Consider the following 72,089-nt stretch of genomic DNA (forward strand, 5'->3'; position numbering starts at 1 on the left):
TCAAAGTCCCATTTTGTTTGTATATGATTTAGACTCTTTCTGTTGGGTCGCGTTATTACTAATTTACATGATTAGATAAAAATCAAAATTTAAAATTAAATTATTTTATTTTCAGGGCATAATTTAGAATTAGGCATCCATAATTTTTAGTTAATTATTTAGAAATGTTTGTAATTTTTTTCAATATTCTTTTCTAAAAATTGTTTAAAAGTTGGATTAGGCCTTGGTGTTGCATCCTCAAAGTTCATGAACAATGTGGATCATCTTTTAATGTGCTCAAGAATATGGTGAGTTGAACAAAGCATTCCACCTACAAACAATAGTAATAATAAAATACAAACATTTCCATGATACACATGTTAACCTCAAAAACCATCCAAACACATCACAAAACATTCTTTTCTTCGACTATCCTTCCAAGAAAATGGTGAGGAAAGAGGAAAGAGGAAAAAATATTTACAAAAGTGATGTTCCGACATTTTGATATGATAAAAAAGTAAGAAAAAAAAGAAGGAAAATGTTTGGAAAAGTCTAAAGAAATGTTTTCTTTATTTCAACTTTTTAATTGATAATCAAATAAGGAAATAAATTATAATTTATTTATTTATTTTTTTCTTTAATTTCTTTTCTTTTCATTTTTTTGGCCACAAAAAATACGAGGAAAATAAAATTAAAAAATAAGGAGAATTGAGTTTTACACCCACTTGGGCATGAAAATTGGTTCAAGGTCCTCACCTCCTTTGTATTTAAGCCCAAAACCTAACAGATGAGTGAAAATTGAGTTGAAGGACATTACTTTTCAAAATTTTCTTAAATGCCCTTGGCTATCAAAAAGAAAAAGAAAACAACTAATTTCCCACTCTCTCTCATTCTCTTTTTCCGTCTCTCTCATCATCCACCTTACATTTCTCTCACATATTAATTGGTGGGACATGTAAATTAATTCCTTACTAGGGAGGTGTTACTATTTCCATCAATTATTTTTCTTTCAAAAAACCTTGCCTAATAAAATGAATATTAGCACTCAATGGTTAAAAATGATTATTACTACATTTTTAAAGTAAATCTTTTTTAAACACCTCATAATTTTTTTTTTTAAAACTTACAAAATATATAATAAATATTTTTTAAACACCTTAAAAAATATTATTATTCTTTATATATATATATATATATATATATATATATATATATATATATATATATATATATATATATATATATAAATATCTTTAAGGTTATAGACAATTATTTGAATATTTTCTCTAGACATAGATATTGTCTTAATATATTATTTTGTAACATGATCATCTTTTAACTGATAATTAATTTTTAATTGAATAATGTATTATAATTTAATAATTTGAAAAATATTCAAATGTCCTTTTAAATCTAAAATAGACGTGGACTTGACATGATTTTAAATTATTAAAGCACGATGCCATTAAGTCAAGCAAATGTATCATATTAAAAGTTGCGTATGTAATTATATCATAATTTTCTCTTTTTATTTTTTATTTTTTTTCCTCGTATAGGATATCTTTTGTATAAAGTTGAGTAGATGAAAAATAACAAAACCTTTTGTTATGTAAAGAGGTATAACAACACATTAAAATCGAAAAGAAAATATAATGGAATACAAATTAGATGAAAATCACCTTAAATAGGGATAAAATAGAAAACATGTAATGTAAGAAAAAACAAATTTAGATGAAATTTAAAATAAAAAAATTAAAAGTAATAATATAAAAATCGTAGAATCTTCAAAACTATAATTACAACAAAATTTTTTAAAAAATTAACTTGATAATTTAAATTAATGATTTTTTTTAAAATTACAAATGTTACAAAGATAATTTTTTTTATCCTTTTTAATTCTATTTAAATATGATTTTTTTAATCTCTGCTGACATTATGTTTATAAAGGTAAAATAGTAAAAATATATATTTCATTCGGTTTACTTGTAATAAACACTTTAAATGTGATTAATTTTAATTTTATTTCATATGTTTTAATTTTGGTAGGGAAGATCTAAATGACATAGTTTGGTAAAAAATATTGATAATTTTTCCTCAATAGTTATTATATGTTGTTTATATTAAGTCATTTGAAACAATGACATTAATGTTATCCATTTATATTAATTTGATTTCACAAAAAAAAATGTAATACCTAAATATTATGGTTAATTTTCCTTTATATATGATGTAAATGTAGTAAGAAAAAATATTATTAAAACTACTTAAACGAAATATGCAATTACAAATTTTGGATGATGAAATTTAAAATTTAAAATTAAAACAATTTTTAGGTGAAGGAATGTGTGGGGAAAAATGTTCAATCCTTATGTGACAAGAAAAAAAGTTTAGAATTGATTGAAATCTTGTATAAAGGGTAGCCTTGTACACCCTTGTATAATTAGTACATTTGTCTCATATAGTTAGTACATTTGCTTTGTATAGTGAGTGTGTTAGCCCAAGGGTTCTCCTAATCAGGTTTTGATGATAACAAACCATGGTTAAGTGACTAATTGTTTTAAACTGTTAAGAATCTCAGGCTTAATCTCAAAAATTCATCAAGGACCAAACGAACACGGGATCGAGATCATTTGGAAGACTTGTAATCATAGGAAATGAATGTAAGATGATAGCATGAGTGCACTTAGGATGTTCATACCTTTTCATGCATCTTAGAAAACTCGGTTTATTCTCTAAAACTTGTTTTTCTTTAAAACCCGAGTTTTATCAAATATACCTTAGGCAAATTGATTCAAAATTGGCATATTAACTCACCTAAAGACTTTGCCTAAGTATTGGAAAAGAAAGAAATAAAAAAGGATAGGTTTTCAGGGCCAAAAGGCTCAACCGGTCGAGGCTATGGCCAACCGGCTCAATCGGTTGGGGAACCGGTCGACCGGTTACCCTTGTCCGGTCGAGGTCCGGTCGAGGGAACAGAAAAACTTTCTCTCTTTCCCAGTAGCTTGAGCCTCACCCTTGTCCGGTCGATGTCCGGTCGAGGCAACGGTAACCTGCCATGCATTAATTGCACCAACGGCTAGTGATCCGGTCGACCCTTTGCTCGTCCGGTCGAGGCTACTTTTCTGCTGTTTTTGTCTCCCGAGCTTAGAAACCTATAAATTGAGAGCTCCTCTTCATTTATGACTAAGAGAACTATTGCATTCAAAGCCTACCTACCTGTTCTTGATCAAAAAGCTCTCCATTTCTTTCTAAGTGCATCAAACCATCAATTGCATATTCTTAGTGCACTCTTGCAATTCATCCTAGCCTTCTTTTGTACTTGAGCCATCCTTAAGCTAGGTTGAGAGTTTCATCCTTGTGTAAACTAAGTGTGAAAGCCTTCAAGTGGTTCAAATCTTGAAGAGATTGTGTAAGAGCCCATTGGAGCCGGAATCCAAGTGTAAGACAATTGAAAGCTTGATTGAAGCTTCAAGTTAGTGGAACCCTCACTCGGTTAGGAGGTTGAGGAGAGTGGACGTAGGCAAGGAAGGGTCGAACCACTATAAACCCGAGTTTGAATTCTCTAACTTTATCTCTTTCCTTTATTTATTTTGTGCATAGATTATTGTGTGGAAAAAGATTTTGAAAAACCCAATTCACCCCCCCTTTTGGGTATTTTCCTTAATTAATTCATAGCCTTTGTTTTAACAGAGTGTAACACCCTTGTATAATTAGTGTAACACCCTTATATAATAGTGGAAATTTCATATACAATTTGTGGGTGACAAAGAAAATAAAGTTATGATTCAAAATCGACTAAAATATTTCACAAATGATAGTCTTGTACACCCTTGTATACTTAGTATATTTCCCTTGTACAGTTAGTGTAACACCATTGTACAATGGTGCAATATATCTCTCTTAAGTTGTGTGTCCACGTAGATATATTAACCTTATTTATAATGGTTTGGCTGATAAAATGGTGGATAAATTAGGATTAAATTTTTTTTCCCAAACATTATTACTAAGGAAAGTATCGGAATTTCCATGTGGAAGTTAAATAAATTGCATAGTATGGGTATGCAATCTGTGGGTGACAAGGGAAATGAAAAAATGATTCAAAATCGATTAAAATCTTTCATAGATGGTAGCTTTGTACACTTAGTACATTTCCCTTGTACAATTAGCGTAATACGCTTGTACAATGGTGCAATATATCTCTCTTAAGTAATGTGTCCACGTAAGTATTTTAACCATATTTCTAATGGTTTAATTGAGAAAAGGGTGGATGAATTAGGGTTAATTTTTTTTCCCCAAACATCATTACTGGGAAAGTATCGAAATTTCCATGTGGGAGTTAAATAAAGTGCATGACATGAGTATGCAATTTGTAAGTGACAAGGAAAATAAAGGAGGGGTTCAAAATAAATTGAAATATTTTATAAATGGTAATCTTATACACTACTTGTACACTTAGTACATTTCCCTTGTATAGTTAGTAAATATCTTAGTACAGTGACACAAATTTCATATCCCCGTGGTGCATGTATGCCTATATGTGTATTAAACATGATTCTAGTAGTTTGATTAAAAAAATAAGGGAAAACTTAAATCCATTTTTTTTATGAACATAATACATTTTTGTGAAAAAAATATATAATCGACCAATTCCTTTATTTAATTGTGAACATATTTTATTTTAAAAATAAAAAAAGAATAATCAATAAATGAAATTTAATTCTTTTTATTATCTTCATATAAAAAAAATATAGTATTAAACAAGGTTTCAATTTTCATTTTTAAAAATAGTTTTCATTTTTTTTAATTAAATATATTTTCAAAAAGAGACAATATAAAAAATAAAAATTATTTTTAAAAATAAAAAAATAAAAACTAAAAAAATATTTTAAAACCAAACTCAAACATAATTTATATAATTTTTAACTACTTGTTTTCATTTAAAATAAGTAAATATATCATTTAACCATTTTATATGAGAAAAATTCAATTTCTACTATAGTATGTATTAATATAATCCATTTCTAAATATGAAAACATTTTAGTTGGATATTTAAAATAAAAATTCTTCATCTATCCTCTCTCTCTTTTTCTTTTTTCTTATTTCAATAAATTTTCAATTAATTCAAATCATTAAAAAAATTCCTTAGTAAACAAATTTGGAACATTCATATAACTTATTACCAAAAGCCTATGTTAAAAAAAATATTAAAATATGGAAGGAAAAAGATTAAAAAGAAAACTTTAAACTTTTTATTTTATAATAGTAAAAAAGTAACTTTAAAATACTTTTTAGTATAAAAGAAAAAAAATAGTAAATATATTTATTTTAAATACTATTTTAATCATTAAATTATTTATTTCTAAAATGTAAAAAATAATTTTTATTCATTTAAATTAATATTTTTTTGGAAAGTATTTTCCTAAATAATTTTAGAATCATTAATATAATTTTTTTATTTATAATTTAAAAATAGAAAATAATGCTGATTTTTCACTTATTTTTAAAAGAGTTTAAAAAATAATGAAAAATAAAAAAAATGATTAAATAAAGGAGAATTTTATGGAAGGGGCGTATAAAGAGTGGTGATATAAAGACAAAAATGATGGGTGTAAGTCAAAGGGGTATTTTTATCTATTCCAATCTTATATCCTTGTAATTAATATTGGGTGTTTGAAGGACCTTTTATTAATTATCAAGCCCAACTAGGTGTAAAACACAATTCTCAATATATATATATATATATAAAATTAATAAATTATTTTTACATATTTCTTCAAAGTCATTTTAATTATATTTATTATTATTATTATTTATTTTTTATATGAATCCAAACATGAAAAATCGTTTTCGTTAACGGCCTTTTTCTTTTCTTAGTACTTTTAGGAACCCATTTGAAAACCAAACATGGCCTTACTTTATATCACTATTTCCCTTTATCAATGAGAGGGGCTCTTCTCCATAAAGGAGGTTGGAAAACCTAATTTGAGATGGTTTGTGTATGTTGAGTGGGGCGAGGTAAGAAAGTGTTTTTAGGTGTGGCAAAGGTTTTCAATGCCTTGACTACACAATTCTCCACACCTTGTTTCAACTTAAAGTCATCTATATTTGGTCAATGTAATGACACCATATCTTCATTATTATTATTATTATTTATTTTTTTATTTTCAATATAATAAATTTTAATTTTAATTGTTAAATTCATAATAATTATATTTAAAAAAAAAAATCAAATCGAGTTATTTTCCAAATATCATCTTAGTTACTTCTAAAAACAATCATATTATAATATAAAGTATTCTTTCCTTTTATTATATCATCACACTAATATATCATTAATAAAATAAATGATAATTTGAAAATAGATGATTACTTCATTTTTTATAGTACAATGATCTAAAGATTTCCCCAAAGTCATTATTATCTCCTCATTTTATGGATTTGTTAATATAAACGTTATTAATGTAAAATAATTTACTTGAAATGACAAAATATTAAATATGGAGAATCAAAATAAAAAAGACTTTTCTATTTATTCATATCTATTATAATAATGTTTGATAATAGAGTTTGTTTGATCATATGATTTAAAATAGTTTTTTGTTTTTAAAAATATAAAATTATTTTTAAAATTTTGTAATATTATTTGATTATTGTTTTCTGAAAATAATTTTTAAAAATAAAGTAAAATAGAGAATAATTTTTAGAGAAATGTTTTCTTGTAACATCTTAAAAAAAGGCCCGATATTATATCAAGTTGAATCCAAACAAAAAGAGGAAATAAAAAAAAAATAATAAAATAAAAAAAAAATAAAAAAAAATAAAAAAGAGGAATAAGGGGTTGAGATAACAAAGCAATAATGTATTGTCTCTAATATGAAAAAAGGACAAAAAGAAAGTATATTCATAAGCATCATCCAACTTCTTCTATATAATAAATATTCAAAACTAGGCATTGCTACTATAAAAATAATTAATAAATATGTGCTATTATGTCTGTGTCGGGACTCTCGTGATTTTCATTAACTTTCCCAGCCACCAAACAGACAAAAAGAACTTGCTGAAGAGAGGACACCATCATCATCCATGTTTCGCCACTACACTCTATCTTTTCTTCTACGTAAAGCCTCAATCATAGCAACCTGACATCAAAGCCACTCCAATAAAAAGAAAATATTTTGATTTAATGACCGATTTGCCCCTGGGCCGCCATGGGTGAGGGGTTGAGGCAGGTGAGGGGTGAAACGGTAAATTAGGGAGAGGCACGTGACGTGGATCTTCACGCACGAGGAATACAGTGAAACGACGCCGTTACAGCGACGCTGGCGTCCTTGCAGCTCAGTGCTCTGAGGATTCCCCAAGAGCACTTGCCGGAGCTCCGTTTAACCGGAACTTTTACTGAGGCGTCCAGTGAAGGGAACAATGTCGATGGACTTCGGCGAACTTGACGGCTCTTGATGTCTCTTAGCTCCATCTCCGGTGGAAACTTCACCAGCCCAAACATCAGTAGATACCACCGAGATTTCGGCACCTTCCGGACCGAAATATCGGACCTCCCCGAGCTCTTATCGGACGAATTCCGATCCATTTCGGGGCCCGGCGAGGTCTGCGAGCTCGACGATCGGTACAGTTTGCGGTAATCCAGAGACCGGCTGTTCCTCACGAGGCGGCTCTTGGCGCTGTTACTCCGAGAAGTCTGCAACTCCGAAAGCGACTCCGATCGCCGGCGAAGAGCGCTCCCCTTCTGAACACTGCCTTGCTTATTATCCTGAAGTTCTCGAGTTTGAGCGTCTTTGAAAGGCACGAGCTTGCCGCAGAAGATGATCTCGTCGGCCGGACTCATCTCATAGCTCAAATCACTGAAGAACTCGAACAGCTCCGGTGGCTCGGACGTCGAGCGGCGGCCACATGGAGAGAAATCCTTGCCGCTGGTCTCACTGGCGGAAATCGGAAGATCGCAAAGCGATAACGCCTCCTCCGCCTCTTCTTCTGAGTTTTGAACATTGGCAACAACATCGTTTGTCTCCATTGAGTTCTGTGAAGATTTTCTAAGGAATTTGGAGTTGATTTTGGAATATATATATATATATAAAGCAGCGGAAATATCTGTGGTGTTTGAATTTATTAGGTTGTCGCTGGCTTCTAGAAGAAGACAAGAGGCCAGGCTTCTAGAAATAGAAGCACAAAGAGAATGGACGGAGGACTAGGCCAAATGGAAGATGTGAGCTCCTAAAATTTATGAATTTTACGTAGGCCCGGCTATCCTTAACGGATCAGATTAATTAGTTTATATCACGTTTATATTTAAAATTTTGCTAATTTGTCTTATTTAAAAATAACGGGCAATAACTATTTTTAAAAACCGTTCTTAAAAATAGCTTTCGAGAACAAAAACCTATTTAGAAATATGAAATGCTTTTAATATTTTTAAATATACGATAAATAAATTTTGCATATTATATTTTATTTTTAATCATTTTATATGCTTGTATAAATAAATAAAAATAATTAAAAACATCTTATTTTTTATTCTTAAAAATATAACAAAAAACAAATTATTTTAAAAATAATTGCTAAACCGACCCTATATTTTTATGTATTTCTTTAATTAAAATATAAAATTTGTATGTTAAGAAGATGATTACGAGCTTAAACATTCATCTTCACCTAGAATCTTAGGTGACATGAAAGATTTTGTATAAATAGATTTAGCATCATTTATTAATGTAGATGAATGATAAGTGTAATAATAAATGGAAAAATGTATTATCAAAATTGTAACTCAACTTTTTTTTTTTTGAGTGGGAAAATATTATTGCATTTATTACTTCTTATGACTTGTTATTTGACATAATAATGAGATATTGACATGTTATGGAATTAGTATGATTTATTGTGTTTGACTTGTGTGACTATTTGATTATTTTGTAAGTTAAAAAATGATAATGAAATGGTCCTTTTTTGTGATGATGAAAATTACCACCTAAAAAAATAAGAGAAAAAAAAAATAAAGAAAAAGAAATAAAGAAAAGTATAGACCTAGCTTTCTTTGTTTTGCAAATTTTTTATGGGCTTGGGTTGCTTTTGTGGGTTGGTGATGACTAAGAGTGGGCCATTTCCATCTCTTATCTCTTATGGCTAAAGCTACCAATAGAGACTTGACAAAATCCAATCTCACCCATCATATATTTTCTTATTTAATGGAATTTATGATGGGTAACTTTGAATTTTTCATATGAGAATCTAGAATATGTGAAATTGACTTTTTCTTGAGGGGGGGGGGTGTGGGGGGTCTCCTCAAGTCTCCATGGGAGTGGTTGGGTGTTAAAGTGTTAATTGATTCAATGACTTAATTTGACCATTTAAAGAGTCTTTACCTATCTTATCTGCAGGACTAATTTCTATTCATCTATATATTATCATTAATGCCTTATAACTTAAGATTTTTATTAGGATAATACTAAGCAAATTACAACCACTTATTTCTAAGATACATTGAGAAGACACATTCGGGTTAGAATGTATTTTTCATCCCACCTTTAGGTACATTTGACCTTTAAGCCCAACTCCAATCCAAGTGCTTCAACTAGTCAAAAGTGAACTTAATTAGAATTTAGATGTCAGAAGGAAAATGGAGAGACATGGTAGAAAAGTAAGGTAATGTTAATACATGCTAGTAATGTGAAAGGGACATGCTTCCAAAACCTTTAGAAAATTTCAATCCATCTAGAATTGGAAAATATCATATGAATTATACAATAAAAGCAATAGTTAAGTCTTGTTCGATATAATTTTTTGTTTTTGGTTTAATTCAAAGTTGAATTTATAATTTTAAAAGGGTAACACGAATATTATAAAAGTTTATTAGCCATTTACAAAAAGTGACTTTTTCTTAGCTTCTATTTTAGAAGTTCTTTTACTAAAATTCTCTTAATGGGTAGAGAGTTCTTGTTAGTTATTTTAGTACTTTTCATAATTCAAATAAAACCTAAAGATCCATTCCAAGTTAAACTCATCCATCTAGAATAAAAATGATGAATTGAGCATTGACTAAGTAATTTAACATGGCTGGTTGTATTTAATCTTAAGTATTTATTTAATCTTAAATCTGAAAAGACCTTAATTTAACTTAAGTTTATAATTTAATCTTATTAAGTGTTAAGTTATTTATTTTATTAAAGTCTCAGTGTTATTATATATTGAATAAACAATCTTATCCTTAAAAAAAAATTATTATTTCTTCTTATATTATATAATTAACATAAAATATTTAAAAATAGTAATTTAAAAAAATAATAATAATTCAATATATTTCTAGATATTTCAAATTACTAAAATTTATTATGTTACTATTTTTTATAATTAAAATAAGATATTTGAAAACTAATAATTTGAAGAAAAAAAATTGTATTTAATATATTTCCAAATTTCCCAAAATACCAACACGGATTATGCTAACAAAAAAGTTTATAAAGATAAATTATGCAATTTGTTTGGAAATTGATAATTGGGAAGTAATTAATAAAGTTTCCTTTACAATAATATGGCTTTGTTAACCTAATCCTTACCTTCAAAATAGACATTGTTGTCAAAAGTAAATTTTGAAACACTTAAGGGATTTTTTTGTAATTTCATGGAACATATAAAACACATACCATTTCCATATGTATTCGAGTCTTGTTCATTTTGATATCAACCTTTGTAGTGACATGATTTGAAGCTTCTAAATTTGGATACCAATAGTCATCACAAACAGTTTCAAGTGTTGCTAGCATTGGTGTCATGCCATGGTCCCTAGAGATTATGAATTCCAAATTTAAGATGGAGTTGGAAACGACTGGTCAAAGCTACAAAAACATCAGCATACTACTTGTTCAAACTTGCATAAAGTTGAAATTGTGGCTAGTTATTGGAGTTCTAGAAACCTCTTCCACCAAAACATAAACCATCATTTCGACTTCCACCTCAACCTCCAAAGCCAAGACCTCCTCTATTACTAGTAGGAAAGTCTTGTCCTTCACAAAAGTTGTTATTGTTATAGTAGCCTTAACTACCAAAGTTTTACCCATGGATTGGATGTTAATTATGACCACCACTATAAAGCAACAAATTTCTTTTTCCCTTGTTATGAGTTTTATCCTCAAGCAGTAGGCTAGTAGCTATGTTTTCTATACTCAATCATGATGAATTAAGACACTTGATTTTCTTCTCAACTCGAACTTCTTAGGCTAACGGGGGAGATTTAATCACATCCATTGTGTAATTATTTGTTCATGAAGTCACAAAGATGACAAATATCTTATATTTTAGTAGCAAACATTTGAGAACAATATTAATTTGATTTTTGGGAAGAAGAATACGACCAACTAGTGTGAGTAAATCGACAAGAATATTTCTAATCCTAGGCAAGTACTCATAATTGACAACAAACTTCTCTTGATGTTTTGTAATTACATTTTAAACTAAAAGATATTAGCTCAATTTTATGCTAAGAAGTAGACCTATAATGTCTTCCACATCTGCATAAGGGTCTATCAATTCACCATTCATGTAAGAACTTTTTGAACATAGAAGAGAGTAACCATGACATGAGCAATTGATTTTCTTGCTCCCAATATCTTTGGGCTCTAAGAATGAGAGCAAACCAACATTTATAAAGCTCTAAAATTTGTGGCCTCAAATTTTCATGAGAGTTTGCATTTTGCACAAAAGGAAATTGTTCCTATGAAGTTTGATTAAAAAGGAGTATTGAACGATACACCAAAAAATCTTGATGAAGATGAAGAAGCTTCAATGAAAGAAACTAAAGAATTTTTTTATAGCTAGAGCAATAGGATTTGATACCATCTTATAAAAAAACTAAAAGAAACAAATTTGATTTCTGAATGTTGATTTTTCTTACAATGAGTAATAATCCTACTCTAAGACTAATAACGCTTTAGTTACCATAAAACCTCTAAATTGTTTTTCAAAAATTTCAAAATAAGTTTTTGGCCTTATAAAATATTTCTTAAGGTCTATAAGTCACATATGGATCTTAAGATATTCTTGATGAAATTTTTATTACATAGAACCTTTATTGAGTTGCCCAGATGATGGATAGGGTGTTGGATCATTTAGGCATGTTGTTACATGGACTTTAATAAAACATACTAAAATCAAAGGCTTTTCATATGATTTGGAATTTTCTAGCACATTTTTTGGTATCCAAAATCTAATATAATATTCTAGTATAGTAATGACCAAATTGGTTTAATCAAAAGTATGCATGAATATACTTGTTTCTTTTTACTAATTTGATAGCCGTATAACATAACATAAATGTTAATAGACATTCTATTTATACCTTTAATTTATTTTATCCTTTTTTTCATACATTATTTATTAAAATTACTTTTCCTAGGTCATTCTATAGAAAATTAACATTCCCAACAGTTTCGCTGAAGTTGATAATCAATTCTTACATACTTGCAACGACAATAAATTTTTTATATCCATAAAGTATTTAACAAACTTTTAGATGGTAAGGTGTTGGATTCGTTAGACATATCATTACTCAAGTATATGTTCTCACGCTTCTAAGTGTAACATGTTCTAAACTCGAAAGTCTAACATTTATCATTTTTAGTATCAATATTAAATTATTAATCACAAGAATTGTTGGGTATACTTGTTTGCTTAAATTAATTCATCTGTGTATTTCTTGGGTAATGCGTAAGAAAGCATTAAATATAATGCTTTATTAAAGTTTCTTGCAATCAAAGGAAAAATAGAGTAAATTTTTATTTATGGAATTAACCCTATTTGAGGTATATCTTACCAAAATAAAACCAATATTTATAGTCATGGAGGACGAACCCCCTTAATCTTTCCACCTCCATTTCTATTTGTGCTATCAAAAGCATAAGGTCTTTATAAACCCAAAATCCCAATAAGTGATTGTAATACCTTATTTGGAAATTAGCCTCCTAAAGTTTAGTTTGGTGGTAGAAGTTTTAAGAGGTTTGAAATGTTGGAATAGAAATTTATTTTGTTTTAAATTTATTACAATGTTTAAACGACTTATTGGAAATGAAAATGGGAATAAAAAATTTACTCATGCAAATCAAAACTTGCTCACTTCAAGATTTGGATTCCTTTGTCTTATAAGTGTGATTCACTATTCTTATTTTTATTCTGTTTTCGATATAATAAACACACCCTGGATACATACAATTGGCTCATTGCTAAAAATTTGAATATGAAATTTTTTTTATGACACCGTAGACTAAAACTTAATAATTTAATGAGTAAGACTCGAGGTTGCAAAAAATAATTTATAAATATTTTAGACTAGCTTTTAGGAGTACTTTTTGGTAAGATACTATGAACATGTCTAGTAACTGTTTTCAAAAACAATTTTGAAAAATAGTTTTTCAAGAATAGTTTTTAAAAACTGTTATATGAATTTTGTAAAACAACAAAAGTTTATTTGAAAATTTAAAATATTTTTAACTTATTTTTAATATTTTTAAATATGCTTTAAAAATACAATCATTAGAAAACAATAGAAAACGGCTAAAAGATATTATCTGAAAACATCATATTTTTTGTTCTTAAAAATAGAAAATAGAAAATAATTTTTTATTGTCAAATATATTTTTTATGTTTTTCTGTTTTGAAGAACAAAAAACTGTTTTTAAAAATCATTCTCAAGCATATCCTATATATTGTTAAATTTTTAACTTAAAAGATCAAATTATTAGGAATTGACTAATAATGTATATCATACCAATACCTTAATTTCCTTGTAGTTGAGTTTATACCATATGTGGAGACATGAACAACAAATAACGAATCACATAACATAAATCACAAATGGGAAACCCATCAGATGAAGATATCATATTCCAAACTTCCAATTTGACCACCAAACTTAAATTATTATGTAATAAATCAAGTGTGCATTCAACTCTTTGTTTGCAAAGGAAATTACAAGATTTCTATCAAAGTTTTGTAACCCAGTTTGCTTTACCAGCCTTCTCATTGAGCTTATTCTTTTCATCTTTTCATTCCTTTTTATAATTGCATTTGAGTAGTGATCTAGTCATCATCTTCTTAATTGTAAAACAAAGAAAGCATTACTACAAAACACTCACTAATTAAATTGAATTAATACTTACGAAAAAGAAAAAAGACTTTTTAAAAGAGTTATTTGTACCAAAATTTTGATGCACTTGGAGATTAAAAACTTTGGACTTAATTAAAGGAAAGCTTGAGAATAAGAAATAGCATTCATTTCGTGTATGGTATATGTGGTCAACTTTAAACTCCTTGGCCCATTTGGTATGTACATCTCATTGTAGAGAATGTCTAGATGGATCCACATTTCTTCCCAACCATAGGTGTCTTAACTAATGAAATACCCTAATCAAACAGTTCAGATAAAAATTGAAACAATTAAGCTAACTACCTCTTGATTCTTCTATTTATGAAGCTGGCTTTTGAGATTGATATTCCAAAGAAAATTTCCCCTTGTCAAACACAGACTTGGTAAAATTAAGAGAAAATTTGAATCATCCATATAGCACAGAGAGAGAGAGAGAAGAGGAGGAGGCAGCAAGACCTTTGTTTGGTTCCTGAGAAAAGAGAATATATTCATCTTTTTCTTTTCTCTCTTCAATAACTATTATGTTCCTGAACAGAAAATTAAGGGAAAAAGAAAAGTTATTCAAGTAGCCCAAAGAAGTAAAAAAGAAATTAATACTTACACCAAACTCCAAAATGAGGTCAGACTGCAGCTTATTTCTCTATACTGTGTTACAACAAACAACAGTACTAAAACCAAACAAAAAAACCAGCAGGAACCACTCAAGTCTTCTTGTCCGCAACCCAACATCAAACTGCACCATAAGAACTCAGAGAGAGCTTGCAGAGGCTGATCACAGTATACTTTCACAGTGGGGCTCGCCTCGGTATGCCCTTTCGGGGTCGGCGCCGCCCTTTGGTCACCGGACTGGTGACAGCAGGCTCCTCAGCATATACTTCAACTCCACCGGAGGTGGACTCTTCGACTTGATCAGCCTCCTCTATTTCAGTGAGGCATCGAGTCTTCTCCTTCTTCTCTTTGTTGGGCGGCTCCTTTGTGTCCTTCCTCGGCCTTCCTCTCTTTCGGAGCTCGGATTTCACGTTGGTGCTGTCCTCCACACTGGTCACACTGTCTTCCTTTTGAGCTTCCATATCTGCAACTCAAAGCATAGAAACCAGACCCCTCTAAAGAGTTTGCTTAAATGGATGAAATATTAATGTGGTTTTAGTCTTAAAACAGAAGCTAAGCTCTAAATGAAGAGCTATTTTGGAAAGCCAAGAATGGTAAAAGTTGTCTTTTGCAGTTGGGGGAATTTATGGATGTGGCTCCAAGCTAGTGTTATGCCTATTCATTAGTATATCATTTTGGTTGGGGATGATGAAAAATATCATAATGCACTATGGTGAATTGAGGGATCAAGCAACCTTGTCCGATATTATTATCATCATCATCATCATCATCTATATATTAGGTACTAATAACTCGAGATTCATAGGATTATGAGCTCTAATACCATGTTAGTTTAGAAGGGTTCGTACCATCCGAAAACTCAAAATTATTGTCATTATTAGACTTTTGAACATTAAAATTTTAATACCATGTTATTTTAGAAATGGTCAAGGTGAACTTGAGTTGAGCCTTCATTGTTTATTCACTTCCATAAGGTCCTAATAGGGCTTGGGTTTTGTTTGAGTCTTAAGGCTAAACTCAAGCTCAAAAATTTTTAGAAGCATTCTTAAATTTAATTTAGAATTTAATAAGAAAATTTTAGTCATTCTATCATCTTATTTGGATATTGGTGGTAATTAAATAAAAGAATTATGGAATAGTAGATACATAATCCATATGCCATGTTAATGTGACTGAATTTACATCTAATTACCTTATATCTAACCTTGAATAATTCAGGTAAGGTGTAAAAATTCAATAGGGTAGTGTTTTCTTGTTTCCTTATGTTTAAGGGATGACTCTTCATTAAAGGATTTAGATATGATATAAAGTTGGAGGGATTAGATTTGCTACATCTTAAAGAGCAAAATAGAGGACAAGAGAATGTGTTTTTACCTTTTTTTCCCTTTTCTTTATTAATTAGAAAATAATAAACTATTATAGAAAACCTTATATTCTCCACCCCTATCATAAACCTAATACTCAAATTATAATAATACCGTCATAAATAATCTTTAATATTTTAAAACGTGTACACTTCTATTTTATTTGATAATTGATACAAAAATGGTTCAAAGAGAAAAGGATATTGAGAATGAGAAAGACAAGGTAAGGTAATAGTTTAGGCAAATTTGTAGGTTTTCATTAACAAGAATGAAAATCATGAGGTGGAGTGTTACGAAAAGTATTATTTTATTTCTAAAATGTAAATCCTTAATTGAAACCCTAATCTCAAAATCAAAATTGATTTACGAATTAATCGAGCTGTTATATATGCAAATTGATTAGTTATAGGGGAAGAAGTTTAATTTGATTTTGAGAAAGGAGAGAAATCAATGGAGAACTTGTCTAAGGCTTTGTGAATGCAAGAGCAAACCCCACCAAGGTTGCAACAACAACATACATCTTCTCTTCTTTCTTCTTGAAAAAGATACTCACCCCTCAGGTTCTTTCTATTTTTTTTCTATAAACCAAAGAGTGGAAAAGTGAGATCTTTCTTCACAACATTTTCTCCAAACCTACCACATCCATTTAAACCTACCCAAACAGCCCTAATAGAGAAAATAAATTCACCATTCACTAGAAAATATATTACAAGCCTTCATATATATATATATATATAGGTTTTGGTTTTGATTTTAATATGAAAGATGAATTTCAAACTCTTTTTGAAACACAAATCATAATTCCAGCAATATTCCAAGGAATGCAACTAAAATGCCCATATATCAAATCCCTAGCCGGGCTGTGAATTCTTGAGGATGGCAATGAATGACCATTAATGGAAGATGATGACAATGAGAACGAGGAGGAGCAACGAAGTGATGAATCTATGAACTCAACATCAGAGTTATACAACTCTGAGTTTTCAGCTCTTTCCAAACCCCTACCATCTCCATTATCATTCTTCTTGGATCCACCTTTAACCTTCTTACTTAGCTGATTTCTCTTGATCTTCTTCCAAAACCAAACCCTACACACCCTTGAACCAGTACTAACCTTGTGTTGGTCTATGCATGGCTTAGGCAGCCCCAAGCTCAACACCGCCGGCGGTGCCCTAATCGGCGGTGCCCTAATCGGCGGAACAACCTCCTTCCCCGGCGGATTTTTAGATTTCCCAGGCTGCATTTCCCACTTAAAAGGAACACCTTCTGCGCTTCGATAGTAAATGCGAGACGAGCAGCCCACTGATGATGACTCTCTTGAGATGATTCTGTTAAAGAAGAACTTGTCACCTTGGAGTACAGACACTGGATGTTTGGTACTGCAATCCTCGGAATCCATTAAACCTCTCGATCGATTCCACAGCTAAATTTTGATTATTTGTTTGGAGATGGACGTGGGAGTTTTGAAGCTAGACTTAGAACATATATATGGACGTGGGACTTAGAATTTTGAGGTGGTTGATGGAATCCTAGGGTGCATGATCCGGCTGATACTGATTTGTTTTTGTGATAATTTCATGTGGTAGTTTGCTGTGACTTGTTTGTTGAGTGAATTGCCTTCTTTTGTGATTGGTAAGCAAACCAAGGGGGGAAGAACAAGAAAGAAGAAAAGCTTGTAGGTATGGTATGAAGACTAAGTAAGAAGTTTTGGTTAGTGTAGGAAGGCTTTTTCCACATGATGTGCAACTTACCAAACCCTTAAGGTATGCCCAGCTTTATTTTTTTAATTCTTTCTTAATTCTATTCCCACCCTACTAGATTATTCTCTAGCACGTTGTTTGAAATTTTCCTTGGAGTTCTCTAAAGGGATTAAGGGTACAAATGTATTTCAATTCTTAAAATAAATTATTTAGAAGAGGTGATTAATTAATTGAACTTGATCAAGGGTTGAGCAACTCTGGACTACCGATTAAAAGCTCTTTCCTTTAGAGCAAGCAAATTTGTTCTATCGACCTTAGATTTTACACGAATCTTCTTCTTTATAATTCTTATTCTTTTTTACGAGATACGACAATATTTCCAATCAATTCTAATCTATTTTTATGTTCTCTTACATTGAAATTTTTTATCATTTACTTACTAAATAGAAACATCTTTTCTAGATCCAATTTTCCCCTAGTTCCTAGAAATTGAGATTTTGCTATATAAGCCTTGGCAATTTTTATGCACTAAAATTACCATAATACCCCTACTCCTTGCCAAAATGATTATTTGACTTTATGAGTTTTGTCATTTTTTGTGGGTTTACAATGGCATACTTTATCAATCCTAAACTTTTTCATGACAAAGAAATATAGTGTAAGATTGGGAGAAACCTTGGAACCAATTGACTTCACACCTACTCCACATGTCTTTACTTCATTGACTTTCTTTTTTATTTTATTTTTTTTTAGGAGTTTTCTCTTTTTTATTATATTTGCATTAGACTTTCAACAAGCAAGTAGTGACCATCATGTAATGAGAACAATGATTAAGCTAAACCAAAAGAAAAGAGAAACTTGGCCCAATCAACTCCATTTAATTTTAAATTCAAAAGCATATAGAGATTGGAAATTTCGACTAGAGGATTTAATAAAGTGATAATCACAATTCTCACCCAACGTAAGGCCAACCCCATCATTGGATTGGCACAAATGTTGTGTCCAAACAAAAAGGTTTCTTGTTTGGGAAGTTCTATGTGATACAAGTCTCCATATCCCACAAAATTCAACTCCCACAATTGTATTCTTGAATCTTAAAGTGTGCATCCAAACAAGGTCTTGTTTCAATTGATATAAATTTTGATCAATTGTCAATTAAAAGGAGATTTAGAAAGGATTTAAAAAAAAAAACAAAAAATGGGCCAATTTTAGTAGAAGTTCTGGATACGAAATTTAAAATTTGTTTTTGAAACATGATTTCATTCATGGCTACTAAACAAGTTTTGTTATGTGTGTAGATTACATAAGCTCTTTGAAAACGTAGAACATCATTTGAATTGGCTACCAAACAGGGCCTAGGAAACCACAAGGTTTCAACAGCTTTGAAGAAAATTGTTTTTGTTTTCTTGGGAACCAAACACACCCGCAATGTAAAGTTTCAGTTTTGCAAATTTTTGTCTTTGCCGATGTGGGTTTTGCAACAACAAAAAAGGACACTAATTTATTAAGAAAAATACAAAAAGATTAAAGTAAGAGAGAGAGTGAGTGATGTAAGCCTAAGACCACACACGTGGGTTGGTTTTGCATTTGCATGCAGTCTCCCTCCGAAAAGGTTCCTCCAGGCTCAAAACACAAGGCCATAGCTTTTTGATTTGGAAACTCTAGGGTAATTTTCCTCACATTGTTGTCAAATTTCTTTGTTTTCCAAAAGGAAAAAAAAAAGGCAAGAACACGAACGAAAAACAACTTGTCTGTGATGAATTAGACACCAAAATTCATTCCAAGCTAGGCCAAGCTTTTGTATAATTTCAACAAATCACACCAACAAATTTGGAGAGATTACTAGAAAGCCTATCATACAAAGTTAAAAGAAATTATTATCAAATGTAATTATTAAAGAAAACAATAAACAGATGAGTTTACAAGAAACTTAAATCACTTATTAGTCGGGTTTTTTTTTCCTCATAAATCTTTATATTAGTTTTAGAATGATCAGAAATAGCTTATAATCATAACTAGAGATGATAAATAAAGAATCAATGTCTCATCCCCAACCCTAAAGAAAAATTATTTGTTCGAATCTAAAGTCAAAATGGGGTAAAATCAACATTTTCATACTCATTTGCCAAAAATAAAACTATGCCCGTCTTGCTTTAAAAGCAAAAAAAGGTAAAATGAAAAAATTTATACTACATTCCACATCACTGTCATGCTTAACAACCAAACAGAGAAAAAAACTTTAAAAGAAAAAATGACAAAGAAAATACTACAAATCATCTTTAAAATCTTCTCAACAATCAAAAGAGAAAATACCAAAGAAAAAGGGAAACATTATAAATTAATCAAGGTAGAAAGAATATACCAAATTGGGAGATGATGAAAATGATAATGGTAGAAGACGTTGATATGAGATCCGGTGGAAACAAAGCTAGATCGATACTAAACTACAATCGTAAGAGGTTAGTCAATACAATCGTGGAAGATGATAATAGCGATGAGTAGTTGTGAGAAACATGGAGGTTGTGGGTGGTTGTAAAGGTTACAGAGATATAAATGAACAACGATGGTGTTGTAACGTCAATAATATGGTCACAAACGATAGAGGTGGCAATAATGGGAAAAAGAAAGCACAATTAAGGTATATATAATGTAATTGAGGAAGAGTTCAAAATAATGACACTAAAGTAAATTACAATGTATTTGAACGATACAATCCAATACCTTACTTCATCCTAAACCCAAGTCAGGTTTTACAATTTATCCAACAAGGGCTTACTAAGAGTAATCTAAATCTAGTTACCTAAAAATTCAAAAAAAAAAAAGAACTTTCATTTCTAACCATAGTGGTAAATAACTTTGAGTCTTTAATTATCCTAAATTCTAAGTGATGAACCATTTTTTTCTAACTTCTCAAGAGTAATTAACAAAAAATTGTTAATTCTAAACATAAAATTAATGTGATTTCCTAGTGACTAAATACACTAGACCTATATCAATAACTCTTTTTGAATTCCTAAGGAGAATAACTTTAAGAGGTTAGTTATGCTAAATCCATATAACAACCCTTCTTATATTTCACCTATGGTATTGAACTCAACTAAGTTTGACTTTAATTTCTAAGTCATTCTTAGATTGAAATTATTGACCATTATTAATTCATGTAACGCCTTGTCTTAAGTATTAAGAAGATCATTCAAGAATGTAAACCTTAAGGGATAATGGTATCGCCTAGTTGTAAGGGAAAGAATTGTTTACTTCTCTTTTTACTATAAAATCTTGATAAAATATATTAGTTAAATAATAAACCAACAATGTATATTTGTGCTTGAAATAAATAAATGGGTGGTAAGATTTAAAGTTATGACTCACAAAATAACAAAACTCCGATACCATGTCAAGATGTCAATTGACCCAAAATTTTAAACCATTAGCTAATGCCTGTGATTGAAATTGTTCAAGGAGCTTCAAAGGACATGAGATAAAGGGAAATACACAAATGTTGAAGTTTGAACTCTTGACTACAATGTATATCAAGCCAATTTGAACCAAAACCTTAACATTGATAATGCAGTGCTTGTGTAGAGTTGTCATTTGTAGAAAGTCAATCTTATGGAATGGTAACTACTTGGTTCCAAAAAGATACTAAGGAAAACAAATATTAAGACATTGTATTCTTATATTTGATTTCACTATAAAAATAGGGGGGAAAATAAAATATAATTAAAATTAATTATATGTTTTTAAATTATTTAATCTTTATTAAGAAAAGTTAAATAAGATGAATTTTTAATATCATATAAAATAATTATTGATTTCAAATTCATTTTTTATTTTTCTTCATTTTTTCTTTTTAAAGAAAATGATAATGGAATCAAGAGAACTAAGAGTGAAATATTTTTACTTATTTTGGTTGATGAGAAATAAAATCTACTTTTATATTGCTTCAAAGCATTAAGCTCCACGTTAATTAACCAATGATGATGTCAAAGCTTTTGGAGAAGATGTGTCACAAAGACACACTGATCCCTCATTCTAGCCAAAAAACTAAAATCCTTAAACCAATCTCACAGTACTAAGTGGTGGAAACTCCACTCTATATGCATCAAGTCTATCTCGAATCCTATGAGCACTACTCCTAAGTCATACAGATGTACTAACATCAAGGCATTGTATCAAGTGTGACACCTTCAAAGGGAATGCTGAAGATCATTTGACCACAAATATTCAATAGAAAACATCGTTCCTCTAACAAAAGTGAAACAATCACTAATAGGTAGAACAACATCAACATTTGCACAAATGGGCATCCCTGTTCTACAGGGATCCGAGGATGGTTTTGGACTATATTAGGAAAACATAGATTTGTTTATGCATAGGAGATCACAAGCAACATGATTTGTCAACATCAACTTTACAAAATAAGACATTAACAAACAAGATCTAACAAGAATGTCAAAACACCATGTAGGTGTGATGTATGCACAAAATTTTCAACAAAAATCTTGAGCCTTTCACAATATATTTATAAAAATCCAAGGATAATTGAGATACACATGAAATAAGACTCACACTGATGCATCATAAGATGATCAATTTTCAGTTCCAAAGAAGTACCAAGAAAACAATTTCTTATATTTGGATACCATGAAAAAAGGTAAGGAAAAAAAATACCGAGGAAAATGTCACAAGATTTTCCTTCCTTTTAACTTTAAGGAAAAAAAAAAGGCGAGGACATTTTACAAAAAGTACATTCCTCAACATTACACTTTTTCATGGACAACCGTACAGAAGAAATTTTTCATAACTTTTCCTTAAACTATCTTTCCAACTCTTCTTTTCTTTCTTTTGTACAAACCTTATAGGAGCCAAACATAGCCTAGAACAACCTAAATATTCCATGACATGCCACAAGTTGTGTCTCATTGTAACTATACAAAGTGTTGAGACAATCACAGTTTTGTTAACCAAAAGAATATGGCTAATAATCAAAAACACTAAAAAGGAATATAAACATTCAACCAGCAAATAATACATAGTTCTACAAGGCACAAGTCGGGCACAAAAGCCTCCTAAATCTAGATACAAGGCTCACAAACATAAGCAAAGTGAGGCACAACCTGGTGCACATGTGCAATTTTATAGAATATTATAAATTTAAACCTGCAAACATTAATCGTATGCTTATATGGCAGCAAATATTATCTAAAATTTCAATCCAAGCAACAAAAGAATCAAGAGTCCAACCATCTAAAAAGACGTCCAACAAAAACTAATGCAGTCATGCAAAATTTCAATCTACAGTCAGAAATTTCAAGAATAAAATAATTCTAGGGTTTTGGAGCTACTAAACTAAAAATCAAAGGAAAATATAAACACTTATTGGGTGTTGACATTTTCAACACAATGTCAAAAACACAACCATTTTTACCATCAGTTCACATTTTACTTTGTTCAGTTCAAAAAGGGGGGCAAAGGCCAAAAGGGCATTGTTTTGCCCTAAGTTTTGTTAGAGAAAGAGAGAGGAGGTCTGCCTCACCTACAAGATGCGTGCCTTGGCAGTTGAGGTGCCAAGGCTAAGGTGTCGCTGCATCTTGGGCTTAGGCCTGCCTCTTAACAACAATGAAAAGAAATTGGCACAAAGTGCCAGTGCTTAATCATAACAATATTTTTAAACGACCATACCACAACCTGAGCAGGTAATGCTAGAGACTTCCAGTTTAGACACTGCAGCAAAACAACTTCATTTAAAGAAGATACCCATCTGAAAACTGCACTTGATTTAATATGCTACTTCTAAAAAGAGAGATTGCAGCAAAGAGTCAGGCAATTAGAATGACTATAACTCAAATACTCAAAATTGGGTCTCTATGCACGCTGTTCCTAAAAAAATAACAGAACTGTAAGTTGGGATGCATAAAAAGAGTATCGAGCGACGGAATTATCTTCAAACTCAATGTTGCATTCTCCCTAGCAATGCTACATAGCTGCCACAACTTAGCAATTTGCTCATCCAAGATATTCACTGAGAATTGTTGATATGGTTTAGAAGTTTGAATTTTGTACCTGTTACACCTATGTTTAGAAATCTGCCTGGTTGAAAATACAACAAAAAGTGATGGATGAAATAAAATCAGCTAGATAAAGATAATAATTTAAGTAAGCATAAGGAACAGCTAGATACTGATCATATTGACATAAAAGCTCAAAATTAAACATCCAAATTGACTGTTCCAGATCCTTTGATCAGAAATGAGTAAACATAGTATTACATGCCTCCCTGCAGCCACTAATCTCCACATAGCCAACTTTGGCTTGACCTTCATAAGGACCAAAACTTAGTGCTCATAACCTTACGTGCTGATTTCATACGCCCTGAATAACAACAAATGTCTGTCAGACCAGCATCATTAACAATAATAAGGGATATTTGAGTAAGCAAAATGAGGCATGAAAACAATCTGAGAGAAAAAACCCATGAAGTTTAACCATACTTCTTTCTTGGCCAATCAACTATGATTATGCACAGTTTATAATTACAAAAGTTGTGTTTGGTTCCTAGAAAATTTGAGAGAAAATGCGAAGGAAAGAAAATAGAGAGCAAAAGTAAAAGGAAAATAAAAAAATAGATTTAAAGTCAATAAATTATTCTTATATGCTACTCCAAACTTATTTCACTTATTTTAATTCTTCAATATCAATATGAAATAATTTGAAAATACATAAGTTTCTAATTAATTTTTATTATATTTGATTTTCTTTGATAGTTTCCATAGTATAATTAAACATGAGAAAATCATTTTCTTTGGTATTTTTTTCTTTCCTTAGTACTTTCCAGGAACCAAATATAACCTAAATGAAAATTTGGATTGACAATAGATTGATCGAGAAATTTCAGATTTTATGCATGAAAGCACCATAATTATATTTTAATTGAGTTTTGTATTTTGATAAAGAAAAGAAAGCCAACTTTTTGATCTGTCAGTTAAAAGCAAACAAGACTGGACCAGCCAGTCAGACTGGCAACTGGCTCCCTTTCAGGTCCGAATCAGGCTTTGGCCAGTTAAAGCTTGACGCAATAATGAATCAAACAACCTAACATTTGGACTGGGAAACCGGGTTAAGTTCAGAACCCGGTCCATTATTTTTTTATTTTTTAGTTTTAATTTCAAAACAATATGGTCTTTTTTTATAGGCTTCAAAACAACATTGTTTTGGTCATAAATAATGTTGTTTTGCACCTACTCTAAATATAAAAATTGAATTTTCAATAAAATTTTGCCAAAATTCAGAAAAACTCATCAAATATAGATAGTGTCAAAATTTTACCCCAATTTATCATTTGTATGCATATCTAGTTATTTTCTTATTGATATTGTGTAAGTTAAAAAATCATTAGACAAGTATCTTCACTTGTAAAAGTGTTATTAATTTTTTAATTATATATATATATATATATATATATATATATATAAATTTGCAACTATTTTTAATTTTAATAAATATAAAGTATATATTCATAATATCACAATTTGAATGCAGTTGAAACAACAGTCCAATCAATAACCTGTGACCAAGCAACATCTTTGGTTCAATGACAAGTCCAGTCTAAAAACATTGGTTAGTAGATACTACATAATCTATTGTGGATTTTCTATTTCATCCTTAGACTAGACAAGTCATCTGCAAAGACCTTGCATTAAAATTTCACCTACACCAACTATTTATGGCTCATCATTACCCTATCCACAGCTTCACTTCATAATGCTTAAATGCTCAAGGAAAAGAGACTTCAAGATCATCAACATTTTGAACTTATTCTTGTGATGACATGACAAGTTAAGAAATTTCAGATAAAATTTTTTATACATTTTTTTCAAAAATTGAAGAAAAAAGGAGAAGAAATTGAATTGTTTTAACCAGTGTCTCAAACCAGATCAAACTGGATAATTGGGGCTACAGGACTGAATTGACTGATTTTGTTCAATGAATTCTAATTTTATTTTTGGAACCCAAATTTAGAGGCAAAAATGTCAAGTTAAAAAAAAAATTCTGATTCAAGGATAGTACAAGCAAGCAAGCTAATCATCAGTAAGCACCCAATATTAACACCAAAACAATTGCCTATAAAAAATAAAAAAAATTAAAAAAAAAAACAGCAAAAACAAGAAGCAAGATGAATGAAAATCTCAACAAAATATAGTTAAGATTGAAACAATAGTAGAAGACAAGGAAGAAGAAAAGAAGAAATGATGAGGAATAAAAAATCTCAATAGGTTTCATGTTTTCTACCTCAGCTGGTGATGATATGATAGACTCCCTGTCAGAAACAAAATGGCAATTCAGTCTCCTATGGTAATTCAATATTAACTATTTAAAATGTGTATTTTATTAAGGGGGAAGAAATAGGAAATACCTTGGCCTCTCAGACTTAGCTAGATGTTTAGACATTATCGACGCCTGCAGTTAAACCCATTATTATATTACTGTCTTAAGTTAACCATGACAAAGAAAAAGATGAAGAGAGTAACACATTATTAAACTGCTAAACATACTTGAAATTTTCAAAATGTAGATAGTTAGACCCAAAGAAGCTTTTTAGGTGGGAAAAACCAGAGAATACATTCATGGCTAAAGCAAAGTGTCAGAAACAACTACAAAAATTGAGGGTGAACATACATGCAGAATATCATTTTAGAAACCATCATATATATGTGTGTTGTGTGTTTGTATGAAACTCTTTCATCCATTTAGAATTAGAATTGAAAAGAAAATAGACGAATCCAAGATCCAGTTTTGAATCAGCAATTTTGCATAACCAGGAAAAGTACAGCACCTGCTCCTGGATTATGCTCCGTGCCTCAACAAGTTGAGCTTCAAGCTCAAGCTCCCTCTCAGTTGCTTCAGAAGTAACTTCTGCCCCTTTCTGTGCATCTTGTAATTGAACCATGCGCTCCTTTCAAATACAGCAGAAAAATAAATATAACAAAAAAAGTCTAGGTTTTGTTATCAATAGGAAATATGAGATAAAAATATGTAGAAAAAAACAACCTACCTTTATAGAGGTCATCTTATTTCTGAGACTTTCTTCTATTTGATCTCTGGCCATGTGGAACGGCAAATCAAAGACATCCTGCAAATCAATTAACTCTAAATCTAACATAGAGAACTAGATTTATCTGTAAATAACCCACTTGCATCATCCCATCAAATTCCCATACCGTCCTCCCACCCAATGGGGACTGTGAGGCATCTGTATCAAATCTTTCATTGACAACCAAAGATTGCTTGGACAACCCATTTGGAGCATTCAAGAAATCACGCATATCCACCTGCAAGTCAATCATGCCTGTAGAAGTTAGAACCTGTTACCACATAAACAAAGATGACAGCTCCTTAGAACAATTTCCATTACTAATGATAAGAAAAATAGATGGAACTTAAGAAAGGTGCAGAAAATGATAAATCATGAGAAGAAAATAAATTACTAGGCGCTCATTATTTATCATTGTCATGACTTTCTTGCTTGGAAAGTCTTATGTTCCACACAAGAAAAGTACATGACACTCCATGATTCCACCTTCAACTTCATACTTTCGTGTGTGGGAAATAAGGTTATATGAATACACTTCCAATTAAGTAGGTTAGACTAGTACATGTGCAAGATCACACCACCTTTGGAATAATTTGTGTATTAGCCAATGCTTAGAGCATTGGTAATTAAACAGCCCCACACAAACATTACACTCTCCACAATTCTCAGAGGATATCTGTAGCTCGAATAAGAGGCATACAACAATTGTTTAGGTATCTATGGATATGACAATTGACTAAATAGCCACTGATATATCCATAGCAGGATGGATTGATGTTCCAACCAATATTTGACAACAACTCTCTTCCATCAAATCATGGTAGGGGTAAATATATCATCAATGCCACTAATATTAGCCATACAAGTGTACAAGCATCTAATTCATATCAAATTATACTAGGTTTAAAACTTGTCCATATACACCCCTAAATAACAGTGTTATGGGACCCATATTTTGCTGAGCCCACTATTAGATTACGTTTCTCATCCATACCCATTATGTTCACCAAATATCAAGTGAACAAAAACTAGAAATTAATCCACCAATATAAAGCTCATATCTATTTCTTGTTTATATGAAGAAGCATGAGTTGAAGAAGCATGAGGAAGAATCAGATGATCACACATCTCCAATCAAAAGCCAACATGATTGGTCAGTTGAGGAGATGTGGATTGCACAAGAAGGTATCAACAGATGTGAGAATCGGATGTCTTGACCAATGTGCTTATATATCCATTGATAAGTCTTCATGAGATACATATTTCACAAAGCCTACAATTCCATTTGGTGTCCTTCAACTTTTCATCATTGTCTAAATGTCAAGTTGATCAAATATCAGTGAGTTAAAATCTCTAAACACAACTTGAACAGGACCAGATATTAATGGGTTTGGCTTGAGCATAACTGTGTAAATCTCTAAACACAAACATGCGGGTCCTTTGTACTAGTCTTTTGTGAATGTAGTAAAAAAGGAAGGACAGAGGAGACGAGGCCTTGCTCCAATTGGGAGATGGGCGAGAGTTGTGGTTTGTGAATGTCCCGCTTCTCTTGTTAACTGGGTTGAGGTTGGTCGTGCTCTGGCGACATTCTTAGGGCAAAAAGGCATGGTGACTATCGTCCCTTTCTCTATCGAACAAGGTTTATTTTTTGTAGAAACTCTTGAGGAAGCTTTCTCTCTTCAGGAGTTCAGGTTTCTCAAGATTAAGGGAGGGTATACAACCCATTTGAGAAGGTGGACGCCAAGGGAAAACTCAAAAGTCGTGGGGAAGTTCAAAGGAGGATGGATTGAATTACAGGGTTTGCCCTTTCATTTATGGTCTAAGGAACATCTGAAGAAAATTGTGGAGCAGTGGGGGATAGTGACAGAGATTGATTGGCGAACGGTGAAACTGTATGATCTTTGTAAGGCAAGGATGAGAATTTTAATGAAGGAATGTTCAGTTCTTCCTGCATTGATTGAGGTGTTAGATGGGGGATGGTTTTTTACAATATCAATTGCAATGGTTGAAGTTGAAGACGAAAGGCGGGGTAGAGAAATGGGTGAGTCAACTAGGGGGGATTATGAGTCTCACTCGTAGACAGGTGGCAGAAGGCTGGTTGAGAAGGCTAAATCAACGGGTAAAGGTTGGTCTTCTAATGGGGTAGCTGACAGATTGAAAGATGGAGTAGAAAGTCAAAAGGCTAAGGATGCCTCTGAGGGGACACATGGCAAGAGAAGTGCAGATGTGGGGAACAGTTGTTCCCAACCTTCCTCTCCGTTTAATTTGAATTCAAATAAAGAGATAATAGGGTCCTTTGGGCCAAAGCTGTTTGGTGAAGTTTGGGCCGGAAGGGTTAAGGCCCACTCAAGTGTTGAGGACTAGCACTGGGGCCTCTAATGCAATGCAAGAGGGAAGGGCCCATTCTCCTTAAAAACCTAGGCCACCGGTGGAAGCAAATTTGGGCTAGGAAAGGGGTTTTAAATTAAAAGGCCAGGTGATGACTTTGGGCCAAGAATTGGGTGGAAATCAGCCCAATTCTGGGAAGGGCTCTTTACGCAGAGAAGACTCCTCTACAAAGGGAAAGGGGAATTCAATCTTAGAGGACTCTTTTTCTCAGCTGGGGGGTTCCACAACTAAGTTTGGTTCAAAGAAGTTGTGGACTAGTCTAAATCCTCTAACTTCTGGATGCCGACAAGGGGTTCGAAGACGAAGCGAGCCTCTAACGCAAGAGATTCCATCTTTAGATTTTGTTGCTCCTCCAAAGGACATTGCTTTCGAAGTGGGAACACAAATGGTGCGAAGGTTCAGCTCGAGTCCTCTCACTTTTAGTCGTCCGTTAGGGTTTCGAAGAAGTTGGTCTGGGGAAGGGGCTTCGTCAACAAGAGGTGATGCGGATAATCAACAAAGGTTTTCTCTTAAGGCTTCTATTCATTCAAAGAGGAAGGCGAAACTATGCAAATTTTCTAACGTTGTAGACAGAGCAAACTCTGAGGGTTTTGGGGATTCTGCTCATCGTGGCTATTCAATCTTGGTTTATCCTTCTAGTCCAGTAACTAGAGAAAAAGGGCTAACCTCTGTGGGGACTTGTGGATTGATGGTAGTGGAAAACAATGAGGTATCTTCTTCTCCACTTTCTCCATCACCTTTGCCAATTTTTCCCCCCTCCTATGGCTTGGCACATCCACCTCCAATTTCTTCTAATCCCGCTCTTCCTAGTTCAGTAATTCTGTCTTAGTCTCCTATGAAATCTCGAGTAGTTTCTGAAATGTTTTCCAAAACAAATGACGATGGTGTTTTATGTCAAGATTTAGCTTGTCACATTCTAACCTAGATGTTGTGGAGTCCCAGTTAGCTTGTCTGAACCAAATGTTTAAGGGTATTAACTCCCTTAAGACCCTACCCAGCATGCCTATTGAGGCCCCTAACCTTGTTACAGATTGCCCGGTTGAAGTTGAGTTTTCCTCTTTTGATGGGCTCTAAATAGAAGGTCTTTCTCCCAGCAAAATGGCTAGAGTTCGTGAGGTCTTAAGTTATTTGGATATTAAGGTGTATTCTAGGCAGAAGAACAATTTCTCCACAGGTATTAGTCCTGAGTTGCTAAATATATCCACTTTTCCTCCTCCAAAGTGGAAAGTGTAACTTTGTCTATCTAAAATAGATACAGAAATCAGATTCCTCCTAAGTGAGAGTATGTAAGCAACATTGTGTAACAACAAAAAACTTTTTGTGGTCAATCTTAGCTTTATCATGCCAAAAAATTATACTTTCACTTTGCTTCCATCACCCATATACACACATTCTTCATGCTTTGACGGCTTCCTTTTGTTCGTCATCTCCTACAAAGAATTAGTGACATAAATAGTGGCACCAGTATCTAACCACCAAGAATTGACATGAACATCAACAATATTAGTCTCAATCATGTTTGCATTCAAATTAACCACAACCACAATTTCACCTTTCTTCTTCTTCTCTAGCCAATTTTTAAACTTGAGGCAATCAGCCTGCTTGTGGCCAATCTTGTGGCAAAAGTTGCACTCCCCCTTGAATCTTGCATTCTTTGTAGCATTAGAAGAAGCATATGCATTAGAGGTTCCTTGACTCGAATTCCCTTTCCTCTTGAATTGCTTAGAGCCTCCAAAATTCTTGTGTGGAGGTTTTTTCTTCATATTGCTCACTTGGTCAGTAACAAGAGCAAGGGAGTGAGTCTCATTTTTCTTTAATGAGACTTCATGTTGCACCACAATGGACATCAACTCCTCCAAAGTCCATTCTTCCTTCAAGGCATTATAAGTCAACTTCACCGCATCAAAGAAAGTAGGAAGAGACTCAAGTATCAACCATTTCAAGAATTTCTCACTCAACTCCACTTTCATCTCATTTGCCTTGTTGAAGTAGTGCTTTAGCTTGATGATGTGATCTCTAACCCCGCTTACTCCATCATACATAGTGGTTGTGAGAAGCTTCAAATAAGTTGTCATTTCTGCCTTATCAATCTTGGTATAATTGGCCTTTACATATTCCAAAAAGTCTTTGGCCCTTTCCGTCTTTGACACACATTCTTTAATAGATTTATCCATAGTATACTTCATCACCATCAAACAACTCCTATTAGAGTGCTCCCATCTCTCATAAAAGGATCTTCCATCAGTAGAGCTCACATCAGTGGGCTTACTTGGCTCATCAACTCTCAAAGTCAAGTCCAAATTGTGCAGATTCATATGCACATTGAAAGACTCGTACCATTCCTCAAAGTTATTTCCAGTAAGAGACTTGATGGCAGATAATTGCAGAGTAATTCCAGGATTGTTAGCAGCTGGAAAATAGCAAAATTAAACAATATGCATGTTACTACTATATCATGTTATTTGCTAGTTTCCAGAATTTCTCGATTTAGCAATAGCTTGGAATCTTGAAATTCCACAGCGGTAAGGACAACTAATTAAATATCACAACCAAGATGCACTAATTTTATTACCGAAAAGGCAAAAGAAAATTAGTACGGTTTATAATATATAATTAATTTCCTTCACCAATTTAAGCATCCTACCAAGTATTATAATCATCGATAGGACAATTACAATACCCGTATGCACCTTAGTAATCACAATAATAAAGCAACCAAAAGTGGGAGATAAAATATCTCAACAAAAACAATTTGACACATATAGGATCACGATAGGCAACCACTAGGGATGGCAACAGGGCGGGTTTTTTCGGGTACCCGCTCCGCCCCGCCCCTAATGGGACGGGGTTAAAATTTATTAAACGGGTTTGGGACGGGTTTGGGATTTTTTTTTAAAACCCGGGGCGGGTTCGAGTATTGCCCCACCCCGCCCCGCCCCGTTTACATATAAAATTAATTTTAAAATTTAATTTAATTTAATTTTAAAATTAATTTAATTTAAATTTAATTTTAATATTTTTAATATATAGATAATAATAATTTTTTTTAATAAAATAAGTTATAAAAAATATAATAATTTTATTATTTATAAAATATATTTATTTTAATGTAATTAAAATTTTTTAAAGTAATAAAAAAATATTAAAAAAAAAAAAAAAAAAAAGCTAAACGGGGCGGGGTTGGGATAGGGGCGACCCGTCCCGAACCCGCCCCGTTGCCATTCCTAGCAACCACATATATGTTCACTATTGTCATGATAAACCCAAATATTTAATTTGTACAACTTGACACACTTGGAATTGCGATAGGCAATCACACAAGTGTTCTTTATTGCCATAATAAATTTAAATATTTAAAAAAAAAGGCCTAAGACAACATTATTGATATAAGATAAAAAATTATACCATAAAGAACAATATTAATTGTCCCAATAAAACCAAATTTGACAAATGCATAATAATTCCAAGAATACCAAGACAACCAACCAAAAAAAGGTTTTTTTTTTTTTTCGTTTAGCTTTTTGTCTCCAATGAACCTCTTCCCTCAATATTAATTCTTCCAACTCCCCTTTTCTCAAAGCTCTTTGTGTTGAAAGTTCAGAAGAAAGAACCCCTTCTTGCTCAACAACATCAAAGCTCTTTTGTTTAGCTCTTTTTTTTTCTGTTTGGTGTTGATTCTCGGTTTTCAAGCCCAATTGATGTTGGAGACTTGTAGAAAATATTGTTTGGAGCAAAACCCTTTTTTTTTATGGTTTTTGGAGCTCATTTGATGAGATTTCGAAAATTAGGGTTTATTTTGGTTCTTCCTTTTATGCGTTTTTTTGTGTAATTTTTGGGTTTAGTTTGAATGATTGATGTTTGAGAATGGAAACCTAAGTGTTTTCGTCGAAAAATGCACAAAATTTTGGTCGGAAAAAAAAAAAAAAAAAAAAAAAAAAAAAAAAAAAAAAAAAATCTTCAAAAGAGCCAGGTCATGTTCAGCCCGGTGGAAAAGATGAACAGTGCATGATGACGTCATGAGCAATTCAAAGTTTTTTCACAAAGTGGCTAATGGCGGACGAAATAGGAAATTCATCAAGTTTTTGGAGAATGAAAGAGGTTTAGTGTTAAATAATATTGACAGCATCACAGATGAGATCTTACTTTTTTATGAAAAGCTCTACTCGAGTCCTCCTAGAGAATCTTGGAGAGTAGAAGGCTTAGATTGATCCCCTATCTCAATAGAGAGTGCTTCTAGATTGGATTCCCCTTTTTCTAAAGAAGAGATTTCTAAAACCATTTTTCAGTTAGATAGGGATAAAGCATCGAGGCCTGATGGATTTACTATTGCAATGTTTCAAGATTGTTGGGATGTGATCAAGGAGGACTTAGTGAGGGAGTTCGTAGAGTTTCACAGAAACGGGATTATTAATCAAAGCACCAATGCCACCTTCATAGTTCTTGTGCCCAAAAAAAGCCAGACAAAAAAAATTTCAGATTTTAGACCTATTAGTTTGATCACTTGTCTCTACAAGATAATAGTCAAAGTCTTATTAGGGCAATTAAGAGGTGTACTACATGAAACTATCCATTCTATTCAAGGTGCTTTTGTTCAAAGGAGACAAATTTTGGATGCAGTTCTTATAGCCAATGAGATAGTGGATGAGAAAAGACGATCAGGGGAGGAAGGAGTTGTCTTCAAAACATAGTTTTAAAAGGCTCAAGGTGCACCCAAGAGCAAAGTAGTCCTGGAGCCTGAGGCGCATGGCGCACCTAAGGCGCGGGCTTTAGTGAAGTAAGGCGCACCCTAATTTACATATATATTTTTATATAATATAATCAAATTTAACAATCATTTATTTGTCCTAAACACATAAATCATCAAATATCATCCAAAACTTCAATTTAATCAACAAAAAACATAAAAATAAAGAACTCCAAGCATAAAAACAAATCCAAATCCACTGCACGGCTGTTTTCCCTCTATTTTTCCTGCTCTTCTTCTTCCTTTTCACTTCTCCACTGCACGACTAAGGCTAGGGCATGATTGGGAGTGGTGTCGGGTTCAAAAAGACCAGAAAAGGGGGCTGGAAGGGAAAACAGGGCCAAAATGGCGTCATTTTGGCCTGTTTTTTTTTTTTTTTTAAGGAATAGGCTCCAAAATGACGTCGTTTTGGCCTGTTCCTTTTAAAATAAAAAGGGTTAAAACGACGTCGTTTTGGACCCAAAAAAAAAATTTAGGGCTTCTAAGCCCCAACCCTCTGCAACCCGACAGCGACTGAAGAAGAGAAGGAGAAGAAGAAAAAGAAAAAGAAGAAGGAGAAGAAGGAAGGTGTACCTGGCCGAAGGCGAGTCAGGCAACTGCGTCGCGCCTTGCGCACCTAAGCTGCGCCTTCGTGAAAGGGCATTGCCTGCCTTCAGGCGAGGCGTCAAAGGGTGGCGTCGCGCCGCCCCGAGCCTAGGCGCACCTTTCACAACTATGCTTCAAAATTGACTTTGAAAAGGCTTATGACCATGTGGATTGGGATTTTTTGGATCATGTGTTGGATAGGAAAGGGTTTAGTCCTAGATGGAGGACATGAATGAGAGATTGTTTGTCATCGGTCTCTCATGCAATTTTAGTGAATGGAAATGCTAAAGGGTGGGTCAAGGCAACTAGAGGATTAAGACAAAGTGATCCTCTATCCCCTTTTCTATTTACTATCGTCGCTGATGTGTTGAGTAGGATGTTGAGAGCAAAGGAGAGAAGTATGTTGGAGGGCTTCAATGTAGGTAGGAATAGAACAAGGGTGTCCCATCTGCAATTCGCGGATGACACCATCTTCTTTTCTAGCACATGTGTGGAAGAACTACAAACTTTTAAAGTTTATTTTGTTAGTGTTTGGGCAAATTTCTGGGTTTAAGGTCAATCTTGACAAGAGTAACCTTTTTGGCATCAACCTTGATTTGATTAGGATCATCTCTCTAGGTTGGCTTTGATGCTTGATTGCAAGGTTTCTGATTGGCCTATACTCTCCTTGGGTCTTCCTTTGGGAGGGAATCCAAAGGCTTGTGGCTTTTGGGATCCAGTGATTAAGAGAATCTTGCGGAGATTAGATGGGTGGAAAAATGCTTATTTATCTTTTGGAGGTAGGATAACTCTTATCCACTCATGCCTATCCCACATTCCTAGCTACTTTCTATCCTTGTTTAAGATTCCCGCTTCAGTGGTTGCAAAAATTGAGAGATTACAAGGGGATTTCCTTTGGTTAGGAGTTGGGGAATGTAAAAAATATCATCTTATTAGTTGGGATGTAGTGTGTAAATCGAAGGCAAAAGGGGGATTGGGGTTTGGGAAGATTTCTCTAAGGAATCTCACTCTTTTAGGGAAATGGTTGTGGAGGTATCCTAGGGAGAGGTCAACTCTTGGCATCGAGTCATTCTAAGCATTTATAGGACACATTCTAATGGTTGGGATGCCAACACTATAATCAGATGATCACATCGTTGCCCTTGGAAGGCTATCGCACAAGTCTTTCAGGATTTTTCCAAGTATACTCGGTTTGTGGTAGGAGATGGGGAAAGAATTCACTTTTGGGAAGATTTTTGGTGGGGGGACCAACCTTTGGGATCCCAATATCCAAAACTATTTAGAGTAGTCACAGATAAAAATATTATCATACCTTCAATTCTCGATTCTACTTATCCCTTATCTTGGAACTTTAATTTTCGTCGTAACCTTTCTAATTCTGAGATAGAAGAATTAGAAAGCTTCATGCGTTCATTTGATTGTTTGTACTTATGCCCATCGGTTTTAGATGAGAGATCTTGGTCTTTATTTTCTTCAGGGTTATTTACAGTCAAGTCTTTTTTTCTAACCTTGTCCTACCCTTCTGATTTATCTCCAATTTTCCCTACTAATTTTGTTTGGAATTCTCAAATCTCTTTTAAGGTCAAGTCCTTTATCTGGTTAGTGGCACACAATAAGGTAAATACTAATGACTTGCTACAATTGAGAATACCCTACAAAACTCTTAGTCCTGACATCTGTAAGTTGTGTATGAAGCACGGAGAATCAGCAGATCATCTTTTCTTACATTGTTCTTTGACGATGGGATTGTGGCATAGATTATTTCAGATAGCTAAAATGGATTGGGCCCCCCTAAGGAGCATTTCTGACATGATAACCATCAATTATAAGGGTTTTGGAAGTTCCAAGAGAGGCATAGTTTTGTGGCAAACTGCGTGTATTGCTTTAATTTGGGTTGTATGGCGGGAAAGAAATGCTAGGATATTTAAGTATAAAGCTAGGAATTCAGAGAATCTATGGGATACCATTCACTTCCTAGCTTCTTTTTGGGCTTTTGCTCCATGGTTTTTGAGGGTATTCCCCTTAATGTGTTGCAACTAGATTGGCTAGCAGTGCGTAGCTCCAATGGGATGGTCTAGCAAAGAGAGTATTCTTGTTGTTTAGTTTTCTTTTGTGGGAGGATTCCTCATCCTTCTTTTGTACTTCTTAATTCTATCAATATATTTCTTTGTTGTTTCCTATCAAAAAAAAAAAAATGTCAACCCGCATAAACTTGTTTATTGAATGTGACTTATTTAGGCTGGAGACCTTAACCCATTTAACTTTTTTTTTACTTGCTTAACAATCTAAGGCATTTAGGACCCAAGTGTAGTCCGTATACAACCCATTTAACTCATATTTCTCCTAAATAATTTAAAAAATAAAACAAAATAAAACTCCAATTTAAAGCATATTATGAAAGAGATAGCTCTTAACAACCAATCAACTTGACATTCAACAAGCAAGATGAGCATTAGGAGACATCTTATCCAACACCAAGCTTCCAAGTAGATTAATCAAAAAGAGGTACTGAAGAGTGCAAGAATAAGAAATTCTACATAATATGATCTTGATATTAATATACAGCTATAAATAAACATACAATTTTTTCTATTTAGTTGATTATGCGATATCCCATATCATGTGTTGCTTCAAACACTCAACCAGTTATTTTTTATAAGCAAGCACATATATTAAAGAAGGCTAAAAAGCCGCAAAGCATACAGGGAGTATACGAGGCGACTATGGCCTCTCAACCAAAAAACAAAACACCACTCAACCAGTTATTAAAACGCCAATGTCAAAAGTAGGTCCACGCAACATTTCATGGAGGAATGCAATTTTTGCCTACCATCAATATCGTTATTAACAGTATTAAATTTCCTTTTTTTCCTAAATATAATTATTCTCTACTTTTTTACTTGTTGATTGTTTTGATAATTTCCCTTTTCTCTATCTTGTGCATTTAAAAATCTAACCGATAAGTTAATTAAATGCTTATGACAAAACTTATGGAAATTTCTATAATTAGGGAATGTATATTCCATATCTAGTTTCAATAATAGAAAAAAAAAATTCAAATTTCTGAAAATTTATAAAAATTGGAAATTTAAGTAATGATAATTAGTGCATTGAACACAACATGAGAGTTGGAGCCCCAAATGCCACAATAAACATTCTTTGTTCTAAAACTAAATCGAAAAAAACAAACCTAAAGTTGTGTAAGCATATTCAATGATGACTTCAACAAGTTATTTCAACTTAAATGTTAATAGCTTGATAGTGCTTTGCAAACTAATCCTAGTCAGAATCATAGTTGTGAAAGGCGCACCTAGGCTCTGGGCAGCGCGATGCCACCCTCCGGCGCCTCGCCTGAAGGCAAGCAACGCCCCTTCACAAAGGCACCGCTTAGGTGAGCAAGGCGCTCGCCTTCGGCAAGGCACGATGGAATTCATAGGTGCGCCTCGATCCCCTACCTTCTTCTCATCATCCTAGTCAAAATCATAGTTGTGAAAGGCCGCGCACCTAGGCACCGGGCGGCGCGATGCCACCCTCCGGCGCCTCGCCTGAAGGCAGGCAACGCCCCTTCACAAAGGAGCCGCTTAGGCACGCAAGGCGCTCGCCTCTGGCAAGGCGCAATGCGGTTCATAGGTGCGCCTCGATCCCCTACCTTCTTCTTTTCTTCTTCGACGTCAGGTTGCAGAGGATAGAGAGAAGCCCTAATTTCTTTTTTTATTTTTTGGGACCAAAACGACGTCGTTTTGGCCCTTTTTATTTTAAAAAGAACCGGTCAAAATGACGTCGTTTTAGAGCATGTTCCTTTAAAATAAAAAACAGGCCAAAACGACGCCGTTTTAGCCCTGTTTTCCCTTCCAACCCCCTTTTCTGGTTGTTTTTAACCAAACAACTCTCCCAAATTTTGCCCTAGCCTCAGCCATGCAGTGGAGAAATGAAGAAAACGAAGAAGATGAGGAAAACTAAAGGAAAAATAGGAGAAAAATAGAGGGAAAATATATGTAAATTAGGGTGCGCCTCACTTCACTAAAGCTCGTGCCTTAGGTGCGCCTTGGTACACCTTGAGCCTTTTAAAACTATGGTCAGAATCATAGGTCAAAATGTTAGTTGATATAGGTCAGTATTGGCCAAGTTGTATCCATTTCAGCCATGGTTGTGATGAGTCTGATATGCAAGTTAGTATCATAAGGTTCAACAATAACTTAGTTTCAACTCAAATATGAATCACTTGATTCAGCCAACCCATAGGACAATTCGAAATCACACCACCACAACTCAAATCTAATAAAAATGGAAAAAAAAAACAAAACAAAAAAAACCAAATAAGTAATGTCTAACTCAAAGATTCCTCTCATCAACCAAGAAAAGATGCCTCAATACACAAGTAGGAACAAGAAATTCAAGCTGATTTATTTTCAAAACAATTAATTTTACTGATCACCTTTTTATCATTTCATTTTTTATTTTCAAGACATACCAATTATCAAAATTTGGTATTGGATGTAAAAATGAGTATGATAAAGCTTTTAAATTTTTAAATTCTTAGCACTATCATAAAACAATTTGAATGGATGTATTTATAACTATTTAGATAATGTTAAATGTGATAGATGTTTACTTATTAATTTGTTCAGATTATCTAATCATAATTATTTTTCTAAAATTTTCATTAGTATTTTAGATTTTTTTGAGCACTTTAACTCGCACATACGTGTACCAACCAATACCCATCAGGGCATGGCCCAGAGGTAATGGGGAGTGTCAGGTTGTGTGGTTGAAACACATGATCTCGGGTTCGATTCCTACCATTGGGAATCCCTAGATTACCAAGAACTGGTTGTGGCAGATGCAATCAGGCTCCCCAGGGTTTGGAAACCATGGGTGGGTCTGAAAGGCCCTACTATGGTGGGGTTTCCCAGTCATAAAAACTATATATCCATATATCTTTGTACATGTGTGTCACCCGATACCAATTTAAGATATTGAGACTATTGTGCCTCGGGACCTGCTAAGTCTAATCGATATCGTGACTTTGAACCATATACTAAGTTTTCATATAAAAGAGGAAAACAAATTTTGAGTAAATGCTGCTACATAACTGACAAGCATGGCTAGACAACAAACCAAAAAAAATTAGAGATAAAAAATGTGTTGTATTTCTGATTATTGCTGGATATTTCATTGCTTACGTTGCAGTGCTGCCTACACCAGAGACAGCATCAGACATAAAAACAAGGTTAAATTTTTATTATTGGTAGATATGGAAATTGGACTAGCCAACCATGTAGATGGTTGCATAATCCAAAAGTGTTCAAACTCATGCTCTAACTCATACCATAGTTAGAGCATGTACATTTGTAAACAAAAATGTGCAATCCAATTTCAAACTTCACCTGCAATATCTCGGTAAGGTTTGTATTAACAATGGCATATAAAGATGTGAGTCACCACCCAAAAAAGATTTACAGAATCAAATATGCCAATTGCAGCTATAGGTTGTGTCAGTGTGATGTGTTGAAGCATTAGCTTAGGTTTCATATTTTTCACATAAAAATTCCAATCTTTCACCTCTGACCAGAAATTTCATCATGCCTTTAATTATATCAACAGTACAAGTACAATAATTAAGTTTCATTTATTGAAGTTCACATAAATAAATGGCATTAGATTCTTAGTACAAAAAGGACAATTATTTTTAGAGAAGGCAAGAGAAGATAGTTTTTAAATGCATCTTTTAACCACAAGGTGTCTTTGAAACAATAATGCAATAATGAAAAAAATAAAGTAAAGCTCTTTTTTCTGAAAACTAAAAAAATTAATAAACCATAAAGCACAGATCATTTCACATGCTCATGTTGCGTACTGTTAGTTACAGTCAAGATGCAATGCATATTTGTTATGCACATCACAGCGTGAAGAGCAGGTAATTGGCAGCTATGAATGCCAGCATCCCTATCATGGTTCCAAAGCAGAAGAGCCAATCACCACCTTGGAGATTCCTACACCTTGGTTTCAAGTCTAACCAAAACCAAAACCAGGCATCCTTTATCATTAGCATTCTCATTAATCATATGTTTATCCTTACAGCACCACCATAAAAATATATATATATATATATATATATATATATATATATATATATATATATATATATATATTAAATTGATTCTCATAACTGCACTAAGTTAGACAGCATGAATCATAATCTATGTTATAGCTATTTGCTAAGTACATATTGTTCGTTTGAAGGAACCCTTACTCATAAGGAGTGTAAATGAAAAAAAAAAAAAATGACAGTAGAAAGGATGTTGCAGGATCTTTAGATTTCTAGTAATATAGAAGTTTCATAAGTTATAGAATAATATCAAAGACAAAAGAACACAGAAGAAAATAAAGAAAAGAAATCATTAGCATCACATCAAGGTTCCTAGGTATTCACACCAAGAGTTTTCTAAGCAATCACACTTATGGGGAAGCCAATAACACCCTCAAAGGAAACATAATAGATACTGAAAACTTTTATTAAGATTCATATTCTCCGCTATGAAAGAATATTAGGAACAATTTTCTTAATTTCTTATCTTTCCTAATAAAAATAAGAATAGATATAGGAAAGGAATGTTATTTAAAGACTCAATGAAATATAAACTTTCCTAATATGCAAGGAAAACTAGGCAACAAAAAGAAATAGAAACTTGACAAAATGTAAACACTAACCAAAATAGAAACCTAACAAAAGACTTGACTTAACCAAAGCTAAATGTAGTAAGTTCCAATAGGGATTAATCATCATTCACGTCCTAAATTATGGCTTGGACATTGAGACTAGTCTTTCCCATTCTTGCTTAAGTTTTTAAAGGATGTTTCCAGCAATTTTCCATCATCAAAAGAGCATGAAAACAGAAAGAAAAGTGAGATGATACAGTCATAACATGAAGACCAATATGAAGTCTATCCACCAAAAGATGAGACTTTGATGAAATGGAGAGAGTGTAAGACACTTTACACAGTTTGAGATCTGTATAAAAAATGGCCAAGAATTTTGTTGGTATGTGTGTGTGTGTGTGTGTGCATGAGCGCACATGTGAGTGAGCGAGTGAGCGAGAGATAGAAACCAGTTTGACTGTTTTGAGGCATGATTTAGGTGCTAGTTTTTATCATGATATTAGATGTGATGAGCCTTCTACAACCATAAACATACAAAATATTTAAAATTTAACAAAGATAATCCAAAATCTTATTCTGATCCATCATCAACAATTTTTTGGCTTGTCTCTTTTCTTTTCCTTTTTTTTTTCGCTTATGGAAAAATAATTTTAAAAAAATGACTCAAAATTAAAACAAACCAAAATATCAAATCAAAGAAAATGTCTCCAAAAAGACACCTTCCACATAGAAGCATAAAACAAATGCTATGACGTATGAGTAAGGTTTTCCATATCATATTGTGACTCTTATACATTTAAGGAACTACAAAATCAAGCTTAGTAAGAATTATTATCTATGAGTGTATCACAACAGAGACATGATCAACAACATCATCAAGTTCTAAATTAACCAAACAAAATCGTATGATTTAGCTTTCATCCTGCATATGCATAACTTGATAGTTTCCAGCACTGAAGATTGCTCTCTTAGAAAACTACTAGTTTAATACACATATCTTGGAGGTAATGGCTCAACATATTAATCTTATTCTCTCTGAGTGGAATTATGTCATTCATCATTAGAAGCATTTCCATCCGAAGTTCCAAATGTTGGATTTGGACCATTGGAGACAATAAATATATCACCAAATTCAATGGAAGTGTAACAATTTGGACATAAAAAAACTCATTTCCTCAATTCCTCAATACAATTGCATTATGAAACCAACAATGATCAAATGTCAATATTCAAGTGTGGAACAGAAAAGAACTAAACATATAAAAATGCACTCAGAGCACAAGTAAACAAAAACAGTAGAATAGTTGATGCATACCTGCATTGACCGTAATAATGCCCTCAAATCAGTATTTTCTGCCATCAGCTCTTGATTTTTTGCCTCATAGGCATCCACCTGCCATCAGTACATTGTCGCACTTAAGTTAATCAGTGTTAATCAAAACTCTAATAAGCCAATCATACTTCATACAATTTTTTTATAGAAATCATTGTCAGTCTTCTTTCCATTCCATGTCCCACGTTGTCGCCCTTCTTTCTGTTTACACCAAGCACAAAGGCCAATTATGAAATGCTTTCAACCAAAAAAATTCAGAAATCTCAGAACAAGCAATTGGCAGACTGACACCTGAAGAAGATTCATTATCTCCATGCCAGACCTCGATTCCTTCTTTTTCTCCATCAAAACTTGGTTAAGCCTCTCCTGCAAGTGAAACACAATCATTCCCCAATTTCCTACTCATGAACTTCTCCTGTTCTCCATATATGTTGTCATTCATGAAAGATGTTCCCATTTGCTAACATGAGCAACCTTTAAATTGCCCCTAAAAGATAATATCATAATAATACACATGGAAAGGATCCTACCTGCAATTTTATGTATTCCTTCTCTTTTTTCTTCATCTCATGAATTTGTTGAGTCCTCACTTGCTTTGGCACCATAAACAAATAGGATTGAATGCTTTTAGAATCTATGCATTTTCACATAACAAGCACTATGACTAGATAATAAACAAAAGAGTCCTAACCTGATTACCAATAACCATCCTTTGAAATTCATCCCGCTCCTGCTGCAATTTTTCTATTTGAGCCTTAAAAGCTGCCGTAGCTTTTGCTTCCTAATCATACACAACTACTACACCGATCAACAAACAGACACAACTGACATAGAATGTCTAATAGGGTCATTCCAATTTCCTAGATTATTTCACTTTACAGAATTTAAGTGTTCCTAACCGTCCGGGTCATGGTTGCAATCTCCCTATCTTTTGCTTGTAACTGTGACTCAAGCCTCTCAACTTTGGCCTCCAATCTTGATATGTCAGATAGAAGTCTACATTATACAAAACAATACATTATTTTCCAAATAATGGAATTTCAAAATTCATCAACACATTGCATCTGGTGTGGCTATACAAAATAAATAATGTAATAAATTAACATTGTATTTATGTGTATCATCAACTATGGGAAACTACTATGAAAGTGAAAACTATATGTAAAGTACAGAATGATCAACAAGAACTAAGTTACATTGTGGTACATACAAATATCAACAGGAAATGAAAACTATAAAGCAAGAACACTAGCAAACCCGACCCAGTGCCAGCATTTCAGTGGAGCTTAATTCGCTAAAATTGAGTTATCCCAATCTCTAACCCCAAAAAATAGCAAACATTCAAGCAAACCAACGAAAACAACCAAAAACATTACCGCTGTCTCTGCTCATTAGCAGACTCCCTAAATTCAACATCACGCTGCCTCTGCTGCAGCAGAGAGTAAATGCAATTACAGGTCCGCGCAATCGAAACCTACCACCAAAAGCGCAAAAACGCAACAATCAAAACCCCACTCCCAAAACCACACAAAACAATCCACAAACAACCACTCCGCACCGGATCGCCGGCGAACAGATCGAGCGAGGCCGGGAATCCGAACGTCACGAGCGTCTGGTTCAAATACTTGGCACAATGCTCCAAGTTTCCCGCATCCGCGAAGGCGCACTCCCTGAAAAACACAACCAAACCCTAGAGAAACACAGTTTCCGAGACCAGCCAACCCTAGCATCCACAAAAACAGAGGAAAGCGTACCCGATTCCGAAAGCGGACTGAGACGAAGACTGCGTAGAGTCCAAAGAGTGAGAAAATGAGTGTGTCATTTTGAGCATTGAATCGTAACAGTGTTAGGGTTTTGTGAGACAGAAAAAGAAAGAGAGAGAGATCATACTCTGAGATCGAAATCTGTGTCAGTGGCGGGCATTGTTCCTGGAGAAAGCTTCGGTGTGGCGACAATGGCGGATGAGAAAGAAGACGAAGAGCAGGAGGAAGAGATATTGAGTAGATATTAGATGATGATAGATCTGGAAACGGTTGGGAAGTTTAAAACAAAATTTTGAAGTTTGAAGATGTTAAAAGGTATTAAAGAAGGGGGTCCTTTTTGGCTTTTTGCTCGACGGTGGCTTTCTCCTCTCACCTCGGAACGGTCTCTCTTCGTCTCACGCTTCTCTTTATTTTGAGTAACGTCATTCCTCGGACCCTGTCAGCAGAGGCGGTAGTTGCAAACTTACAAGGAGACTATGGCCGGATTTAAACGGGGATATTTGGTTAAAAGGGTTGAAATAAGTTTTAAATTAAAAAAAAATGACCTCTCTTCTTTCAACGTTCTTTTTTTTGTTTTTTCAGAAATAACTCTTTTAAGACATTTTTACCCTTTTCTAATCCCTTTAAAAACACCATTTCTCTCTCATTTTTTCTATTTTCATCAGGTTTCTTTACCTACTTTTTACACCATTTATTTCTCATTTCTTACACATTTTCCTCCTAAGTTCAAATCTTAGAGTTGATTGAAGATTAGAAATCTTACCCATATAGAGCTAAGTTCTCTCATACTTCTTTCGTCTTTAAGAATCTTCTCATCTTCTATTTTTCTCTTTATTCTTGATTAGAGTTTATTATGGTTTCATATGAATTTCAATAATGTTGAAGATGGGGTTAAATAAAAAGTTGCTAGTGGTTAAATCTATATATTTTAGTAGGCATGATTTGAACCATTTTGAAATATGTTGATTTTTAGTAGGTTTTTTAACGAATATTTTAAATAACAGTTAACTGATCGAAGAATTGAGCCTTCAACATTAATACCTCATGATTTTATAAATAAAATTTAAGTAAAAACATAACCTTAATCAAATTCTTTGTATATGAAATGAAACTTAACCTTAATTGAATTATTTTAAAATGAATCTTACCTATAGTACAATTCAAAAAGCCTAGTTAAGTTATTTATAAATGAACTTAATTATTATAAAAACTTTTTCTTGATTTATATCAAGTTTATGAATTGACAGTATATTGAATAAGAACAAAAAGAAGAGTGACATGTCATCAATTTCTTTCAACATTTCTTTTGATCTCATATTTTATATTTTAATAGTTGTGATAATGATAAGAACATGATTTATGAGAGAAAGGAATTACTAGGACATCGTGAATCATCATTAATTATGAAAGAAACCGAGTGAGATAATAAGAAATGAAAATGAGTTCAACAGTAGTTGAAAAATAAACAAAGTTTTGGTGTGGAGAGAGTAAGCTAAAAACGAAGTTACGTTGGATCTTTTGAGAAAGCAAGAGATACAAATGGGTAGGGTTTAGAGTCTTATAAAAAGAAATGAGAGGAAAAATAACATGCTTTTGGATGGAAATAGAGCAGAAGGGTAAACTTGTCCAAATGTAGACAAATTTTAACAAAATTAATAAAAGAATCATTTTTGTAATTTGATGAGTATTTATCCAAATAACTCATTTAAATATATATTATTTAAAAATAAGTATTTGAAAAATAAATATAAAAATATTACTTTCCAAAATAACAAATCACTTGTTTACATTGAACTCATCTTTTCAAATGAAAAGTTTGATGAGTTGATTTTAAAATTAAGATTATTTTTTATTGAAGAATTTTTTTTAATGAATTAATTAGTTAAAATAGATTAAATAATCATCGAATTTGGTTTTTAATCTTTCCCATATTTTTATTTGGATCATAACTCATTTTTTCATATAAATGTTTTATATCATTTCAAGTATTTATATATAGATTTAAAAAATAGTTATTTTTACGGTGAAAGAGTAAGGACAATTTTTTTTTTTTATCAAAATGAGGTTAAAAATGAATTGTAGGTTAAATTTTCAAAATTGGATTTTTAAAGGTCCATTTAATCAAATAACCCTTTTTATAATTTTGTTTAAAATAACTCAAGTTATTTAAGATGATAGGTATTACATTATTTTATTTTATTATTTATTTATTTTATTTATACTAACATCATGTTACATTTTCACGATGGAGGGAAAGTTTAAGTTTAATATTTTTAAACCTTTTTAATATATCAATTATTTTCACCTGCAAAAGTGCAAAACAAATTGTCATTCAAGGAATATTTATACACAACTAAAAATCTATAGCAACTAATACATAATCTAAAAGAGAGAGAATATGTAAGTATATTTAAGGTAAATTTTATCATGTCCTTAAATAAAAGAATCAAGTTAAATACCAAAATTAGTTTTAAAGCATAATAAAAGACTTTTATGATCTCTCATGCAAGCATTAAGAGACTAATTTAGATCATAATTTACATTTTATTAGTGATGTAACTTGGTCAAGTAAGAAGCTTAACCTACACCAAACTACCCAATCAAAATATGTAATCCACATCAAACCTAATTCATGTCAAGTCTGATCCCAACCCATTCAACTTTTACCTACATCAACTCGAATGATCAGTTAGATATGAGTTAAGGAGTCTAACACATTCAAGTTATCCTCATAGTCTTGATTTTGATACTAAAATCCTATTTGGATCGGCTTTTGAAAGTTCAAAACTTTTTTTAGACTCTAAGAGTTTTTATACTTGATTGACCAATTTTGTTCGAAATATTTATGACTTAAAAAAAATCTAATATGAAAGTCAAAAAATATTGTTCATTGTAAAAATTATATTTTAACTTATGTAAAAAGTGTTTTCACATCTAATAAAATTTTTATAATATCAATGTTGTCCAGAAAAATTATGACTTTGACTTTAACTTCATCTTTCAATTAAAACAAAAAAATAAAAAAGTTAAAATTTCTTAAAGAATTATTAAAAAGAAATAAATAAATTTTGACTTAAATTTAAGGTGGACCAAGGGAGTGAGGGTGAAGCTCCTTGGGGAAGAAGATTCATTTATTTTGTTTGATGATGATTGCAATGGGCTCAACCATGTGATGGTACTCTAGATTTTGGAAAGTCACACTATGAATAAATGAATCATGAATACGAAGAGGGGTACCTCTCCCCTGGGCATGCATTTACATGGGTTCACCATAATTTGATTGGCCTGAGGATGAATGTGGTGGGGTATGAAAAACCCATCACCACCATTATTATTTGACTTCATCATGTGGCCCACCCCCTCACAATTAGTGAACTAGTGTCTTTCAACATCAAGTCTTAAAAGCCACATTGAATCTTACTAATTTTTCAATCAAATAAATTTTAAGGTAACATTTGAGATTTTTTTTTTATTAATTTAATTAGAAAGAAAAGTCAAGACAAGAAGACGTTCAATTTTATATGAAGGAAACATAAAAAAATATATATATATATATTATATTAAAATTATTAGAGCATAAAAAGAAGATCTTATTAATCTTAAAAATAGCTTTTAACTACTTTAAAGACCATTAAGATGAAGTTTATGGCCATGTTTAGTTCCTGGAAAATGTGAGGGAAATAAAATAAAGAAAAAAGGTGGAAGAAAAAAAAAAGACAAAAGAAAATAAAAAATAGATTCAAAATTCATAAATTAATTTATATGCTTCTTCAAATTAAATAACTTTAAAATTCATAAATTACTAATTAATTTTAATTATATTTGATTTTCTTTCATAATTTTCACAGTGAATCCAAACATAAGAAAACCATTTTTCTTACTTTTTTTTTTCTTCTCAGTACTTTCTATGAACTAAGCATAGCATATATTCTTTTTCAAAATAGAATTGACATATACATTTATTTTTAATTGTTTTAGATTGTTGCAAATATTTCAACAAAATTATTACCTTCTTAAATTGTTTGAGATGTTTTTTTTTCTTTAATTTTTGTAAAGATTATAAAAACAACATCTATACTTTGATTCATGTCTCTATTTTGTGTCTAAACCTCTTTTTAAGTATTACCAATTTTAAATCATTCTCAAATGTCAAATAATAGATGAAAAATTTATATTTAGGTACTTGAATTTTCTTGCATATTATAATATTATATAAAACTTATATCTAATAATATACACATGTTTGTAAAAATGCACAAATAATTTTCTTAATTTTCCCTTTGATATTTAGAAAAAAAATTATAATTTTCAAAATAAAAGTCCATGCACATGGCATCTCAATAAAAAAATAAATTTTACATATAGGGGATATTTGGTAAAACTTAATACTATTTACTTAATGATTTAAGTTGACTTTAAGTTGAATTATACTTCAATTGTTAATTTAAAACTTATTACTTAATTTTTACTTTAAGTAATAAGGTTATTTAATAAAATTAACTTAAAATTTGTTATAAATCATCAAATTGATATATTTATCCTCACAAATTATTACCGAGATAAAAGAAGTTGAGAAACAATGGAGGTTGTGAAGTAATAAAAGAGATCGTGGATGTAATTAAGGCAAATGAGGATAAAAATGTACAATGAAAATACGAAGTTAAAAACAAAATAATTATTTTTACTTATTACTTAAAGTTATTTTTAATTTTAAGTTATACCATTAAATTATTTTACCAAATATACTTAATTTAGTTAATGACTTAAATTAAGTTATTAAGTCACCGTTAAGTTATTAAGTTAAGTTATCAAACACCCACTGTGGACCCTGTATTTCACTCGATGCGTTCCCAGTCGATGGTGAAACTCGTTTTTTTATTTGTTTGGTGAAAAATATGATTTTTAGAAAAGACTTGGAGTCGCCACTTATTTTTGTTTTATTTTTAAGGGAAAACAAAATAAGAAAGAAAACCTTAAGTGCGACTCTTTGGAAAGGACGATCTATGAAAAACCAAAGTCGGGTTCGAGGGTCAAGTTACTTATAAAAAAAGTACGGTAAAAGACCATATCACCCCTCCCCTAAAATTGAGTCTCTACTAAATAAGGTGAAAAAAGCATGACAATTAACTAGAAGATTAATAGATACCAAAATGATCATAGATCCAAAGCAAGTCATGATAATTAATAAATAAACAAAATGAAAGTGAGAGCGTACATTGGCAACAAGTAATAAAGCGCTATCATGAAACAATGTTAGTTCAAGTATTAAATCATCACATGCATATCAAATAGTAAGACAAAAATAAAACAATATTCATTAAACATAACAATTGACAATCAGAAGAGAAATCTCATATATAGGGCCCCCACCAAAGCCCAATTGATTTTTGCATGAATTAATTTCATAAATTCCATTGTTTATGGAGCTACGAAAATTCATTCATACTTATTAAAAATCAAGGAAAACAAAAAAAAAATTAAAATCAAAGAAAATTTGAGAAAAATGCTTACCTGAAAGGAAATGTAGCAAGTTTATTTGAAAACGAGATTTTTAGTGACTTAAAACCCTAATGAATGATGAAAAATGGTAGAATTAAAAAATATTTGAAAAATTGGAGTGAAATTAAAACTATTTGAAAGAAAACTAGAGTTTTGAAATTTATTTGAAAATTGAAATCTCAAAAGTTATTTGAAAATTGGAGTTTTGAAAATTAAATTTAAGAATTAGAATTTTTTGAAATTAAATTTGAAAGAAATTGGAATTTTGAAAATTATTTAAGAATCGGAGTTTTGAAAGTTAAATTTAAGAATTGGAGTTTTGGAAGTTAAATTTGAAAGAAAAATTTCAAAGAAATTGGAGTTTCAAAAATTGGAGTTTTGAAAATTAAATTTAAGAATTAGAATTTTGGAAATTAAATTTGAAAGAAATTGGACTTTTGAAATTTGTTTAAAAATCGGAGTTTTGAAAATTAAATTTAAAATTTGGAATTTTGGAAATTAAATTTTAAAGAAATTGGAGTTTTGAAAATTATTTGAAAATTGAAGTGAAAATAAGATTATTTGAAAGTTCAGAATTTTGAAGATTATTTAAGAAAAATAATTTGTGAAAACGTGTGAGCATAAAGGATAAAAAATGAATATGCGCATGTTTGGATTACACGGCAAAGGTGGTCATGCATAAGTAGGGCCCGAGGTACAAACAAACTAGGTATGGCTTATTGGATTGATGGTAGATTGGCTGCTGTTGTTGCACCTGTGGCTAATCTAGCACTATTGGAATTGCAGAATTCCAAATTTCCTCCTAACCACTAATTCCCATTTGTTACAAGATGAAAAACAAACACCACATACCATCTAAATGCTCTTGCCACCTCATCACCCACCCACCATTCTCACCACCATACATGTTAAGCTCTTCCATTTGTTTCAAACTTCTCTCACACCCTCAATTTTTCCGCACTCATTGTCGCAACAAAGCCTACCATGGCAAGTCTACCGTTGATCATTTCCGGTGTCGGCCCATTAAACGTGAACACATCCCCAAATTTGGTGCTCACCTTGGGTGCGGGAAGAGGATGAGGGATCGGTTGAGGTGACTGTGAGAATGAGGATGGCTATTGGGGGTTGGTGGTGACAGGCGATTGTTGTTCGCTTTGGCCATCCTCATTGGTGCACCACACCTGCACAACACTCTTTTGTAAACGTAGCACCAACCTGGAAGGAACGACCTGGAGTGCTTTGGTTCTATTGGCTACGCGTGTCATAGCTGTTGCAATGGTGGATTGCATGGCAGTTTCACTCTTTGCAATTCCGGATCATTGTTTGCCATTTAGTGGAATGAGAAAGAAAATGAAAAAATAAAGGCTTTTATGACATCCGGGAGAGAGACGGCGTTGTTGCCATCTGTGGCCATATCTGGTTGAAGCACCTGAACGGTGACAAGAGGGGGAGCGACGACAATCATTGGTGGGCATGAAGAGACTTAGTAGTCAACTAAGAAGAGATTGGCCACACCCATGCATGACGATCACATGCACATGGGGTTCATGTGCAAGCATGAATCTGGGATTTTGATGGAAACTTTGGATGGATTCTAAGAAACAGAGAATGCTCTAAAATTAAACTAAACTCCCTTTCATGATGTACTGAATGGATACAAACAGGTGGAACGAACGGTGAGCACTTGTGCGATTAGACAAATATCAAATTCTGAGAAAACAAACCAATATCTCACTCATTTATAGGAGAATTCAAAGAAACTAAAAAAAAAAAAGACCAAAACAGAGTAAGTATGAAGTGAGCTTAGATTCAACAAGATCCAATCCACAACAAACGATGCTCAAGATCAGCAATGGCAAGGAAGGAAAATAAAGAAATCCCAAAGCAAAGGTACCTATAACAACCATACCTAAGCTCTTCTAGTGAAGCTCATTCTTGTTTCCTCTCCTTAAACTCTCCTCATTTTTGTTCAGTTGTGCCTCCTCTCTGTTTTTGAAGGTCCCCCTCTTTTCAAACAGCTTACCCCCCTTTTCTCAACCTCCCGTGCTCTTTCTTTTCATACCAGTCTTTACCGGCTCCCATCTCATATCATCATTTCATGCTCTTTCATTCCAGTCATCCCCATCTCCAACTACTCCTCTGCTACATTGCTTCAACCATTGTCATGGCAAGGTGGTCACATCCTTGCCATGCGTCTCACGCATGCAACTTTATGGAAGTTGTCCCCCACTTCAAATGAAAAATCCCTTCCAACTCCTCCCGGGTGGTCCCAAAAAAAGAAAAAAAAAACATCTGCTTCCTAAAGGGGTCTACACCCACATAATAAACTCCTTATTATTTCAACATCAAGTCTCAAATCACAAGTCCCATGGTATTGGGAAAATGTCCAATTACTTTTTAAGGACTAAACTTTTTTCTCAATTATACTTTAGAAGTCGCCTAAAATTAAGTAAAGATGACATAAAAAAATAATAATAATAAAAAAAAGAATGGTTCACTTTAAAGTGAAGGACTCAACTTTAATTGCATGGACTTGGAGATCAAGTCCTCAACAACCCAAGGCCCAAACTGCTTTTTGACTCCTTTATACACTAAGGCAAAAGTTGTTGAGAAAATAAGTATTTTAAGACCCATATGTGGGTTTGTTTGGTGGAATAGGAGCTTACGGTATAGAGTGTTTTTTTATAGTGTTTTTAATGAAAGTGTTTTTGAAAGAATCACCTGTCAAATGTTTTTTCAAAAAATGTTACATATGATTTTCTAATATTATTGTGATTTTTAAAATGTTTTCTAAATTTTGTCAAACATCTTTTTTTTTTGGTAAAAATATTTTTTAGGTTAAAAACACTTTTTAGAATCAATGTCAAATGGACTATTAGGAGCCAAGTTGAAAACTTTTTTAAATATAATTTCAAAATAATAATTCTTAATTTTTTTTTAAAAAAAATCTTATTTGAGATTTTCTTAATTTATTTTTCGTGCAATGTAAAAGTTTATAAATTATTCTTCATATTTTAAATTGTCGCTCAAAAATATTTATAAAAAAATAATAAAAACATTTAAATTTATGATGAAAAATAACTTGTTTTCAAATTGAAAGCATGATACTTTAAAAGGTGATTTTCAATAAAAATGTAAAATGTTGGATCAAGAATACGAGATTCTCATAATTGTTTTTTGGTGAATTAATTTTTTTGGCTAAAATTTTTAAAAATGAAACCATTATCAAGGTTTAAAATATCATTATATATGGATATATTGGAAATATGGAATAAATATTGGTGGATATTTTGACAAAAATATTAATAAGGTGAAAATTATTCAAAATTCACGAGATATGTTTGAAAAAACTCAAAAAATGATAAAATAAGTATGAATATATATATATATATATATATATATATATATATAAGTTATTTTGTAAGTATAATTGATATAAGTACGATTAAATATAATATTTATCAATTTTTTAATAAAAAAATTAACTTAAATTCCTTTTAATATCTTTATATTAATTTATTTTTAAAATTTAAAAACACTTTTATTAAAACATATTTTATTACATTTTAAATAAAAATTTAAATTGATTTATATAAAATATTTTATTTGAGATTTGATTTCTAAAAATTTATTACAAATATATGGTGACAATTTTTCCATTAACATTAATTTATTGAAATAATTAAAATTATTAATAATTTGTCTTATCAAATTAATTTTAATTTATAAAATATTAGGACTTCATTAATTTCTTTATATTTTAGCAATTTTTTAGTAAAATTATATTTTTAATATTTTAAAATAAAAACATTTAAAATTAAATAAAATTAAACGACTAAATAAAAAAAATTAAGAATGGAGTGATAGTAATTTTTTAAAATAGCATTAATGAGATAAATATAAAAAGTAGTCAAAAATAAAAAGACAATATAAAATAAAATGATAATATAAATTAAAAATGAATAATTAAAAAAAAGTATAAATATTTATAAAAAAAACTTTAAAAAAAATCTCCGACATTTCCCTGATATACTCGATATATTGCCATATATCTCCGATTTTTGGACGGGCTTCCTCCACTGCTCCGCGTGCTGCGCTTGATTTTTTCATCGATTTTTCACCTCTAAACCTATATATATTCGATGATATCATTGACATTTTACCAAAATTCCCACCGATAATCTATTACCATCAATATTTGATATATTGACAATATTTCGTGGAAAAAATCCAAAATTTTAATCCTAGACCATCGCTAATAAGATGCTAAATTTGATGATGATATTTTGTGAAAATTTCCAACACATATTCAATCATTAATTAATTAGTGAATATCATATATCACAAATGCCAAAAGTATTTTTGTTAAAAATAAAATAATTATGACATTTTAAAATTTGCAATTAAATAAAAAATTGTTCCTAGGTCACCCTTTGAGGAAAAATATCTATTTCTCTACTTCTCCAAAACACAAATAAATCATATTGGAAAATATGAAATTAATGGTTAAGAGTTCTATCCAAACGGATTTAAAAATTATATTTAGTATTTAAATATACTTTTAGCATTTGAAAAACTCACTAAAACTTTTAATGACATGTGGTGCGGAGTGATTGGCTAAGATGGATGTTATATTCATTGATTGTTCAATGAATTTGTGACAATAATTTATTTTCAATCATTTTCAAGTTGGAAAAGCACATGCATTCAAACTTAAAAGTTACGTAAACGTTCACAAAAACTATTGCAAAATGAAATTAATATAAGATCAAATAACTCTAAACTTCATTTATAAAAAAAGACACACACACACACAAATAAACTCATTGATTAAACAACTCAAAATTAACATGCAACAGTAACCCAATTATCATAATTATCACATCTTGAAACTTAAGATCATAACCTAAACTAAAATAGAAGGTCCAACACATGATTTCAAACTCCAAAGTATGAAAAAGGAAAGATATAATTTTTTATTCTTTGGGATAAGTTTTGACTTAGAAGACATTAAGCTCGGAATAGAAAGCAATTTCATTTTTTTTTTAAATGTTCTGAAATAGTATATTTTTAGAACAAATTTAGAGTGTTTTTAGTTTTTTTTTTTTTTTTATAGCATGTTCTAAGAAATAATTGAAAATATGAAAAATACTTTTAAAAATTTGAAGTTATATAGTAGATCGTACTTTCATGGAGAATTAACTTGGGAAATTGTTTTTATATTTGAATTCTCAGTTAGAATTTTATTCATAAAAATAATTAACAACTCATTTTACTATTTTTGAAAATATGATCAAACAAGCCTAAAATTTCTCTTTTAAAGTTATCTCATCTGTGTAAGAAACTTTAAAAATTCATAAAAATTTGATCTCATATTAAATTAAGAGCTCGATTGATAGTGATTTTAAAAAGCATTTTTATCTTTTCTAATATTTGAAAAATTTTATCATGTAAGTGTTAAAAAAGTTAAAAACATTTTGTAAAATCACTATTCTAAGAATGTGTTTGACAATATTTTTAGTGGAAATGTTTTCTTTACAAATGCTTTTTAGGATAATCACCTAGGCAATCCAATTAGTCAAGCCCAACATTGGGAAGTGTAATCTTATAAGTGACACATGGTCTTAGGTTTGAATCTTGTCACTAATGATGCATTGAACTTACCACCGTGAGGTTTGGGAGTTAATAATAATAAATAAATAAAATCAAAAATTTAAAAGTGTTTCCTAAAATTTGTTGAATGCCTAATTTTTCATTTAAAAAATAATTTTTAGGTTAAAAACGTTTCTAGAATCATTGCTAAATAGATTTTAAGGTTTGGTTCCACAGTGATTTTTGTAAAACTGATTTTAACTTGTAGTACTCTTGTTAGTAGTATTTAAAGGTAGCGAGAGTGTTTATGTTTTTAACTTTTTACTGAAAGCAATTTGTTTTTAGACTTTAAATTATTTGTTTTTCTACTTTTTTTTAATAACTTATTATAAATTTTTTAGAGAATAAAAAAAGTAAAAATATTTGATTTTTTCCAAATGGAAAAAATAATATATTGTTTTTTCTTTACTTTTCAATACTTAATAAAAATAAAATATTAAAAAAACAAATAGTATAATACTTAACACCATTAAACATTAAAATTCAATTTAGAATTAAGTAAAAAAACAAGTACCATAATATAATTTTAGAAATGCTCTGATGGAACTTTCGAGTATAAAATCACATTGTTTAAAGTGATTTATGTACATTTTGAATGTCTTTTCTTAGAAATAATTTTAAAATATCTTAATTATTCTTACATTTAACAAAAAGTATTTTTAAAATATAATTGTTTGATATGCATTAGACATATGTAAATGTTTACAATTCTTCAATTATATGCAGAATATCATTCTCAACTCCTTAAATCGAAACTGAAGTATGTGGAAAATCAATCCAAAAAAACAAGATTCTAAACTATGGAGTCTGTTGAAGGCTCGCGTCATCGGGGCCACCGCAGTTGCCAGATAGATGCGCATTTTCAACTGAAGATGATACTCACTTTAATCAACCTACAAAAGACGTCCGAACAGGGAGTCCGGACACACCATCCGATGGTTTTGTTAGCCTTCTCTCTGATACTCAGTCTCTCATTTTTTTTGAGTAAGAAAGTTTACCTCTTCTCATTGTATGAGGGACCTCCTTTTATAGTGTCAGAAGCTCTATCCCCTTTAATGGTGGGAAGACTTTTTGGCTTGTCATGATGGCGCTGAGGTGGTGACAAAGTCATCATTGTCCTACACGCTGCTGTCAGAAATCGTGGGAGGGATAACTTACTGTCATTCATGTCCTTTCGCTCTGCAGGCGACGGAGTGTAGGCTGTGACAGGTTGCCTGAAGTGACTCAGTATGGTCCCGTCAAAAGTGCTTCTGGCAGTGTAGACAAGGACGGCCTGCGTTTCACGGCCAAGGCTTTTGGTTGAGTTGTTAGCGCTGGGTCCGGACAAGAGAGGTGGTCGTCCGGATGGCGGATTTGAGAGTGTCGTATACTCCCCTGAAGGAATCCGGACAAAGAGTTGATGTGCCATGTGTCCCATGGAGGAATGCTTTGCGGGGTTGCCACGTGGGCGTTTGGGGGTAGTCCCTATAGAGTCTAGCTAATCCAAACTAGTTGTACACTTAAGAGGCGACATGTGAACAAGATGTAAGCTTAATGCAAGCGCAATACAAAAAATTTAATTAATTTTAAGAAAAAAAGAGTTCAACCAATGACTTAATAATATTTTAGTAGCAATCTATATTCATTCTCTTTGACTTCTCCCAAGTTTGGAGGTATTTCCATTCATCCTCCCAGTCTAGGTTTTTTCCTAGTTCTATACTTTCATCACTCTGTCCTCACGCAACAATTCGGATAGTGGGCAAACCTATTTCTGTGGGGATGATTGCATCCATGTCGTATGCAAGAGCGAAGGGAGTGTTTCCCGTGGGTCGCCCAAGTGTGGTTCGGTAGGCCCATAGGACGTCGAGCAGTTCCTCTACCCACTTCCTTTGGCTCGCTCGAGCCTTTTGTTTAAGGCAGTCACCAAGGTTTTGTTTGTTGCTTCTGCCTGCCCATTGCTTTGAGGGTAGCGTGGTGTGGAGTACAAATTTTGGATTTTGAGCTCCGAGCAGAAATTTCGAAAGGCAATGCTGTTAAACTGCGGACCATTGTCGGCCATGATTGCTTGAGGGATTCCAAATAGGCAAATGATGTTCTTCCAAACAAATTTGGTGACATCTTTGTCCTTTGATGCTAGTATATGCTTCTGCTTCTACCCATTTACTGAAATAGTCTGTGGCAACTTGCAAAAATTTCTTCTGGGCAGCTGTGACTGGTAAAGGTCCCATTATGTCTATCCCCCATTGCACAAAAGGCCAAGAACGGGAAATCGACTTCAATGTTTCAGATGACACATGCGGTATGGGCGCATGTCTTTGGCATCTGTCACATTTCTTAACATAAGCCGTCGCGTCTCTCTTCATAGTGGGCTAATAGTACCCTTGTGAGTGTGCTCGATGCGCCAAAGATCGTCCTCCAGAGTGATTGCCGCATATACCCTCATGTAATTCGGCTAATACGTATTAGGCTTCTGAGCGATCTAGGCACCTGAAGTAGGGGCCTGTGAAAGATCGCTTGTAAAGGTGCTCTCCGATTAGAGTGAAACGAGCAGCTTGTACCCGGATCTTATGCGTCTGCTTGGGCTCACTAGGTAGAGAGCCTGTCCGGAGGTAATCTGCTATGACTTTCGTCCACTTTTGGCCCTCTTCCTGGCACTTCTCAATAGCATTGCAAGTAGACGCTTCTGTGATGGAGGGATTAGTCTGCACATATATGGGCAATAGTATGACCTCCTTGATGGGAGGTGAAGCAGTTATTCCTGCCAAGGCGTCGACACGTACGTTGTTAGCCCGTGGGATTTTTTCAATGGTCCACTCGCCCAATTGCTGCAGAGTGTCTCTCACTTTTGTTAGATATTACGTCATGCACTCGTCCTTGGCTCCGTATTCCTCCTATATGTGTCTTACAAAGAGTTGAGAATCGTTGTAGACTCGGAGCTTGGAGACAGATAGTGTGAGGGCGAGGTCTAGTCCGGACAGGATGGCTTCGTACTCTGCTTCATTGTTTGATGCGGGGAACCCCAGTCAGATGGCTTATTCCAATTGTTCATCCGTTGGGGATTGTAGTAAAAGCCCTACTCCGAATCCCGATGATCGAGAGGCTCCGTCAACCCGCAAAGTCCACCACTCCTCTTTGTGTGATTCCCCGTCTCGAGCAGGTTGATGAGAGGATTCTACCACAAAGTCAGTCATTACTTGCCCTTTCATGGTCAACCTTGGTTGGTATTCGATCTCATACTCACTTAACTCTATGGCCCATTGGAGCATTCTTTCGGACAGATCTGGTTTGTGCAGAGTGTTACGAAGGGGCTGGTCGGTAAGTATGACTACTGGGTGAGCTTGGAAGTAGGGGTGAAGTTTCTGGGTGGCACTTCACAAGGCTAAGGTTGTTTGCTCTATCTTTGAATACCTCGTTTCTGCATTGGCCAATGCTTTGCTAACATAATAAATAGGTTTATGCTCCTTATGCGTTGGGCAGCGAAACAAAACAGCGCTAACTGCCCAATCTAACACAACCAAATACATGTACAACTTTTCTCCGGGCCCCTGCTCAGGATGAGTGGCTATGTGAGGTAACGTTTGATTTTTTTCGAAAGCGCTTTGACAATTGTCCGTCCATCCAGTCGTGCCGGTTTTCCGTAATAATAGGAAGAAATGTCGCAATTCGTCAGTGAACCGGGCTATGAAGCGTCCCAGTGCGACGAGTTTGCCTATGAGGCGCTGCAACTCCTTTTTGTTCCTAGGGGGAGGCGCCTCCATGACTGCCTTAATTTGGTCAAGGCTGACCTCTATCCCTCTTTGGCTGACCATGAACCCCAAGAATTTCCCTATGCTCACGCCGAAAGTGCATTTGGATGGATTCAGCTTCATGTCGTACCTCCTTAGTAGGTGGAAAACTTCTTGCAAGTGGTGTGCATGCTCTTTTCTGGTTTTACTTTTAATCACTATATCATCAATGTATACCTCCATTGTGCGGCCGACCAGGGGTTTGAAGATCTTTGTCATCAGTCTCTGATAAGTGGCATCAACATTTTTGAGTTCGAATGACATGACTTTATAACAATAAAGCCTATGCGGTGTTATAAAGGTTGTCTTCTCTTCGTCCGCAGGGGCCATGGGGATTTGGTGGTATCCGGAGAAGGCATCTAGAAAGGAGAGCATTCCCTACCCGACGATGAAGTCTACGATTTGATCTATCCATGGCAAAGGGAAACTATCTTTTAGACATGCATTGTTGAGGTTGGTATAATCGACGCACACTCGCCATTTCTCTTCCTTTTTGGGGACCACTACTACATTTGCCAGCCAATCCGGATATTCCACTTCTTTGATAAACCCGGCTTCCAACAATTTGTCAACTTCGTCCCGAATAATCTTTTACCTATCCAGGTGGAACCGCCTAACCTTCTGTCGGACGGGCCTTGATGAAGACAAGATGTTAAGCCGATGGAAGGCGACTGAAAGATGGATCCCCATCATGTCGGAATGTGCCCACGCAAAGACGTCGTGGCTTTGTCGGAGGGTGTCCTGGATATCTCGGGCTTCTTCGCATGTCAAAAGGGAGCTAATATGTATGAGATGAGTGTTTTCCTCAGAGATCTGGATTGCCCATAAGGGATCTGCCACCGGGGGATCTTTATCCGCTGGATTCAGTAATTGCTATTGGTCAGGTACGTTGGCGGGTTCGGAGAGGGGCTCGTCATCCTTGCTGGATTCGGCTTCTCGTGCTATTTGATAGCATTGGCGGGCGGCCAACTGACTGTTGTATAGATCGATTTGTCCATTCTCGGTGAGAAAGCTTACCATTTGATGGTATGTGGAAGGGATGACTTTCATGTAATGTAACCACGTGTGTCCCAAGATGGTGTTAAAGGGGGACAAATCTTCTACCACTGAAAATTGTACGTTAAGAGTGATCGAGCCTGCTTAGACCGGTAGGCCAACGTCTCCAAGGGAGGTGGTCGTTGCTCCATTGAATCCCAACAAGATCTACCAAGGATTTTCTAGGCCGGATAACTCGAGTCTCATTTGCTTGATTACTGATGCTTGTAAGAGGTTGGTCGAGCTACTTGGGTCGACTAGGATCCGTCTCATATCAAAGTCTCTCATCCCCAAGGATAGGATAAGGGCGTCACGGTGCGGTTGTAATATTCGTGTGGGATCCACTGGGGGGGAAAATGATTATCCCATCTATCGAGCAGGCGCTCCCGCCAGTTAACCCGAGCTGGATGGAATTAACGCGTTCACGTACCGACGCTGCTCGCAGCAACCTCTGCCTCTTTCGTTTGGAGTTGTACTCCTCGTCCACGGATCCTCCGTGGTTGTAATTGATTACGGATTTGAGGACGGCTGGGGCTCTGGGGAGTATCTCTAACCCTGGCTTCTGAGTGGACGTACTACTTCAAATGTCCTGCTTTTATGTGCCTTTCTACCAAGTAATGGAAACTCTTGCATTGCTTCGTAGTATGACTATGCTCTTTATGGTAAGCACACTTCTTGCTATGGTCCATCTTGGCTGGGTCCATTCTGATGGGTCCGGGCCACCTGAAGTCGGATGGGTCTTGGATCATGGGAAGGAGCTTCTCATATGACACAGTAAGGGGCGTGAGTGGCAGCAGTTCCGGGTGACTTTGCTCCCCCTGCCTGCGACCAGATGGCCTTGGCTAGTTCGGAGGTTTGGAACTTCTTTCTGCATCATGATGACTGTCCTGCGACCAAAATTTGCTGGTTGGCAGCACACACATCATCTTCCAGCATTGAGTATTTGTTTGCGCGCCAGAACAAGTCATCCATAGTTGTGGGAGGCTTTTTAGCAAGTGATTCAAAGAATGGGGTACCCAGGCATATGCTTTGCTTGAAGATTTGGAGGACTGCATCCATGCTGTAAGCCTCTACTTGTAACACAGCCTGACCAAACCGTTTCACGAATTCCCTCAAGGACTCATTCTCCTGCATTTTTATGTTTTGCAGGGTGCTGATATTCTGTTTATGTCGAGCAGAGCACAAGTATTGCCCCACAAAAGCTTTCGATAGTTCTCGAAAGTTATCAACAAAGTTCAGGGGAAGTTGGTGAAACCATGAAAAAGCTTGGCCTTGTAGGCTGGTAGAGAATACTTTGCACAGCAACGCGCCATTCCCTATGTCGAGAGTCATGAGTTGTCGGTAATGCATGATGTGGTCAAACGGATCGCTAGATCCGTCATACGCAGAAAATTTTGGCACGAGAAATCCCCTTGGGGGATCATAACGGATGATTCGTGAGCTAAAAGGCGTGGAGAACATGTCATCTAGCCTCTTGCTAATGGAACCTAGAGGTGGTTCATTTGATGAGTTCCTTCCAGCTTGTCGTACTGCTTGGTGCGGGAGGTTGTTTTGGACCGTGGGTGCGACTGGGGGGGTTGGGATATGTTTCCCAGGCTGCGGCCATTGGCGACCTCTCCTTACCAAGCTCCTGCGGTTCCAACTTCGCTCGCATTGCGTCTGACAATTGGAGTCTTTTATCACATTGTCTCTTTGATGAGAGACGGGTAGAGTCCGAGTTTTTTTCTTGTGGAGCATGATACGTGGGCATGGGTCGTTCCTGAGATCGCTTGTTGCGCATATCAGGGATGGCCGCTGCAGTTTCGGGGTACACTGACTCTAGGTTAGGCCTAGAATTCGTCCCCTAGCCTCTTGAACGTTGGTCGTGAGGAGGCCCCGAGGACGAAACCTGGATGCGTAACAACGCATTTTTTTCCCTTAGTCTTGTCGTTTCCCAGAGAAGGGCTTGCATTTGTCGCTCGTTCTCTAACTGTCGCCTTTTCATGGTTTCGCGCCATTTGAAATAGCCCTCGTCTCCCCTGGTTGACGAACAGCTCCTGGAAGATGTGGACATCTTTATTATTGTTTGGGTTCCCACAGACGGTGCCAATGTTGAAGCCTCGCGTCACCGGGGCCACCGCAGTTGCCAGATGGACGCGCATTTCAACTGAAGATGATACCCGCTTTCATCAACCTACAAAAGACGTCCGGACAGGGAATCCGGACACACCCTCCGATGGTTTTGTTAGCCTTCTCTCTGATACTCAGTATTTCCTTTTTTCTGAGTAAGAAAGCTTACCTCCTCTCATTGTATGAGGACCCTCCTTTTATAGTGTCAGAAGCTATGTCCCCTTTAATGGTGGGAAGACTTTTTGGCTTGTCATGACGACGCTAAGGTGGTGACAAAGCCATCATTGTCCTGCAGTCGGTTGTCAGAAATCGTGGGAGAGATGACTTGCCGTCATTCTTGTCCTTTCGCTCTGTAGGCGATGGAGTGTAGGCTGTGATAGGTTGCCTGAAGTGACTCAGTATGGTCCCGTTGAAAGTGCTTCTGGCAGTGTAGACAAGGATGACCCGCATTTTGCGGCCAAGGCTTTTGGTTGAGTTGCTAGCGCTAGGTCCGGACAATATGTTCGGACAAGAGAGGAGGTCATCCAGATGGCGGGTTTTAGAGTGTCGTATGCTCCCCTGAAGGAATTCGGACAAAGAGTTGATGTGTCACGTGTCCCATGGAGGGATGCTCTGCGGGGTTGCCACGTGGACATTTGGGGGTAGTCCCTACAGAGTCTAGCTAATCCAAACTAGTCGTACACTTAAGAGGCGACATGTGAACAGGATGTAAGCTTAATGCAAGTGCAATACAAAAAATTTAATTAATTTCAAGAAAAAGAGAGTTCAACCAATGACTTAATAATATTTTAATAGCAATCTATATTCATTCTCTTTGACTTCTTCCAAGTTTGGAGGTATTTCCATTCATCCAAGAGTTTCTTTAATAATAGTTCTTCAATGTCTTTGTAAGTTTAAATTTCAATCCCCCACTTTTGAAAGTCCAAACTTTTTTTCAAGAAGCTCCTAATTTAAAATATATGTATATAAAAGAAATTCTTTGTCAAAATATTGTTTTTGGTGAAAAATATGAAAGTGATATTTGTTTTTTTGACTGAATAGAAAAAATCAAAATATTTAGTATTTAATTTTTTACTTAATTCTAAATAGAATTTTCATATTTAATAATGTTAAATATAAAGTTATTTTTTTTAATATTTTATTTTTATTAAACATAAAAAAGTAAAAAAAAAAAAAAGAAGTAATATATTACTTTTTCCATTTAGAAAAAGTCAAACATTTTGGCTTTTTATATTCAACAAAAAATTTATGATAAATTATTAAAAAAAAAACACACAAACAGTATAAAATCTAAAAGTAAATTACTTTCAACAAAAAATTGAAAAAGCAATCGCCCTTAATTAAAAATAACATAATATTAATATTAATCAATATAACTAAAGTAAATTTGTTAACAATAAAACTATAACTTACAAAAATTAGAATTCTTTCATTTAATGTGATAATTATAACATGGTTGAAAATATCCAACTTATTTGTTTGAAAAAGTGATTAGTTGAATAACATAATCATTTAAGACTTTAGAAATATCTACCCCATCTACCTATGATAAAGAAAGGATTAGACACATAACTTAGCTATTTAAGACTCATTTATGAAGCCTCACTATCGAAATTTTTCTAGCCAATCAAATACAGAATAAATGCCAAATAAATTTAAAAAAAATAGAAAATCAAGAGAGAATTATGTTTTGACATGAGATGGGTGTCAAAATTGATCAAAGATCCCAATATCATATACATTTAAGCTCAAGACCCAAATAAAGTGTAAAAATTAAGTTGAAAGATATTATCTTTCATTAATCCCTAAAATACCCTTAACCCCTACATAGGTACATACTGAGTATGAATTTCAATTTTTTTTGTATTTTATTCCTTTTTTATTCCCTATTACATATTACCTATTTCTAACTTTTTGTTATTTTTCTCTTTTTTTTTCTTCCAATCTATATTTTTATTTTATGTCAAATAAAAAGCAATAATGTTAAAGATATTGAATTATTTTACTCTTATTATAAGCAAGGATAAAATTTTTGAGATTTTTCATCCAAATATTTTTTATCTTTTTGCATTTATCTTTTAGTTTAATTTTCATTTTTTATTTTAAATTTACATTACCCTTTATATTTTTCTCTTATTTTTAATTAATTTTTTATATTTTCCACATTAACCATATTTTAAAATTTTAAAAATTTACTATCTCTTCACTCTTATTATATATATACATCATTTTGGCTTTTTAATTTTTAATGTTTTTATTTTAAAAAGATAAATTTATTGAAAAAATAACTAAGATATGAAGTTCTAATATTATATTAATAATTTTCTTATCTAGATAAACTAATACAAAGTATATTGACTCACAACAATAAAATTGTCAATACAATTTTTTAGTGAAACTTTAGAAATTAAATTTCAAATAAAATATGTTATATAATATTTTATCTAAAAATTATTGAAAGTGGTATTTAATTTTTTTTATTGACTTTTAAACTTATTTAGTTTTTTACTTGAAAGGTAATAGAACATGTTTAAAAAAAATTAGTTTTTTATTTTTTAAATAATTGAGTATAAATATATTAAAAAAATTAAAGTTAATCTTAGTAAAAAAAATTGATAAATATAATTATAATTTTAAATATAAGTTCATTTGGGTAAAATTTCACAAATATATATATATATATATATATATAGTGGAAAGAAAGAACATTGCTAAAACTATAAAAACAAAATATGCAATTACGAAATTTTGATGATGAAATTTAAAAATAAACTTCAAAACAATTCTTGAGTGAGAGAATTTGAGTAGGGAAAAATCCTTGAGTGGAAAAAAATGGGAAAGTTTTTTAAAATCACTTGAAATCCTTAACAAAAAGTACTCTTGTACACCTTTGTACAATTAGTAAATTTGTCTTGTACAACTAGTGTAATACCATTTTACAATAACTTAAATTACATATATTGTCTCATGAATATATGACAATAGGTTGGTTAGCCATGTTTGCATTGGTTTGGTTTAAAAGAAAATAAAAAATTGTTGTATAATTTTATTTTACAATCATCATAAGTGAGGTACCTATTCCAATGACCATATACAAGTTAGATAAAGCACATGAGATGAATGTATGCTTAACCAATGTATGTGAGGAATGTTATTTATCATTGGTTAGGGAAAATTAACAAACAAGTTTTTCAAAATCACTTAAAATCTTTCACAAATGATAGTCTTGTACACTCTTATATAGTTAGTATATTTGTCATATACACTTAGTGTAAATACTTTATATAGTGACCCAAATTCCATATACCCCCTACTTAATGTGTGCCCATAGGTAGGTTAACCATGTTTTCATCGATTTGATTCATTAAATACTAGAAAATGGAAAAAGAAAATTTTCCCTCAAACATCATTAGTGAGATAAGTATTCAAATTGTTATGTGCGAGTTAAATAAAGTGTATAAGATGAGTGTGTGATAGAGGAATGTGTGTCTTGAGAGTGTATAATCTTTAGATGATAAGACAAAAAAAAAAGTTGTCCAAAATCGATTGAAATCCTTCACAAAGTATAGCCTTGTACATCCCTTGTACAGTTAGAATATTTGTCTTGTACAGTTAGAACATTTGTCTTGTCTAGTTAGAACATTTACCTTGTACAATGGTACAAATTTCATCAACATGTATACATTATGTGTTCACATATGATGTGTGAATCATGTTTTCAATGGTTTGATTTAGAAAATGATATAAAACGTAAAACAAAATTTTTCATCAAACATTAGTATTAGGGTAAGTATTTGAATTGTCATATGTGAGTTACATAAAATACATGAAATGAAATAAATTGTGGTAGGGGAGTGTACTTCCTTAGATGACAAGGAAAAAAAAGTTGTTCAAAATGTACAGTCTTGTACACCACTTATACAATTAGTGTATTTCCTTGTATAATTAGTGTAATAATCTTGTACAATAGTATAAATTTCATACATATGCATAAATTATGTACATACGAGTGTGTAAACTATGTTCTTAATGGTTTGACATTTAAAATAATTAAAACAAATAAAACGTCATTTTATTTTATTTTCAATGCAAAATGTAATTAAAAATAAGACAATGAAATCACTTAAAAACTATTATTTATGCCAATTTTATTTATTTATTTCCTTTTATTTTTGGAAATAAAGAAAAAATAATAAAATTTTTAATTAACCATAAGAAATATAAATATAAGATTGGTTAGAAAATACCAAATTTATTTATTTATTTCATTTTATTTTTGGAATTAAAGAAAATAAAAAAATACTTAACTGTAAAAAATATTAATATAAGACATGTTAGAAACTAGAAATAACCTCAAATTTATTTACTTATTTCATTTTATTTATTTAAATTAGAAAGTAATTTATTTTAATAGATCAAAATATGCACAATTAATCTATTACTTTTTTAATTATGGATATATATTAAAATTTTCTATTATAAAAAAAAAAATCAAATTGAAAAAAGTAATAAATATATATAATTTATTTATTTAATTATTTTTCATGTAAAAGATAGTCACAAAAAAAATACATAATTGACCAATTCCTTTGTTTAATTGTAAACATACTATATTTTTTATTTTATTATTAAAATAACTAATGGAAAAAATAAAAATAAAAAATCATATTACCATATTTTTTTTAAAAAGTATTTTTTAAAATAGTTTTTGAACTTAATTTTACTTTATTTATAATTTAAAATAGAAACTAATGTTGATTTTCAATTATTTATAATAAAAAAATTAAAAACAATGAAAAATCTAAATGGTTAAAATATAATTATTCTGGTTATGTGAATAACAATAAATACAAAAAAACAGGTTAACGAGTATTTTAGTCCATCACTATTTTATATCCTTAAAATCAATTAAAGATGATATATGGATTTTAGTCAATTTTGAATCCATTTCACATAAAAGCACAATTCTCCCAAAAATCGATGTCATTGTTTTCAAACAAAATAACCCTTTTCTCCGAGTTGTTTCTAGTCAAACCAATCGATTCCCCATCTCGTTAATGTGGTGAAAAGTATCCAAAGCACCCATTCATTGCCCAATCACTTTGCCCTATTGATTGGAATTTAAAACTACACTTTTCCAATTATTAAAAAATTCCACCACTCAAAAAGTAAGAAGACCAAGTCAATCAATTGCCATAATAATTTAAGGAAGAAACAACCAAGTGGATCTAATCAATTAACTAATGGGTTTTCTATATTCTAAATTTTGACAAAGTCATTTTCTTTTTATGTACTAAGAAAAAAATCCTAGAATTTTTTAATTTAATTGATTTTAAAAATAGGAAAAATAAAATAAAATACAAATCATTTAAAGAAATTTCTATTTTTTAAAATTTTTTATTCTCTATGTCACTAAACCAATTTGGGAATAGAAAAATAAAAAATAAACCTAAATTTAATTTTTACTTCCTTTATTCCATTTTCTTCTTCTTTTTCCTTTTTATGTCAAAGCTTAAAATCTATATAAAAGAAACATAATATAAAACAAAAATCAAAATTTATTTGATAAAATTTGAATTTATGTTCATAATTAAACCATACACACTCGTATAATTGATTTTCCTTTTAAATATTCCCTAGTATTTATATTTCATAAGTTCCCATGTGTAATCTTTTAACTAGATTGGGTGACAATCATACCAATATTTTGTTATGACGAACTTATTCCTTAGAAGACTATTTTTAATTAAGTAATGCAGAAAAATAAGAAGCATAAAGCCAAGGCATGAAAACATGGTTGAAAAAAAAAGTAGGTTGCCACTACTTGCTAGTCAAGAAATTTATTCTTTTATTTGGTGCAATCAAAGGGATGGGGTGTGGGTAGTTGGAAAGTCATGTGAGAAGCCTTTCGAATTGAATAATTGTGGGTTCCATTAATTTTTCCCCACTAAATTGAATATATTTTTTTAATAAATTTCTTAAAAACCTTTTTTTTTTTTGCTTTCTTTACCTTTAATAAAAATTTTATAATATTTTCTTTGGCTATATAAGAAGTTCTAAATACTTTTAGAAATAGAAACGACCTAATTATTAATAAAATAAAATAAAATAAAATAAAGAAAAAGAAGAAGAAGAAGAAGAAATCTTCAAAGCCCTCTAAAGCCTTTTTTTTTTTTAAATAGCTATGAAAATTAAGTAGAAGGGGAAGAAGAACAAGAAGGCTTATTACTTAGTAAACTTTTAAGGATAGGTTAAGCATGAGAAGTGCAAAGTGTCAATTCTTGGTGTGGAGAAAGGGGGTTAGTTGGATATAATTACAATCATACTAGATTCTCGGTATGGAAAGTGGGGTTGGAATTGGGTGTAATGACAATAATACCATTCTTTTTGTTGCATTAACCAAAAGTTAATTGCAGTTTGATAAATAATTAAAAATAATAAAGGGTAAAAAAGTAAGAAAAGTTATAAGAAAACCTGTATTTAGGCTTTTATAATATAAAGATTAAAAAAAAAAAACTATCTCAAATTGATCTTATCAAATGTCAATGAAAATAAAAGGTTAGTTAAATATTAATATAATGATATATTTCAATTATTAATGGGAATTGTTTATAATTTTCCCACTAAAATTTCCATTAATAATAATAATAATATAAGAAATATTTAAAAACATTCCTTACACCACCTTTCAAGCAACTACCACCGCCATTGGAGCTTTGGTGCAACTACCACCTTTCAAGCCATTGTCACCCGCAACACGTGTGTGCCTATTGCGATATATTTTTCTATTAGTTATTATTTATTTATTGACTATTTTATTATTTCTTCTCTTCGTATGATTGAGAATAAGATTAAATTGATTTTTTAATTAATGTTTTTTTAATCCTATCAAGTCATACCACATTGAATTAATTACAATTGAACAAGGGCCTTATTTTGTATCAATTACATTTTTAATAAAATCATGCCCACTAAATGAAAAGATAATTTAGATTCCGAAACAAAAATTTTCAAATTGATTTCTCTAATTTCATTTCAATTCCATTTGGGATATTTTTTGTTTTTTATTTTTGACTTATGGGGTATTTGATAAAATTTAATACTTAATGCTTAATGACTTAAGTTGACTTTAAGTTAAATTATACTTAAAATTGTTGCACTTAAAACTTATTACTTAGTTCTTACTTTAAATATTAAGGTTGTTTGATAAAATTAATTTAAAATTTATTATAAATCATCAAATTGATGTATTTATCTTCATAAATTATAAGTAGAGTAGAAAAGGTTAAATAATAATGATAGTTGTGAAGTAGCAGATTATAAGTAGGGTAGAGAAGGTCAAATAATAATGATAATCGTGAAGTAATAAAAAAGATCATGAAAATAACTATAGCAAATGAGATAAAAAGATAAAATAAATATGTAAATTTAAGAATAAATTAATTATTTTTACTTATTACTTAGAATTGTTTTTATCTTTAAATTATACTTGATAACAATTAAGAAATTCAACAACGATAACAAGGAGCCTAAACTGAAAACAACAACCACTCAACTGTATCTACATTACATTTGTTACAATAGTTACACCTAACAACTACTCAATTGTATTTACATTACATTTGTTACAACAATTACACCTAAATTCTATTATGTTTAGCCCCACAATACCAATACACCACCTATATATAAAACATTCCATTTTAATAGAAAATCTTTAAGTTACTGCATAATCAATTTTACTTATAATACTATTAAGTTATTTTATCAAATATACTTAATTTACCTAATAACTTAAATTAAATTATTAAGTCACTTAAGTTATTAAAGTGGTTTACCAAACACTCACTTAGTAAGAAGATTAATTAGTATATTAGGAGTTGAAGTATGAACTAACACTATAATTTTTAATAGATAATATTAATATTATAATTTTTTTTGTTAAATATGAAATAATATTATATAAGTTAAAATAGAGTTCCTATAACCTCATTTGAAAAGGCTTTTACGAAGCTGTAAGCACTATTTTAAACTACGTAAAAGTTTTTGTATCTATTGAAATAATTTTGTTAAAAGTAATATCCACTCTAATTTCTACTTTCAAATAAAGTAAAAATATAGGAAGTTATTCCAAATAGATTCTAAAAAATATAATTTCAAGATATTCTTTTTAGTCATAATCTATTTTAGTAAAATTAGCCAAAGATGTAAGAAACTCTTATTTAACTTTTTTTTTTTAAAAAAAATATTCTCAAAGGTTAATTGAATTAAGACCTAAATCATCTTAAAAGGGGCTTTTAAATATTTAAAATATTTTATTTTTTTTAAAGTCACTTTTAAAAATGTTTTGATAAAACTCTTAATGTACTAACTCAATATATAATTTATCTACATTTCAGAAAAGAGAAAAATCCAGACTACTAAGATGATCCCTTAGTCATAAATTTTAAATTTAATTTTTGTACCTTGACTTTTTGAGGTTTGGTCTAATATTCAGAGTTTGCCTAATTTGATATCATTCTCATAATCCTAAATTTATCTACATTTTCAAAGAGAAAAATCCACACTACTAAGATCACCACTAGTCATATATTTTAAATTTAACTTTTTATTCATTTTGCTAAACTTATTTATAAAAATAAAAGAAAATTTAGAGAAATAAAAAATAAAATTTAAAATAATCATATAATGCAAATAGAGTAGAATATACTTTTTTTATTTTTCTTTTTATTCTCTCTCCACCAACCAATACTTAAAATCCTCAAATATGACATCTCTCTTTGAATTACACTATTTTTTCTAATTTCGTCTTAATTTGATTAAATTTCTTTCGGTAGTCAAATAAATTATAAATCAAGCCACAATCAAAACACAAGATTTATTAATTTTTTAAAATAATATTAAACTCAAAACTAATATAATTAATACTAGAAATTCATGAAACTGAATAGTTATCCATTACTTTATACATAAATGTATAATTTATGATGTTATTATGATATTGGTATTCATAATTTATTAAAACTATTTATATTTCAATTTGTTTTTTTATTTTTAATTAAATTTCATTAACATTATATAATTAAATTTATAACTTTTTTTTATATATAAAATCAAAATAGAAAAATCATTTTTAAAAACAACTAAAATTTATTTATCCAACCAAGTTTTTGGTTTTTTATCTTTTGAATTTTTTTTTTTTAAGATAATATGAAAATGTTCAATCAACCCTAAGCTTTATAAACAATTTCTATGCATCTATATCACCGTTAACCCTAATTTCTTATGTTGATTTTGCCCTCACATGGTTTTGAAATGTTTTTAAATCAACCTCCCTTGTTTACTACATTTACTAACCACATAGGAACCATTGACAAACGATTAAGACCCAGCAATTAGGTTGAAATTTGAGCCATGAAGATGTGACCTTCAATATGAAGCTCTAGTCTCCATGCTTATTTGGCCTTAAAAAGGGTTGTTTTTTCAACTGTTCTAGTTTGAAATTCGAGTGAAGCTTCAAGCTTGGTAGTCAAATTCAAATAATATGCCAAAAAATACACTAGAATTGACCTTATAAAGAGCACCCATGTGGGTTTTGTCAAGGGCTTTAATGCTTGGCCATGACAGTCAAAGATGATAACATGCCAATATTTATTGGCTATGGTCA

At 32.2% G+C, this 72,089-nt stretch overlaps 3 protein-coding genes across 5 annotated transcripts; all 3 read right to left on the reverse strand.

Annotated features, from left to right (window-relative positions):
• Positions 1–7,256: 7,256 nt before the first annotated feature.
• On the reverse strand, positions 7,257–8,006 carry LOC117925345. The gene has a single exon (XM_034844341.1). It carries the CDS (start codon positions 8,004–8,006, stop codon positions 7,257–7,259), a length of 750 nt encoding a protein of 249 aa, XP_034700232.1.
• Positions 8,007–15,093: 7,087 nt separating this feature from the next.
• On the reverse strand, positions 15,094–17,582 carry LOC117925635. Its single transcript, XM_034844699.1, has 2 exons — positions 17,214–17,582; positions 15,094–15,198 (listed from the first exon to the last, which is right to left on the reverse strand). The coding sequence occupies exons 1-2, from the start codon at positions 17,496–17,498 to the stop codon at positions 15,169–15,171; spliced, it is 315 nt and encodes a 104-aa protein (XP_034700590.1). The 5' UTR covers positions 17,499–17,582; the 3' UTR covers positions 15,094–15,168.
• Positions 17,583–23,815: 6,233 nt separating this feature from the next.
• Positions 23,816–44,814, reverse strand: LOC117925516 (afadin- and alpha-actinin-binding protein). Of its 3 annotated transcripts, none has more exons than XM_034844537.1 (16): positions 44,491–44,814; positions 44,355–44,383; positions 44,159–44,270; positions 43,977–44,074; positions 43,500–43,596; positions 43,292–43,381; positions 43,131–43,193; positions 42,892–42,966; positions 42,736–42,801; positions 42,583–42,660; positions 27,018–27,161; positions 26,852–26,929; positions 26,633–26,752; positions 26,213–26,256; positions 26,089–26,116; positions 23,816–24,171 (listed from the first exon to the last, which is right to left on the reverse strand). In XM_034844537.1, the coding sequence occupies exons 1-16, from the start codon at positions 44,521–44,523 to the stop codon at positions 24,163–24,165; spliced, it is 1,164 nt and encodes a 387-aa protein (XP_034700428.1). In that variant the 5' UTR covers positions 44,524–44,814; the 3' UTR covers positions 23,816–24,162. The 3 variants fall into 3 exon arrangements, with proteins under 3 accessions (XP_034700428.1, XP_034700427.1, XP_034700429.1); XM_034844536.1 differs by having other exon boundaries at positions 26,086–26,116; XM_034844538.1 differs by having other exon boundaries at positions 26,086–26,116; positions 27,018–27,128; positions 44,491–44,813.
• Positions 44,815–72,089: the final 27,275 nt, after the last annotated feature.

This window comes from Vitis riparia, chromosome 11 (genome assembly GCF_004353265.1).
Source record: "Vitis riparia cultivar Riparia Gloire de Montpellier isolate 1030 chromosome 11, EGFV_Vit.rip_1.0, whole genome shotgun sequence".
NCBI lineage: Eukaryota > Viridiplantae > Streptophyta > Magnoliopsida > Vitales > Vitaceae > Vitis > Vitis riparia.

Bases quoted from the DNA above. Each gene is read 5' to 3' on its own strand.
- LOC117925345 (XM_034844341.1), bottom strand. From the start codon at position 8,006: ATGGAGACAAACGATGTTGTTGCCAATGTTCAAAACTCAGAAGAAGAG.
- LOC117925635 (XM_034844699.1), bottom strand. From the start codon at position 17,498: ATGGATTCCGAGGATTGCAGTACCAAACATCCAGTGTCTGTACTCCAA. The intron at 15,199-17,213 runs GTTAGTACTGGT...TTTGAGTTGCAG, and splicing joins CATGCATAGACCAACACAAG to ATATGGAAGCTCAAAAGGAA.
- LOC117925516 (XM_034844536.1), bottom strand. From the start codon at position 44,523: ATGCCCGCCACTGACACAGATTTCGATCTCAGA. The intron at 44,271-44,354 runs GTACGCTTTCCT...TGTGTTTTTCAG, and splicing joins CAGTCCGCTTTCGGAATCGG to GGAGTGCGCCTTCGCGGATG. The intron at 26,117-26,212 runs GTATTTCCTATT...TGTTTCTGACAG, and splicing joins GCTAAGTCTGAGAGGCCAAG to GGAGTCTATCATATCATCAC.